The sequence below is a fragment of the Calidris pugnax genome, unplaced genomic scaffold (assembly GCF_001431845.1).
Source record: "Calidris pugnax isolate Ruff unplaced genomic scaffold, ASM143184v1 scaffold39, whole genome shotgun sequence".
NCBI classification, from domain to species: domain Eukaryota; kingdom Metazoa; phylum Chordata; class Aves; order Charadriiformes; family Scolopacidae; genus Calidris; species Calidris pugnax.
In genome coordinates this window covers 2,871-74,959 of record NW_015090828.1, presented here as the reverse complement: position 1 = coordinate 74,959, position 72,089 = coordinate 2,871, and the positions used below count along the sequence as shown (strand labels likewise).

At 40.2% G+C, this 72,089-nt stretch overlaps 2 protein-coding genes across 2 annotated transcripts; both read right to left on the bottom strand.

Annotated features, from left to right (window-relative positions):
* Positions 1-28,941: 28,941 nt before the first annotated feature.
* Positions 28,942-48,891, bottom strand: LOC106887005 (ribosome biogenesis protein BMS1 homolog). The gene is made up of 21 exons (XM_014940344.1): positions 48,879-48,891; positions 48,043-48,122; positions 46,794-46,982; positions 46,146-46,288; positions 45,718-45,839; positions 44,860-45,056; positions 43,990-44,126; positions 42,602-43,440; positions 41,666-41,767; positions 40,366-40,523; positions 39,736-39,817; positions 38,674-38,750; positions 37,466-37,648; positions 35,576-35,764; positions 34,821-35,001; positions 34,226-34,284; positions 33,117-33,239; positions 31,918-32,065; positions 30,825-31,000; positions 30,166-30,327; positions 28,942-29,470 (listed from the first exon to the last, which is right to left on the bottom strand). The coding sequence occupies exons 1-21, from the start codon at positions 48,889-48,891 to the stop codon at positions 29,234-29,236; spliced, it is 3,597 nt and encodes a 1,198-aa protein (XP_014795830.1). The 3' UTR covers positions 28,942-29,233.
* Positions 48,892-49,168: 277 nt separating this feature from the next.
* LOC106887004 (ribosome biogenesis protein BMS1 homolog) lies at positions 49,169-60,998 on the bottom strand. The gene is made up of 14 exons (XM_014940343.1): positions 60,934-60,998; positions 59,879-60,120; positions 59,309-59,499; positions 57,810-57,889; positions 56,565-56,753; positions 55,917-56,059; positions 55,489-55,610; positions 54,631-54,827; positions 53,761-53,897; positions 52,373-53,211; positions 51,437-51,538; positions 50,137-50,294; positions 49,455-49,588; positions 49,169-49,184 (listed from the first exon to the last, which is right to left on the bottom strand). The coding sequence occupies exons 2-14, from the start codon at positions 60,052-60,054 to the stop codon at positions 49,169-49,171; spliced, it is 2,484 nt and encodes an 827-aa protein (XP_014795829.1). The 5' UTR covers positions 60,055-60,120; positions 60,934-60,998.
* Between the last annotated feature and the right edge of the window lie 11,091 nt (positions 60,999-72,089).

Genomic DNA, 72,089 nt, shown 5'->3' with positions numbered 1-72,089 from the left:
CATTTATAAATAATATATATACTCAAGTATCCTTATAAAACATCCTTAATCATTGTGGTCTATCACCCTTCCATGAAAGATGCTGCTACGAAGTTACATAAAACATCACCCGAGTACAGGTTGTAGCAACTGACATCTCTGCAGCGTGTAGCTGAGCTCAAATCTTTGTGCATGATCTATGTTGGTAAACTTGTCTTTGTAGTTAAGGGAAAACTGCACAGACCCCAGTATAAAATGTAGTCAACCTTTAACGTTCACTACAGTTCTAAACAGTGACATTTACAACAGTCAACTATCAAGTCTTAACAAAAAAAAAATGAATGGATCATTATTGCAGATTTTGAAGAAAAGTAGTCTATAAATCCTTCAAATCCCAGTCTGCTAGAGAAAAGCAATAATAACCAAAAAATAATTAAGAAAATAATTTGAGAAAAAAGAGCAAGCAGAACATTATGGTGCATTTGTTCTTTGGTTCCATCCGAGAAAGACTCCTGAGAATAATCTGTATTTATCACAATTGCCAGACTCAATTAAACTTCAGTGTATATGCCTTGGGTCCTGAGAGCAGGTAGATTGCTTTCATGGAGAAATCAGTTCTGCAGGGAAATCGGATCAATAAAGCCCTCAAAAACGTGTCACAGTTTCTTACTAATTTTCCATTGCTTACCACTCAATAGATGAGCATTAGCCAGCCTGCCTTTCCTTGATCAAGCACATAGTTAACTCTCCTTAAAAGAAGTAATCTGCTACGCCACACCAGGCAGGCTTTCCTCTAGGGGATCAGAAAGAGCCAGCGTTCCAGGCATCACTTCTCCACTTAGAATTGAATTTGTGTTCAGACTTCAGATAAAGCAAGAAATGAAAACATTACTTCTAAATAAAGAAAAGCATGAATCTCATTCATACTCTTTTTCATGGAAAAGCATTAAAATTAATTCTCACCACCGTGCTAATGCTTCACATTCGTCTTCAAAAAGCACTGTTCAGTATTAATAACAGATGCTCCATCCAACTAATCCTTCACATATCCTGTCATTTGTTTTGGCTTTCAAGCTTGCTGCTCTTAATGGATTCTTTTTCCAAGTAATGCACATCATCCTAGATGCTGTATCATTGCAACAGACAGAGGTGTCTCTCTCCTTCCTCCCCGCTTCATGCAATTTTTGTGATGTGCCTTTCCCAACCTATTACCATACAGTGTTAAAAATTATACAAACACACAAAAATCTTACTTGAACACCAATATATTGTACTTGTAGGTGAACAGTGAGTTAAGGCAAGCATGGTTTCTTAGTTAAGACATTAGAACAGGGCGGACAAGGTTGGCATTTAGTTCCCGACTTGAGCGGGATTCTCTTACTATCTTAGGTAAATTCATAATCCTTCAGCTACACCTTTCTTAACTAGAAAATGAGAGTAATTACACTGTCCATAGGGTATTTTATTTTTGAGGCTTAGATGTTCTGTATCTGCTGATGTCCAATATTTAATACCTCAAAATACAGATTGATAGGGGTCTCTAAACATTTCAAGGAAGAATAAGAAGAAAAGCAGAAGAGAACCCTCATAAGTCAATCTGTTTCTTTTTTAATTCATATGTATTTATAGAAAAACTAAGTTTTCATTCTTGCATTGCCAGAAATTAAATGGGATGCAAACTCTTTGATAGAATTAGACAGGAAGAGTTGAAGAATGACTGACAGTTCCCTTCATTAAAAAATTAGAGCCACAGCTGAAGGCAGGATCATCTTACTTGCTCCTTTTCACTGGCAAAATATATGATGCATTGCTATATAAATCTCACACACTCTCTGCAAGTGATTATATAGATAAAAAAATCAAACAATATCTATCTAGACAGGTATCTATGTAATTATATATAAAACACACACAATCAAAATGTGGCAGCAATATATATCTTGGCAGGCTACGTGAAGATGACCTTTTAAAAGAATATCCTTTTGTAAAATCAAAATGCCATTCTGCTTCATAAGACAAATTTTAAAGGCAAAATAGTGAAGCAGTACTGAGTTAATACAGAAATGAAAACATATATATACAATGTTCTGATAGATATACACACACATGGGATATATATACATACATACACAGAGAAAAATGTGTGTTTAAGAGTCCAGAGCAGAACTTCCCATTCAGTAGGTAATATCACTGGTATTATAAGACAGCAATGATCAAATTTAAGTTGGTAAAAGTAGAGATAAGATGCACAAGGAAATTTGTCCATCATCTGAAGTTATAGTCAGTGCAACAATATCATGACTGTCCTATCCCTTTTCCTTGTCAATTCCTTCAACTAACACTGTTCCAGGAAGGCAGCACAGTGTCTTCATGTTATGGTACAGTCATCAATAAACAGAGTTTTGTAGCGTATATACATTTATATATACATGTGCTCAACAGAAATTATTCTGGCACCATTTTTGTATGATTCTAGTTCAGCATATGCACAAAGCATATGCTTAACTTAAATCCTATGCTTGAAGTTAAACATGGGGTTATGTGCTTCACCTAGGCAGTTTAAATAACTTTCAGAGGGAAATACAATTTTTGGCTTAATCCTGATTTGGGCTGGATTTCTACAGGTTCTGTGCGGAGCCTACCACATACTGAACTCTGTTACCCCCTTAAAAATTGTGTATGAGATTTGAAATTATAATTTAAATAAATAAAATCATACCTGTCACTAGCAAGGGCACACCTGGGGGAAGACATGAGTATCACCAGCAATGGCATGCCATTTTCTATGGATTTCAGAGTTTCTGAGTTAAAGGCACCTAGAAAAAAAAGGCTTTAAGCTTTTGAAGGTTACCTTTAGTTACTCATTACTAACCATTGACATTTTACATGATATAATGGGGAATCCCTGAAGGAGGTGCAGCATCAAAACACACAAATACACATCACTAGCTCAATCTGATGTCTAGGGCACACAGAGCCTCTCAGTCCTGAGAAACTCCTCTCATTCTGCCGCTCTCTGAGGTAGGTGAGACAAAGTTTGAGAGACACAGCTCACTAATAAAGAGAGAGGTCTGGGACTGCCAAGTTTCCTGTTCCTGTGAGCGCTGGCATCGCTCCTGGAACAGAGGGGAAGAACAGTCTGTTAAAGTACTGCTGTCTCCAATAGCCCAAACATCTGCAGGAATAATAAGGGGATTTACTCTTTCCCCTTCCCTTTCTCCCACTTCTTGGCCACTTTCAACTACGAGCACTTGTGATGTTTGTGTGTATGCCACACGCCAATATTGCCTTAGATCTGACAGCAGAAAACCCCAGTTACTTATTTAGTTTTAGCTCATAATACTAAGTTTCTATAGCCGCTTTTCAAAGCATTATACTGAGAACTCCTAAAACATAGAACATTTAAAAACTTTTTATTGTAAAAAAAAAAAAACAACACCCCTATTTGATCCCAAGGAGTAGAAAAAGTGTCTGCATAAGCTTTTATTAAATGTAACTGGCCACTTTTCACCGTTGAAATTAAAGCTTTGGAGAAGGCTACAGACTATAAAACCTAAGTCATGTTTCCGAAGTGGTTTAAGATGATCCAGAGTCAAGCTGAATGTGTATATCTAACACCATTTTCCATTATAAGTTTTGTTATATGTTATTGAAAACACTAAAACAGAATCTTTTCTACAGTTGTGTAACTAATATATCACACTAGAAAGAGTTCTTAAACCACTGTTTTTGAAACATATGTAGAATTTCATCCAGAAACATATAGGATTCATCTTTTGTGAATAACAATGTATGCTGAAACAACTTTCTGATAGCCCCAGCTCTCCCCAAAGTGATTTTTTGAAGTATTGCAAACACGGAAGTAAATTAATATCATGGAACTCTAAGCAGTTCTGAACTGGTGCATTATCTGACATGAGATACAAGTATAATCTAGTTAGTTACCAAATGGGATGCTAGCTCATGTTCTGAGCAACCTGGCTGTAGTGAAGTATGCTTGCTCTCTTCTACATACATCTCCATTTCTTAGCCATTAACATTAAAACTAGTACTTAGGATTTGAAACAACTTGGCATATGAAAAGGTGAATTAGTCCTCATGTGGGACTAATTTAAATAGATCAAGAACGGATATCTATCTAAAAAATATGCTCAACCACACATTATAGGCTCAACAAAGAAATCACAGGATGAAGTTCTCTATCACTGACTTCTACAGCAGATTAGACCATAATGATCCCTGCTGTCCTAAAAATCTATTCCTCTTAAAAAAAAAAAGTCCCCATCACACCACAAAAACATGACACAAACATAATAAAAATATCATCAAAACCATACGCCACACCTGACTCATTTTCCCATTCTATACTTCTATTTAAGCATTTTGTTGGCTTAGGAAGGGATAGCGAGCATCGTCTGTGTTATGATAAATCAAGTTTTCATCTCAGAGAACTTTTATAACACATTTATCTGCAGCATTCAGACATGAAAAGTGTCTAGCACACACGCCCTGACTGTATTAGACGCACTTTCCAAGCTTAGATATAGGAGTTCAGTTCCCCTCTCATTTCTCAGGTCAGAAAGGGCTAACAGCACTTCAAAAGGTAGCACATACTCTCAGCTGGATAAGTTCTTTCGCTGTGGGGGGAATTACGGTCCCAAAGGAAGCTCCTTTCTTCTATTAAAAGGAGAATTTTTGGCTGCTGAGGGAGGCAGAGCTGTGGGAGAAGATTTTTAATGAACTCAAGTAGAAATTGTGTGAATTAACAGCTGCGTCACTGGACCAGGAGTCAGGAGATATGTGCTCTATTCCTGGCTTTGTGACCTCAGGCAGATCAGTTTTATTTAATAATTACTGCACTACAAGTAATTGGTAGACGAAGTTGTAAGGCAATACTCACATAGAACTGTTAGCCATTTTACGTTTCTTTCAGTTTAGTGGCAAATGACACAAAAGATGCCTCAGCCCTTCTGAAAAGATAAAGTGTAAAGAGAAGACAAAACTCAGGACCTGGTTCTCTGGGTGCCACATGTGTACACACTGAGGAGCAAAAATTAAGCAGGCAGACAGCAAGCAAGGAAGAAATCCAAGAAGCAGGATTGCCTTGGCCGTACTGACCAAGCAAGGATTAGCATCCATTTCATACTATTTCCAGGCATTTCCCCTTCCACTGGGCTATCAAGCCTCTTCACCTGGTGCTGCTACAGTGGCCTCATGGCTGATGCCTGAGGTTGTTCATATTCTGTTTAATCCTTTACAAAGAATAATGACAAGCAGCAACTGCCATCTCCTCCTACTCAGTCTTTTCCAAAGACCTGAGGTTCCTCTTACTCCTCTTCCTCCTTTTCTAAGATCAATTCAAAGCAACACAAAGTATGAAATGGTCAGTACTGCAGAAGAAACTTGAATAGTGACATATTTTAAAAATAAAAGCCTAGAAATCATTAACCATTTTAAAGCTACAAGTCCAATAAATATAGTCACAGAATTGTCTAGGACTTTGCTGGTCACAATGCCAAGCATATTTAAGGAAACTAGTGAAGTATATCAAATTATACATGAAACAGGTAATTTCTTGCCTTCTGAAAGCAACATGGATGGCTTAAAGTTTGGAAAGGGGGTAAGGATTATTAATCCTCTGTAATCCTCTTTTATTACAAGACTATCAATCACTTTGCTGTACGTTATAAAACAAAGACTAAATTCCCAAAGCCAAACAAAATTTAGAAAGACATTCTACATCCTCTTCCCTTCTGGTTTTGCAAAGTTTTTCTCCAGCTGGTATTAACCCAGACAACCTGTCTCTTCACATTCGCCTCAAACTGCCTCTAAGCTCTCAGTGCACCCTGGGTAAGAGACTTCTGTTCTCATCCTGCACCTTAACCGCTAAAGTTTCTAGTTCTAATGTCAATATTTTCTCTAGGTCAGGTCAATATTTGATATCTTGGCTTTCTTCATAAATGAAATTAATACTGCAGCAAGAAAAAGCCCTCCGAGTTTTATCAGTTTTGAAACATAAGCTCAAAAAGGAAGTCTCAGGTGTCTTTTGAAAATGGAAGGGAAATATCCCAGCTGTGAACTTCAGACAATGACTACAATTTTTAGTATCTACCTATAATTGCAATTCAAAAATTATTGTATCTAATATTTTTCAGAAAGCTGCTCGTAAGTATTAGGATACATTAACCTCATTTGCTGGAAATAAATAAATAAAGGCAGGAGAAACCAACAGCCAGGTTCCTACTGTTTGTTACACCACAAATTCATCAGAAGAATTACCCAAAGACAGCATCCTCTGTTGTACCTGACATCTGGCTGAATTATCAGATGTTTACTACAGTTCACCAGTGTGGTGTCCAGTTTGCCACAATAAAAATAAAAAGACAAAGCAAAACAAAGACCCCACAGCATTTTTCAGCTATAACTTTGCTATGCAGAAAAAGGTGAAATGTCCTGTTGTGGGATAAGAGAGGCATACACCCTGTTCCCAGCGGACAGGAATAGCCTCAGACAGCAATGAGCTATGACTCAGAGAGACACCCAAAGTGTCTCAGCGCTGTGACAGCACGCTCACCCAGTACAGATTAGCTTTGTGCACCCTAAGCACACAAGCAAAAAACTCATGGTCTGAAGCCCTTTTCTCTAGAAACACATCATCGGCTTCAACACCTACAAAGGATTAGTTTAAATGCAACAGCATAAAGAGAATACTTTTGTAAAAGGCTTTTCAGCTCTAACCCAGTAAAATCAGATTGCTCAGCTAAATTAAAACCTTTTTTTTCCTAAACCATTTCGGAACAATTAAGTCCATAAGGTACTCAAACTGTGGATTTGTAAAAATCTCATATTTAGTTGCCAGTATAAAGCACAGCTTTTTTCCATTCCTTTTATAGTATTCATCACCAACATACAGCCATAGTCTATGCTAAACTATTGAAAAACAGAACACAGAATATGTTTAGAAGATATACTTGCTATTTGAATGCAGAAATAAAATTATAATAGAGTTTCTAGAGACCAAAATATTTCAATTATTTATTTCAGGAATGAATTTAAAGTCTTTTTTACTTTTCCTACCCTTCCTGCCTATATACACATGAACTTTGTTGGAAGAAATCAGTCGGCTTCTCTAACAAACTGGAAAGGTTAAACCTCCTGTTTTAATAAGAAAAGAAATTAATTTAGAGAGCTCAAGAACTGATGGATCACATGTGCTTTCTACTGCCTTCAGCATAAGCACCACCATGTTTCAGACAATGGAAATTCTCCTTTACTTCATTAATATTTGCCAGAATTAAGTAAATCTCTGCCACTTCTCTAGTAACATGATAAATATGAATCACACCCCATAACCAGTAAAACATCTAGCATCCTGGTAATAGTGAGGGAAGCCAGTGAGAATGAACATTGCGAGGTGGAAGCCAGACACAGCCGGGAGAGCCCTGTGCCCAAGGGGCTCCCTGTGGCATCATCCAGGCTCAGCTGCCCTTCCTACCCTTGGCCGTTCTTCACACCTACCAGATGTTCTTTCACACTATGAGTTTCCTTCCCAAAGCACCAAGTGAAAACATTACTTCAGTCAGACCCTTCTGCACTTTGATCCAGCTGACCAGGGACACGCTTCAGCAGGTAGATGCTCTGATTTCATGCTTCACAAGTAAGCAAAGCAAAGAGCAACAAAGTCAACATGTAAAGTTACACATTACGGAATAAAAACACCTGACTCCTGTGCCTGCTCAAGAAAACCTAGTGTTAGGTAAAGCGTTAGCAAAAATACAAATTACTAATACATAAAACCTCTGCAAAGAGCATTTCTAGATCTGCTTCTCAGTGCCCAGCAGGTCACAGGACACTTCACACAGCAAGAAACCAGCCTGACTTCTCTTGCTGCCTTGAGGAGGGCTGATTCACAGAACCAGAAAACAGCAGCTGCAAAAATGACTCATGACAGTCCTTCTGTTGCAGGTAAGAGCTCCACACGTGCTGTGGACAGCAGAGCAGAAGGTAAGCTCTCCTGACACAGCCCCATGGGCAGCAGTGGCTGAGGAGCCCATGGGCATCCTGGGCTGCCAGCAGCCCCTGTTGCTGGATGGGCAGCAACTGCCGGACACCTCCCTGGACACCAGAGAGGGCAATGTCCCATAACAGCACTGTCTGGGGAAAGCAGCCTCTCTAAGCATGTATAAACCTGATTTCCTTCCCTTCAATAAGGCACTGCTTTATTACGTTACTGGCCAAAAAGCAGCTTGTTCAACACAATGGCAATTAGATTAAGTTTTTCTGGGTAGAAGCTTAAACCAGTGTTTGACAGTGACCCCTAAAATTCAAGTTGGGTCCTTGTTGCTGTCAGCAGCTTCCTGACAGGAGGTTAGAGGTTTGGTATAGTAACAAGCAAAACAGTGCCACTGACTTTGTGTGCACATCCAGTGACCAGCCAGCCTACTGCTCCCACTTGCAGGGTACCAGGGGAGCTGACATTTGGGACTTCAGATACCAATTCAAGACAAAGATGAAAAATTGAAATATATCAACAAGATTTTCCCCTTTTCTAATACAGAAGGGAGAAAGGGACTTAGCTGAAGCAGCACACTTGCCTTGTCACAGCACTCCTCTGCCCTCAGATCACAGTTTAAGAAAGCAGCCTGGGATTACAGTAAAACTGTAGCAATTACTTCACTGCTGCTCTGAAAAATATGGACCCTTTGCCTCTTGTGGCCCTTTTTCTGTGCTTCCAATGGAAGACTTCCTAACAGGAGAGGAGACCTGACATCTTCATTTCTTTTCATTGATGAAATACTCCTAAGGGTAAACACCTTTAACAGAAATTATTTATTATCACCAGCATGACTAAATATCATAGACAATGCCAAATACTGTGTCTGGTAACAAGCCATGGATTTTAGCTATATCACATCTATTTGTGCTAACATTTCTAATGGAGATAATTTAGGAAGATAGGGAGGATTTAAAACAGTTCCCACAAAAATCTAGCAAAATAACAATCAGCAATAAACTAGCAACAGTCCAGCTCTCAAGCTCTTAAGGAACATGTAAAACTGGTCAAGATTTTCAGGCTGTTACACAGAAACAGTTTTTGCAGGCAAGCCCAGCAGGTGCTTACCCAGAGCTTTGCTCAAAGGCCAGAGAGCAGAACCAGAGTTCGCTGAAGCCTGAGACATATGGAAGCAAACTGCTTCAATGTCCTAATTAAAAACTGCATCAGAGACAATGAACAATGGTGTTTTTAACAGAGATCAGATAAAAGAAATATTTTAACAAACCTATATTGCCCAGGTGAATACAAAAAGAAGTTCTTTCAAACAGGAATAGCACGTAGTGTGACTGGGCTCAGCAATGTCAACCCACTCAGCCAAAACCCATCACTGAAGTCAGAGCCACTTCTCAAACTATTTGACAAAAACACCTCTCCACTGAGTGGGCAGCTCACACTGGAGTCCCTGACCTGATTTCATCCTGGCTTCTCAGCCCGCTCTGGAGCTGGTTGGCTGCACACCCTGGTCACAACAAGATGTGTGTATGTACATATATATGCACATATATACACGTTCTTCTTGCCAGTCAGGTTGTGTGCCTTCATAAGTACTACCCCATCTTACATCAAATAGGGCTGAACCTCAACAAAATGCCAGATGGATTTACTGGTCTAAAACCCAAAAATGTAGCCATCACAATTAAACCTTGAACTTTTCCTGAAGGAGAGGATCAGGCTGATGGTGCAAGCCTCCAGGCCAGCCATCACTCTGCAAATGCTATTTCCCAAGAGGCAATGGATGAGCGTTCGCTGGCCTGTTTCCACCTCAGATTTATTACACACTAGGGAGAGTAAATCTTAATATCTAAGAAAAAAAAAAATCAATGTAAACTTATTACAAATGCATGGTTTATGAACTTATTTTTAGAAGTTGGTCGAAGTATCAGGGGTTTTTTCTTAGTTAAATTTTGTTTCCTGTTTTCACCTGAAATACACCAGTGATTTGACTAACAGGAAATCAGAGATAACAGGAAAAGTTAGTTTTGAAAGTATTTCCTTCTTCCTGAAGTAAAAGCTTTAGTAAGGCAAATCATTTCTTGAATATTGCAAAAAACCAAACCCTAACAGTATTATTATATAGCAAGACAAAAGAGTTAAATTTGGCCGCTATTTATTAGTTACAATATTTATTCCAAATTTTCGTGGACTTGGACACACAGCTGAAGGTGCAACACAATTGAGGAATAGAAGCTACAGTTTTTGCCTTAGTTCCTCACGTGCAATATCAGGTGTCATTCCTGCCCTGACACTCGAGCAAGAGGCACCAGCCACCCTGTGCTGCTGCTCAGGGATTGCCAAGGGTTTGGTGTGGAGAAGGGGGCCTCAACCAGAGAAAGAGGAGAAGGACCTGCAGATTTGAGGCCTGTCTGCCTGCTCTCCCACCATCAGGTCTGCTAGGACACCTCCTCACATTTCCCATCTCCGAGCACACTTCCTGCGCCTGCAGCCGTATTTCTAGATTTTCCTCCTAACAAGCATCCCTTTCCATCCATTCATCTAAGGCAAATGCAGCAACTTCGGCACCAGGTTTTGTTTCCTGTTTTCACCTCAAATACACCAGTGATTTGACTAACAGGAAATCAGAGATAACAGGAAAAGTTAGTTTTGAAAGTATTTCCTTCTTCCTGAAGTAAAAGCTTTAGTAAGGCAAATCATTTCTTGAATATTGCAAAAAATCCCTAACAGTATTATTATATAGCAAGACAAAAGAGTTAAATTTGCTCACTATTTACTAGTTACAATATTTATTCCAAATTTTCATGGACTTGGACACACAGCTGAAGGTGCAACACAATTGAGGAATAGAAGCTACAGTTTTTGCCTTAGTTCCTCACGTGCAATATCAGGTGTCATTCCTGCCCTGACACTCGAGCAAGAGGCACCAGCCACCCTGTGCTGCTGCTCAGGGATTGCACAGTTTTTGCCTTAGTTCCTCACGTGCAATATCAGGTGTCATTCCTGCTTGTACATAAATCTTAATATCTAAGGCCACCCTGTGCTGCTGCTCAGGGATTGCCAAGGGTTTGGTGTGGAGAAGGGGGCCTCAACCAGAGAAAGAGGAGAAGGACTTGCAGATCTGAGGCCTGTCTGCCTGCTCTCCCAGCACCAGGTCTGCCAGGATACCTCGTCACATTTCCCATTTCTGAGCATGCTTCCTGCTCCTGCAGCCGTATTTCTAGATTTTCCTCCTAACAAGCATCCCTTTCCATCCATTCATCTAAGGCAAATGCAGCAACTTCGGCACCAGAAATTGCTTCAGATCTGTGTCATACTTGTAAAATAAACCCTCAGAAGAAAAATTTAAAAAAAGGAAAGAAACCGCTGACCACAAACAACTTGGCCTCCTCAGAAATACTGATCCTTAACTCTCACAATGTATTTTTTCACACTGTATTGTAAGAGATCAATAGGCTTAGAAAGTTAGCAATGACAGGCATTCTGTTTGTACAGTTCATTTTATCCAGTGTGTAGTATTTTCTACAGCAACACCGTATTCTGCAGGAAGAAATGCAGTACAACTATCCTTAACCTCCAAGGAAGCTTAGGTTAAAGAACCCTCTACTGAAACCTGTGTTTTCTCCAAAGTTTGCTGCACTTCAGAACTTTACTTCCTCGTTGACATGTCTCAGAACAGTTGCATTGATTATTCAAGCCATAACATCATGAACTCCCTCCATAGCTGATACTATCAACCAGCCAAATCCTGGAGATACTCAGTGGTTTTATTTAATGCGTTCTCTTTCTGCTGACAGTAACGTAGCTAATACTGTCAACCAGCCAAATCCTAGAGATACTCAGTGGTTTTATTTAATGCGGTCTCTTTCTGCTGACAGTAACAAGTCTCACTAAGCCAATATAATCAGAGAACAGTCTTCAAGGCCTACATTTAATTAACTAAGCTTACAAATTTGCATGCACTTAGGTGTTCTTCAGGCAAACAAGATGCAGTTCTTCCTTCAAAAATTTTATAGCACATGTAGCCATAACATCATGAACTCCCTCCATAGCTAATACTGTCAACCAGCCAAATCCTAGAGATACTCAGTGGTTTTATTTAATGCGGTCTCTTTCTGCTGACAGTAACAAGTCTCACTAAGCCAATATAATCAGAGAACAGTCTTCAAGGCCTACATTTAATTAACTAAGCTTACAAATTTGCATGCACTTAGGTGTTCTTCAGGCAAACAAGATGCAGTTCTTCCTTCAAAAATTTTATAGCACATGTCATTCCAATCACTTTACTTAGGAAAAAAAGAAAAAAATAAGTTATGAGTCATTCCAATCACTTTACTTAGGAAAAAAAAAAAAGAAAAAAATAAGTTACGGAGTAGAAGGGTGTGAATGGTTCCAAACTTTACAGATTATCAGTTAAAATCATTTTCAGTACAAAACTCAACGTATAAAAAAAGAACAGAATTGGAAAAGTACATTGCATGCAAACTTTCCACTGATGGTAACTGAAGAATAAAACACACAGTTATCTGACACAGAGAAGGTTAAGAGGACAAAAGAATGAATTGGGTGGACATGAAAAATTGAAGGAAAGACAAATTCGGAACTGATGTCAGGCCACACATTTTAATTGCGGAACTGCATGCCAGACATTGACACAGAGCCGGGGTCATTCAGAGAACGATCAAGGGGCACTTGGGGGACATTGGGGTGCAGCAACTTTCTGCAGAAAATCTTACTAGTCTTTACTTGTTTGCACTGTTGCTGCGTTATCTGAAATAGCTAGCATGAACTGTGGTGCTCCTTTAGGAAAAGAAAACCAAACACACAGAAAGGAAGAAAATAGTCCCACCATTGAGTTTGTCAATCATAAGCAAGAAAAACTACAGGCATTCAAAACAAACTGCCCCTTCGGAGCTGAGGTCAGCTTGTCAATATCAATCTTCTCATTTTGATGCACATTAAGAGCTATTGGAGTGTCCCCTTTTATCCTATGACTGCGAATTGACCTTACTGACTACTGAATACAATATGGTCATTTAGGGATGTGGTAATTACTGGTAACTGCACTAACTAAGTTAGTACCACACAGGGCATCATTGCTCTGGCTTGTATTGCCACCTGGCCTTTATTTTAAGAGACTTATTCTTATTTCACATGCCTTGACTCAAACTATATTCACATGAGTCACTTATTTACAATTATTTTCTATTGGACTCCCATGACAACTTACACTAAAAAGGAGCATTTTTCACCTGGAAAAAAAAAAAGCTGTTGCTTTGCAAATTTTAATTAAACCTATAAAAGCTTGTACTGCACATACACTGCACCTTCCAACCTTGTCATAGCACCTTTCAAGTCGTCCAACCTTATCATAGCACCATTCTGTATTCTCTATCTTAAACATTATGTCAAGGCACTGAAGGAAAAAAACACTGCACTAGTGCTACCTTGTCATTTGTAAAGGAGAAGAACTTACTGTGGAAGTGTTACTGAGGGTGTAAGACATGCCATTGCACCATGATGCAATCTGCTTGCTAAACTTCAGCCCTTTAACAGAAGCACTGAGATCACCTGCATGCAGGGTAGCATCAGTTTAATGACCTTAATTTAATTAAAACAATGTGTGTGTTGGACCCATTTATCAGTTTAAAGTATGGAAAGAAATGAACAACATTCTATTCAATAACAATTTAAGATATGAGCCATGCACAACACTATGACTTTAGTAAGACAGACTTAAAATGTGATTAAAAGAACTCAGAACAGCTCACCGAGTGCGTGTGCTTTGTATGAACTTCTTGATTATGAACGGCAGTTCTCAAGAGGGAATTACTTTGTGTGCGCTACTGCCTTCAGCACAGTATTAAAACGCTCTTTGTCATATCACATTTACCCCTTCTGACAAAAACCACTCGCAAAGGAGTCAAACAAGACTTCTGTCAAAATACAGCACAGGAACAACCATAGCTGGGTCGAGAATGAGACTGTGTGTGTCACAGCCTGTCACCACAGCAGTGACACAACATGAACCTCTGATATGCACCAGCTCATCAGCAGCAAAACCCACCGAATTGCAGACCCATTTCTCCAGGATCATAATCCACTTCCAAAGTGAATCAAAACGGTAAAACAGCCTGTCTCCAAGACTCGAGATTGGAAAGGGCGGGTGCCCAAAATACATGTTATTTTTTGCACGACTTCTGAGCAGCTGCAGCCTCATGAGCCCAAGATGTGGCCTTGCTAGGAGGACACTGGTGAACCTGGGCACACACACCAGCTGCTGTGCTGCTGCCAAATACAAGCCACAGTGCTTCCCCACACGGCAGCTTCCTTCAGTCTGAAATCAGCTTTACTGATTTACTGACGAAGATATATAATGTGATCACCATAGAGATGACTTTTTGTTAAAAGGGAAAAAAAAAAAAAAAAAAATCAATAGTAGCTTGGGCTGGAAAGGAGAGGGACCTTGGAATTGATTTGGAGATGACATGCTGGGCTTAGGCCCAAAGCAGAGATCCTAGCCAAACAGAGTCTAATGCTTTTAGAGTTCATTTAAAGATGACCCCAAATTAAATTTCCAATTGTAGGAGCCTAATTCACTCCAGATTGTTTAGAAACACTGCTAAGGGGAAAAAAAAAATCCCAACACAAATATCCTTCTGAGGTTTTGGAGGTGAACTTAATAAATTTTTAATCAGACCTTGTATATTCTTCCGTGCTTGTTCACTTTTGTTGCTATAGGTTGTCACATTCTGTTAACCCAGAGGATCAATAAGGAGGCACGCTTCTCTGACAGCTTGCAAACACAACTGTTTTCTTCACGCTGTTTGCATTCAGCGCTACTTCTGCCATAGATACACCCACATTTTTAGAGCTATTTATTTTCCCCCCAAATAGATACAAAAGAGCGTAGCAAGGAGAAGGCACAATTCTCCACCTATTTAAACTAAGCACCCACACCCTTTTTTTGCCATTATCACAACCCAGACTGGAGACGTTACCTGGCTTTAGAGCTTGCCATACACACATCCCTCCAGACTGCAGCAGTCCCATCGCATCAGATTCATCTGCAGTGCAGTCTTACCTGCACACTGTGCCAGCAGCCTTGGCTTCACAACTGTGTGAAAAGTGAGAATAAACTACGCACTGATCACCCATCAAAAGGTCACTGAACCTGCCCCTGCTGTGAAATGCCACTATATACATGCAGGAAAAGGTCTGGAGCACCAGGAATACAGCAACGCCGGAAAACGTGTTCATCTGCTACTCAGAGTATTTCGGCATCTCCAGCAGCCTGAAACAGTACTTTTGCAGAGTTCTCAATGCCAAAGTCTCAGTGCTTACCTAAAGCGTCACTCTACCCAGATAAGGGTGATGTGGTGAGCAGGGAGGGAGGGAGAAGGGGAAATAAAGGTGAAAAAAGACTTTTTTTTAAGAGTGAGTCATGCTCACTTTGACTGTGGCTTCAACTGTGTCTTGACAAACAATTAATGCTAGATTTTCACACTACCACTCGTTTGGCAGAACATATTTAAGCCAATACAAAACACAGATCGGATTTCAAATTAGCAAGATCACCAATGAATTATATGATGAGAATGATAGCAAGTCTGTGCTGGCACCAGGCTTCAGCATGCCACCTGGTATTCCAGATTGCACTGATCCCAGCCTGGGCTGATCCCCACCACCTGGTGTATTGCAAAATGCCTCTTCTGCAAGGCTTTCTGAGCAGCCTTCTTGGAGGGAGAGCCCTTCTGTTTCCAAGGTCACCCACATTTCCAAGAATCAGCCTTGCAGAAAGGCTGCTTGGCTGGATCAGATCTTTATTTGCATCTCAGCACTGTAAGAACCATACATCATTTTAGCCTGCTGACTGACCAGTGCTCCCAACACCCCACGTTCTCATGACCAGGACTACTTTCTCATGCCCATTCTGCTCATTGAGACCAGCCATACTCCAATCCACAGCTAACATCCCCACTCCAAAACAGCATGCATGCCTCTGCCCCAAGTAGCTTCTCCTTGCTGCTTCAAGTGCTGCATTCAGCATCAATTCTCCACAAGAAAAGAAGGTGGTCATTGCACCCTCACAGCTCAACAGACAAATAACTCTTATGGACCATGTGCTTTTCTCCCCTGTTGAGCCAGTTTGCCCAACAGGTCATTCCTGGTCACAGTTGGGACCAGGCCATGCTCAGCACACACCTTAGAAAGCCCCGCTGTTTGCTGAGTTGAGGACATCTTGTGTTGTATCATCTCACCAAGAAACAGAACTTCTCGAATGTGAGCAGATGAACTTGTTACCCCAGAAACTACCCAGGGCAAGATCTATTCCTGTATTTAGCTACAGATAATTTTGTAAGTCTAAACAACAATGAAATTATTGACTGCATGGCAAAAAAGGTTGGATGACTGATCTATGTTGACAAGCAGAGAAGAATCATGCAAGGGTCCAGAAAAGCTTCCTTCAAAAAACCTCACTTTTAGCAGGAGCAGTTTACCAGTATTGTTGCACACAGGCAGCTCTGCATTGCTAGTCACCTTCTTAATAACTGACAGCACAAAGCTCCACAGGTGAGGACTGATGAAAAAAGGACAGCTTTGACCAGGAAAAGCCTTGGCCAGGGCCTCTCCAGGAGCACTCACAGGGACACAGCACACAGTACCTGGTGTTCCAGCCCTTGCAACCCCCCAGGACCATGCAGCCAGATGGACTCCACTCTACAATACAAGGCTCAGCAAAAGCAGCAGCATCTACAAAATCAGCCCAGCCCAGCCCATCCATCTCCTGATATTGCGTGTAGCAAACACCAGGACTGAGACACAGCACACAGTACCTGGTGTTCCAGCCCTTGCAACCCCCCAGGACCATGCAGCCAGATGGACTCCACTCTACAACACAAGGCTCAGCAAAAGCAGCATCATCTACAAAATCAGCCCAGCCCATCCATCCCCTGGTATTGTGTGTAGCAAACACCAGGACTGATCCAAAACTTGTAACAGCAGCAACTTACTTGGCTTCAAAAGCCTTTTTCTTACATTAGCCATTAGTTCCTATTGAGGCTTCCAGCAACACCAGGGACTCAGTAGCGCAAAGGAGCCTTCTCGCTTACCTGGTTTTATCACCATCCTCCAAGTGCAGCAGCCTTCATCATCGTGCTCAACCTTTATATAGACCAGCTTCAGCCACCCAACACTGAACAGCTTTGATGCTGAACACCTGAAAAACAAGGTGTAGCAGATCAGTAATCACTCCAATCAGAAAAGCCTGTGTCTCATCTCTTAGACCACAGAGCCTTAGCAAATTTTCTGGGGATTAGGTAGCATAGAGTGGGGAGGGGAGCCAAGGGACTGCCAGGGATGCACAGAGCCTGCCTGCCTAAGGTGTGGTGCTGGCACACCAGCTGAGGTCCTCAGCCAAAACAAACACAAGAGAGCAAGAAGTCACTTGTAAAAAGATTGGTGGAAGGACTGGTTGCATACTGGAAAACAAAAAAGATACATGAACTAGAATAAAACCTGCCAAAATTAAGTTGAATCATTATGATTATTTTTTTTGGAAAACACATTTTAACTGATAGGATAAAGATATATGGAATTACTGTTTGTGTCTCACAGCTATGGTGTTCTAAATCCAGTACCAGGAACACTAAAGCACACTATTATGCTTTTGCTCAGTTTCCCACCTTGGCAAAAGGAGTTAATTTATGATCTCTCTGCTATGAGAGTAGCCTAGATGCTTCTTACACTAACATGAGTAAAAAAACATTGAGACTCTTAGAATGAAGGTAGAATAAAAATGCAAAATATATTAGCTCTCCACATTAGCTATGGCTGGAAGGAAAATAGGATGCTCAGCAGAATAATTGCTTTACTCAGTACAGCAAATTATCCATTCCAAAAGGCAACTAGTAGCATGAAAATAATAAGTGAATGTTAGAGGACATTAGCAGAGGGGCAAGAATTCCATACTATTTACAGTGCCAGTTTATGCTTTTAAGTTTACAGCAAATTAGTCATAGCTTTCTAAAGCTTATCAACACTTCTCTCACTAGAAATTAAACCTTGAACCCTAAAATTGACATCTCTGCCATTTCATAATAACAAACCTTAAATGAGACAAACTAATACTCTTCTGTAGTGGTCAGGAAAAAACACCGATTCAAATCACGCAACAGTAACTTCAAAAGCATAAGTCCACTTATCCTTGCCTCTCCTGATATGTGCTCATTTGCTTCAACGAGAACATTAACATTCAAGAGCAACCAGATCTGCTTCATCGGCTACAATTTACCAGCCAGGCTGCTTTGGAGTCACAGCTGACTCCCCAGGGGCAGAGGCTGCCCTCAGTGGGACACGCTGGGCACGCGTGGCCAGTATATGCTCCAGTCCACTCCAGTGGCCTGAGAGTGTGTTCAGGGGCCTCATTTATGTCAGGGAGGTGAAGGGGGAAGGAAGGTCTCAGAGAATGTGTTACGGGTTTGAATAGTTAGGTGATACTGTGAAACAGTCAAAGAGTAATCACTTCTGGGCTGGGGGAGCAAGAGGCTGAGGCAGGTTCTGCTTTACACAATGAGGCACAGTTAAACGAAGGGCACATTTCCCTAATGAGCCCTTTTAGCCCTGTAACAACAGGATGAATTATGTCCAATGTATATTCCAGTTCTCTACCTGAGAAGATTAAAAAGGCATCATTTGGTTTTCCAGAAGTGAAAGGCTGGATCACTATCTTTCCCACCTGCAAAGCCTCTGGGACTAACAGGCATCACTCCATCTAGGAGACAAAAATCTGCCCTTCCAGCTGAGACCATAACCCCCGAGTATTGATCAAACCTCCCTTCCACATAATAGAATTTCCTGGTGAGCTAATTGTTTTTACTTCTTTCATCTCTGTAAATGAGGTCAATGGCAAGGGCAAAGAAGAAAGAATTAGCTATAAGTATTCTTGGCTTCAAAGCAAGAAGAGACAGAGCTTCCAGATTTTGGAAAAAGTGCTGTATGGGGTTTATAAAGCACCATGGGACATTCCAAAAACCTGAACTTAGAATTGCTTCAGCTTAGGACAAGGTTTGCCTGCACTGCCCAAGGATTTATGCTTTCCATGCCTGCTGTTACAGTTTGGCAATGCCACTTGTGGGTCAGTGATGGCCTTAATTCACGCTGTCCCTCCAACAGTGACCAGCTCTTGTCCACCGCTCCTAAAGCACTTTGCAGAAATGCGTGAAGCTTCACAACCAAGATGGAGGCAGGGAAGTACCACAGTGTGTATGGGTGCCTCATCCTCCCGACCATCTGCCTGCAGTGACAGAGCTGAACGGCACCTCCTGCCCCGCAGACCCACGCTGTGAGAGTGTAAGCGAGGCCAGGCAGAGTGTAACAGCAGGGATTTGTGCACGGGGATAGACACCCACATCAGGTTTACAGAAAGGAAAACTGAACCACCAGCAAAGGTGGGAATGGCAGGAATAAAACCTGACTCTCAGGAGAAAAGCGACTCCTTTGGCTTTTTCTCCCAAAGCAGCAATGATTCTCTGAGTTCTGGCCTTTCATCCTCCTCACTTTCCCCCCCGCCCCCACATGAGCCATGTCCTAAATCAAGGCTTTCCCCTGTGTAATACTGCAGTTATCCCACGTGGGCTTTGAATAAAGAGTTCAACAGCAAATTAATTGCTTCCCCACCCAAAACCAGAAGTCTGCAGGTGCTTGTCTCAGGCCATCATTCCTGATCCTTGTTAATAGTTCTGCCTGCAATAACTATGCTATAAAATATTATTTTGCAGAAACACTAATGCATCCTATAGTATTTTTTTGTGTGTCTGTGTGGGATTTTTTAATACAGTAGAGGTCAATTAAGAGACAAGTCATCTCCTATTCATCTCTAAAAACCAAAGGCTTTCCTTCTGTTACCTCTTTTCTTTCCTTCTTTGAAAAAAATTAGCATAACCAAGTGCACTATGAATTAAACCATGCAGTCATAAGTATTTTTGTATATTAATGTCTTAAATCTCCTGTGCATCCTTGTTCTTCTTCACTTATACAAAGTAAGTCCTGGAATAATTTTGTTAAAATATAGCCAAAGCAGAGCAGAAGGCAGATCCTTTGTATAGGATAGGCATCTGCCATCAGGGGATTTCCAACAGGAAGGAGAGCTGAGGGATCTCATACCGTTCACTGCCAGCGACACAACAGCACCCAGACCCAAGTGGTTCTCAAAAAACAGGATTTGCCTTAATCAGAGTTACAAGAAAGTTTCAAGAATATGTTTACTCAGACACACTATTTTACAGCAACTCTCTTCTGAAATTTGTGATTGTTAAGACATATATCTGGTTTTACTGCTCTGCTTTTCATTCCAGCTGGTAACATTCAGGCAAATCTACACTGGAAAATACTTTTTTTTTTCCCCATCATGCCATACAGCAAGCTTATAAAGGCAGTAGTGCTACGCACAGAGTCATCGCTTTCTGTTAAAACAAAGACTCTACACCTACTTTCACAAGAGTTACTTCCCATATTTTGGGAAGAGCTAGAATTGAAAACACATCCTGCTGCTAGTATGAACAGCAACAGTGAAACTTTGGTTATCCAACAGAAGGATTAAAAACCAACCAACCCACCTTAATTTTGTATACAGCACAATGAACGTATCCAGTATTTCTTCATCTCCAAGTTACAGCCCTATGAGACCAGCAGTCGGTTGCAGACAGTGAAGCCTCTGCCACTCTCGGGGCTATTGCAGCATCTTCTTTACAGTCCTCAGGTTTATGCTGGTTCATAACTGCCCAAGTATGAGACAAGTTAGACAAGTCAGAGCAGGGTTGAGGCTCTGGAAGGTGGCAGGTCAGTTATGGCCTCACCAGACCTTACTCCTGCCTGTCTACAAGAAGGACACTAGTGCCAACCACCACCTCTGCAGGGCAGGTGGGAGGGGGGCTCTCATCGACTGGGCAACCAAATAGCCAACAGGTGGAAACACTTTTACTTGCTCCTGGGGGCAAGACAAAACTCAATGCTGGAAGCTTCAGCCGTTTGCTGTTCCTCCCTAAACACTACTGCTAAAGCTGTACAGATCAGGTTTGCATTCTGGAAAGATGCTTTTTAAGCCAAGCTCTGCTTTTTGTGGAGGTTGCAGAGACCAGCTCTTGAGAGACAGGAAAGATCTAGCAGACATTACGGCTCTCAAAACACAGGTGGTAGGTACCCTGTCCTCAGGGACCAGCCCCGGGTAGCCAAAAGCTACAACGCAAGTAAGGTCAATAGCAGCACAATGTCCAACATTTGCAAGTGGATTCTGCAAAGCAAAATTGTTATGGGAATCTTCCTGACACATCTACATATGTTTTTACCACATTATTGCCAGAAAGGACACCTTATAGAATATAAAACTACCCAAAAACATATGCAGCTCTACTCTGGGAGTAATTTTTGAAAGTCTGTTCTTTCCTGGATGTGAGCAAAGGTTATTATGTGTCTAGAATAGATATAGTCTAGACAGATGGAGCATCACGGGGGGAGGAGGACTGAACTCACGATCTGTTTGTTTCCTGAAGAGCCTTTTGTAATGAACTTTGTAAAAAGCCTTTTTGTAAATCCAAGTGAATTAAATTGCTTTATATAGCACAGGGATAAACAACTTAGTGACAATTAGACTTTTCAAAATTACTTAAACAATGAATGTTGAAAACAGATGAACAAGCAGGAAAATTTGTATAAAATAATTTTAAAATACACACATTCCAGTAGGCTGGAAATTAGTTTTCTTCCAAAAAAGTGTTTTTAATTTAAATCATAGAAGCAATCCCATCGAAGTCAGGGGTTTAATATTTTCAGGAATAAAGATCTCAATCTTTCCTTTCAAGCTATGACCACTGTCACATCACAGAATCATCTATCAAGATTCTTGATAATCTGTCTCTTTCCCTGTGCTGATTACTGTCTGTAATGAATAATGTGCCCTAGAAACTATGCACGATCCAAAGACCTCTGAATCTTTAACAGTCTGCAGCCTTGTGAAATTTGCAGCCTCTCTTACTAATTTTTGAAAGAGCATACAATGCCACAAACACATGCTGAAAAACTGTGCCTAAAGGAGAATTCTTATAGTTGTGGTTTTGTATGGCATCAGATATATATTATTTAAAAAGAAGAAAAAAAAAAAAAAAACTACAACGTATATTCTGCCCAGTGGTATTAAGACATGAATCCGTGAATCAAACCAAGAACTTCTAAGACCAAAAGGATAAACTTTCTAAGACCACTAGACAGAAGTACAGAAAGTCAGTAACCTACCAATATACTGTCCAGTTTACATGGAATAACTCAGAAAAGAATCCAAACCACTAAGTCATGAAATTTCAAATTTTAGGTCTCCTGCATTGCAAAAAGCAGCAACACCATTTTTTTCTGCTGTATTCCATGTAGCCCAAACTTCAGCAAATCAGTCAGAAGTTTAACAACCAAACTTTCTGCTAGAGTAGAAGAGAAGAAAATTGGAAATAATCTTTTTCTCTAGAGTTACACTTTTAACAACCCAATCACATAAAAAAAAAAAAAAAAAAAAAAAAAAAACCAACCAAACAAAAAAACTCAACAACAACAACAAAAAAAAACACCCCAAAAAACCCAAGGAACTTACGATCTTACAACCAAACCGGAGAAAGAGAAGACCTGAGACGACCTTAGCAGGCCTGATGAGACTGAAGTGATTTTTAGTTAAAATGTTATTTTAACCTGCCTTTGTAACACTTAACCCTGTTGTGGCACAAAAGCCATGTTCTTCCTCAGGCACAGAAAAGCCAGGTTTGGTGCAAATCCTAGAGGGAAAATATGAGCACCTATCAGTTCAGTCCTAACTATAATACATCCACTTACTAACCTGCTTCATCTCTGGCACAGTGGATTTATCCTTTCCCCCCTCCATATGGAAGGAGCTCCAGCAAGGCAGAGTAATGGGTTCACGATCGCTCTTTTAGCTCTTTCCTATGACATGGTGGTGGGACTTCAGTCTCAGGGTCCTACCAGCTGCTCTTCTCATGGGGAAAAAGGAAAAATATGTGTTTAGACAATTCAAAGTAAAAACCTACTGCCAATATAGAATTTGCTTTTGAGTTGACTTTTGAGTTAGCCAGTCTTTACCTTGTTTTGCTTACACTCAGGATATAATTTTCTCCTATATGAAAAAATGTTGGGAACTCCTTCACAGATATTATCCACAGATAATTTAAAATGAGGCTTAAATGGCAACCTGTTTATACCACAAAAGGTGAAATTAGTAAATGGATGATACTGTAAATAATTCAACTAGCTTTTAATATTTAATTTCTATGGATCATAAGTTTGTCTCATAGTTCCTATGAAACCTGCCCTTAATAGTAAGTGAAAAATAATTACAATAGCATTCTTCAAATGTCTGTGTTTGAATAGTGATTGCACAGAGCATGAGGGGCTGCAGCCACAGTTTAATGAGGTAGTAAAAGCTAAAACCAGCTCAATGAATTTGCTTCCTCCTCTACATCTACATGAGTTTTTGCCAAAGCAGATGACACACTGAGTTGTGTCACACCACAAAATGGAGCAGAGGATTGATCTTAGTCAAAAGTACCTTCCCTGTTTTTTCCTTTAGACACCACTGATGAAGGAAAATGGCAGCATTTGCTTGGGATACTCTCCAAATGCCCATGTCCTTAGGCCATAGTCTGAAACCCTGATTTTGCACCCAGGAAACCTGGCATTTAGCAACAGAAATTTAAAGCCAAAGAACCAGTTGCTCCAGACTGCATTTTCACAGACGACCTGTCTCGGGTTCACTGCTAAGTTATCTTGCTGCCAAGTAAGTTTTCAGTACAGCAAACTTCAAGTGTAGGAATTTAAGAACCCCCAAAATAGAAAAACAAAATCCAGAGGAAAAAATGATGTGAAGACAAAAAAAATCCAAGTATATCCAGCGATATCTGGGGGGAAAAGAAGCTGATGAAGGAAAAAGTTGTGGATAGCTCTTTATCTGATTTTTATTTGCATATTTGGCATAGAAGTGCTTTATCATGCCCTACAATATAAGCAACTGAACATTTTTAGTACTATATAGAAGCAAATATCTTTTTTGTAAAAAGAATTAATTTTAATCTATTTCCTCTGTTTCCTCCATTCAGGCAACTGCTTAATACATTGATCTTCCATGCATTTCCATTTTCTCCACCAATACATTTCTTATAATTGGAATGAGCTGCTCTATTAAGCTTCTTAATAGATTCTATGTTCTCAAAACCCAATAACTGCAGGACAATACATTAAAATAGACAACAAATTAAGCTTGGTGTTTGCGAATGTGAGGCTCCATCAACAGTGACCTTTAAAGCTACAGCAAGGATGCTGTTTAAAATTGGTTGCAAAAGAACCGGTGTCTAATATGTCTAATTGCATTAGTTTGTGTCAGTGCTACAACACTCTGAGACTCTTTCCAAACAGTTTGTTGGTGGCCAGGAACAAGTTACAGTCCTGGTGTGAAGCAGCAATGGACACATGCAGATGTCAGTGAATTCACTTAGAGCTGTGGGTCCACAGCAACTGTGAAAAAAACAGGAGCTCTGTGTTTAGCTGCATCACCTGGCACAGAGACAGCCTAGTTTGAGCGATGAAGTCAAGACTGGCCGTAGATTTGTATAGGCAAGCAACCTTGAGCATTACACACAGCACAAAAGTATTTTGACAGTCTAACGTAGTTATTTTAATTATATCAATTGAATCCAATAACTATGCCGCAATATCACATTAACTTAGTTTGAAATACAATGTGAATGGAGGTTTTATTTGCAAACCATTACAAAGATGTAATTCCATTTTAAAATAGCAAATGATATAAAATAATTCTCTCAAAGCTAGTTAGCCCTGGTACGATTCCTACCTCCTCCCATAGCTGTACAGCCAGCTACTTTCACATGTATTTTATACCACCTCTCAAGTCATCCAGAGAGCAGTTTTCCACAACAAGCAAAAAACAAGGTGACCTGACAATGTGGGGGGGGAGGTCTTAAACACACAACGAGCAGCTGGAGTCAGGGGATGGGGACACCCTGACAGACCCTGTGCAACTGCCGGAGTGGGTATTTGCCAGATACCCACCCCACAACCCAGCTTCTGGGACAGGGCATGAGACCACATCTGCTCCAGCATGTCTATCACCCATTCCAGATTGAAATCATACCAAAGCAACACTAAGAGTTAGGAGGAATGAGGTCTAATACTTGTAAAATGAATCCAGGTAGTTAACCCAGATGCAAACTATTATTCATCTAGCTTTATCCTTCCCAGGAAAGGCCTGATTTAAAAAGTCAGCTCCCAGCTGCTCTTCACCTGGCATTAGCCTTTGCCAACCATTTGCACAGACAGCCCTGTGGGTACCAGACCCCACCCCAGCAGCACGACTACCCTCTTGACTGTACCCCATCACCCCCTCGCATCTCATCTGTTTTTAACTCTAATTCCTTGCAATTTCAGTTTCTCTCCCAAGCTACACATTTCTGCAGCCTCGTAGGCTGCTGTAGAAATCCCCTTGCTCACGGGCAATTAGCATCCTCTTCTAGGTGAAACACTTTGGGGTACAGTTCATTAACCTGCCTGGAAACCCCGTATGGTGCCTTCTACCAGCAGACTACTATTTTTTTTCCTTTAACATGGAAATCATTGTACAAAAGACTTTGCTTTTGTTACAGGTTTTCATGTTTGCCTAGGGCTTAATCACAAACGAGACTGCTAATTATTTGTACCTCCTGCTGCGCTGACGGGGTTTATCTAAGATAAGAACAGTTCAGCCCTGTGTTCCGCCACCTGCCAGCACAGGACTCTTGCCAGTGATTCCCTCTGATAACTCAGGATTTGGGTTGGGTTTTTTTTCGCAGCTGACAGGGAGGACTAAATATTGTTTTAGTTTTACTTGGTGGCCACAGTGGGGGACAGAGCCTATGGGGCAGGCCTCGGCCTCCTCCCTACCCCAGGCCTGGCATGGGGAGCGGGTTCCCTAGGGCAGGGTGGGGGCATGGAGGGGGTTCAGTAACTTTGGGGGCTTCTGCACCCAGCATGAGGCCCTCCCTTTCTCCAAGGCCAGCAGCTTTTTCAGCCTATACTTTGTTATGGTTTGAGAAGCCCACAAAAAGTTATTGTAATTTAGACAATTATTTTCGCACTCAATGACCCCTCCCCACCCAGGAAGGAGAATCGGGGAAAAAAAAAGGAAACCAAAGGGTTGAAATATAAGCTGATCTAACCGAATAAGAATAAATAATTAACACTAATAACACTAAAGAACCTATAGTGATCCCAACACCAACATAAAATGCACAAGGATTGCACTCCCAGCAGGGACAGCAAATGGCGGACACTGCGAGTGCTGGGGTTCGGGAGGAAGGAAAGGGCTCAGGGGTCTGGCACCCAGGCAAACGGTTCTCTAGACTGCCACGATCACAGGAGAAACTCCTCAGCAAACTTTCTAATTTGTTTTGAATGTGATGCTCATGGTGTAAAATAGTCCTGTTGGCCAGCCTGGGTCAAGTGCCCAGGCCTCACTCCTCCTCATCCCCACACCCGGCAAGGCTCAAAAACACTGAGACCTTGAAACCCGCACACCAAAGCAGGCTATGGAGAAACTCCTCAGCAAACTTTCTAATTTGTTTTGAATGTGATGCTCATGGTGTAAAATAGTCCTGTTGGCCAGCCTGGGTCAAGTGCCCAGGCCTCACTCCTCCTCATCCCCACACCCGGCAAGGCTCAAAAACACTGAGACCTTGAAACCCGCACACCAAAGCAGGCTATGAAGTAAATATTTTTCACAAATTCAGACACTAGAGTCTTCTAAAAATGCAGTTTTCCCAAGCGTTAGAAGAGACCTCATTGAAAAGTAAAATTCCCAAAAGAGAAATTAATCCTGTGTTACTCAAAGCAGGACAGTGGGGTACAGCCCTCCCCGGGGGGCTCACAGTGCCCTTCCCCACAGCACTGCACATCACCAATCAGGGACAATTAGCAAGACAATTAGTAAATGTAGGGGCCCTGGACAGGCTCTCCATCACCATGGAGGTGGCACTAGGCCTCCCCGGCCCAAAGCAGAGCCAAACTGGCTCCCTCTCATCAGTTTCCAAGATAAAGTCAACAACACTGAAGATTGCAAAACCTCTGTCTTCCTTTTAGCAGGGCTCACAACACACACCAGCTCCTATCTACAACCCACTGCATTAAAAAAAATTTTATTTAAAAAAAAAAAATCAGTTACATTTGCAAAATGTTCTCTCCCTTTGAAAAGGGCTACCTAAAGAGTAAAAGCTAAAAAAAAAAATATAATCTAGAACAAGTATCTTGTATAGTCTTTGCAGGTTAAACATCGTCTTGCTTGACTGGCTCTCTGAGTGGTTCTCTCCACAATGAAAACATGACTGAAATCCACCATTTTCATCTTTGGCAGAGCTATTATGAACAAGCTAGATGAAAGTTATTTTTCATTACTTATAAACAGCAGATGTGAAAGCTTAAGTCAACTGTTGCAGTGGTAACTTATCAAGTGCTCAAATAAACTACAACTACTTGTCACACGTGAATACATGGAAGATGCAAACAACAGCACATAAAATGGAAGTTTGCTCACAACAGCATAAAATTGGGCTTAGTAGGAAATACTTCCTTGATGGTTTAGATTAGACCTGGCCTAGTGCTGTATGACAGAAGAGGAAACAACCCTGCAGAACAAAGTCACAGTGGACCATCCTGTGCCAGTCTGTGGGGCAAAAAAAAGCCAACAGCTTTGCTGTACATCTCCAGAAGCAGCGGTCAGCTATTCAGCAGAGAATCTTCAATCATTAAAGCATAAATGATGTTTTCATATTCACGTGACCTCAGCTGAATCTCATGGGGGAAAAAATTACTGACAAATTAATTTGAGTCAGGCTTCAGCCTAATATCATATAGGCAAAGATGGATGCATTAGAATTTCAGTATCAGTACACAGAACATCATGAGATTAATTAAGAAAATCCTGAAATGCTAAGCATTCACAAAAAAGTCTACAAAACCGTTCAGCAGAAAGCTTTTGTGTGAGGCGGCCTGATCCCACACAGGATCTCCCATCTGAGATAGCAAATATTACTATGCTGTAATAATAATAATAATAATAATAATTTTGGCTTGACGATAAGGAGTGAACTCATTCAGGAAGGAGACCAAGAAATTACCGATGTTATCTGACTCACTGCCTGTTTGAGGATGAAGTATTAAAAATACATATATCACAGTAACTATTTGATGCCATATATGGCATAATAAATTCATCTGCTCTTCCAACAGAATGATTTTTCAATGTCTCTTGTCATGCAGAGAAAGATTTCAACTCTCAGTTAATTTAACAGGATTGAAATAATCTACTACCTCTTCTCTCCATTCATCTTAAGAAAGTCTAACACTGTTATCATCAAACCAAGCTGGCTGGCCAGAGGAAGATTTTCCCGAAGGAAGCAAGTTACTTCATCTGTGCTTACCTCACAGAACATCACCAGGTAGTTACACACATTTGGGAAGGGTCTGATGCTGCCAGCCCAGAAAGCTGCAGTCACCTACTGACAGTCTCATTGTGCCAAAACTGGTCAAGCAACTGGATGGAACACTATTTTGATGATCTGCTTAATAGCTAGTGAGAAGGGGAAAAAACTGACATGCTTTCATGTAGGACCAGATGATCTAAGCACAGGAGCGAGGTACTCTGGTGGCATCTGCTCGCACACCAAAGCTAGAGAATCCCAAACTCCTGCCCATCTTCAACACATTTTAACGGAAGATTTGCCAAGGACAAAATTTAGGCAGTGGCTCAAAGTACTGCCAACACAAGAATGTATTCAGGGACATCCAGAGGAGTTCTCTCTGACCACAGAAGTCCACTAGTACTAGGACAAAACACTTACAAACAAACAATATGCTCATTGTAATTGACATTAAAATACTTTATTGGCTAGAGAGAATGTGCAGTATGGATAGAAATATACTGAAATACAAAGTCCTCCAGAATATCACGTAAAAAAACCCCATAATCCATACTTCTACATCTTATTTATATACATTGCCAAATGTCTTCAAGAGCATGAATAAGGTCATGTTTGAATTTTTTTCTTCTCTTGATAGCACATCTAGCATAGTCCGAGGCCTTTTGGTTTCTTCAACAGAAAATTGCACAGCCACTCTATTTCCTCATTTGGACTGAAATCTGATGAAATTTTACATACTCTTCTCTCCCTTGCTAGATCCTTTCAAGCTTGACTGCTGCCTCTTTTTCTCCCTCTGTCCCAGTATGCGATAGATTTTTTTCTTAGCCTCCTTTTGCCTCTTGAATTTCTGTTCATCCTCCTTCTGCTTAACTTTGAGATATTCTTTAAGCTGTTCCCGATGTTTTACTTTGGCTTTCCTTATCTTGTAGTTATTCACTGTACTCAAAGCACTGAGTAGGGCTGATATCTAGAACAGAAAGTAGAGAATCAATTTACAAACAGTTCAGTTTTGGTGAGCAAGAAACAGTTTAACCTCAGCAGAGCACCATATAATGAATCAGAGATTCAAGGCAAATTCCTAATTATTTCTGCACCTGTTACCCAATTTCTAAAATGGTTTAATTATTTATCTTGTTAGGAAGTTAATCAAAGGTATAATTTTTGTGAACTCTGATTTGTTAGATACTATTTAAAAGGCTGCGCCTAATTGCGACTATAGAACGCTTAAAACTGCAATTTGGATCTTCTTGCTTTTGCAAGCTCTCTATTATTCTCAATTTTTCAAGCAGAGTATTTGCTCTAAGTCCTGTCTGTGTTAATAATGCATAGCAATGACAAGTCAAATAAAAGACTGCAGCTGCCAATTTAAGTCATCCATAATGGGAGAGCACCTTGCAAGTGCTGTGCCAAAGACAAAAGTCACATTTAGGCTTCAAGTGACCTACTAAGTTCAAAATAGACACCGTCCACAACAGTGACAGTTCCATATACATACTGTGTGCCACACAGGAAAAAAACAAATTGCAGGTGGTAATTTTTCACTTGGAGCATATATGTCTTTAGCACTAGCAGTAGACTCAAGTGCTAAAACAATAGTGAGAAATGGTCTAAGCAACACATTTACCCTTCGGGGGTCCTTGTTTCAGAATAAGTGATAATTACCTTCTTTTCATGAGGCTCCCTGATAACAGCTGGTCTCCACTGGTCTTTTGGAGTCTTGCCTTTCTTCTCAAAGTTCTTAGGCTTGTTCTTAAAAGGCAGTGCCTTCTGCAGTGCTTTCGGAATGTGGAGCTTGTTGAAATGTCTTTTCTCCCTCACAATAGGCTATAGGAATGGATATAGAACATCTGTAAGATTCATGATCTTGAAAAGCTTTTATTATATTTTCCACCTTTCAGAGAAAAAAAACCCACCAAAATACCGCAAGCCAAAAAAACCCCAAACAACCAGTCCATCCCCTGCCCCCACAAAACCCAAAAAATGTTCGCCATCCTTACACCAAACTGTGAATTGTAAGTTCATCCCAATTTTACTACGACAGAAGTCTCAGTAAGTTTTTGGAACAGACTTCTACCCTGCAGATTACTTTATAAACTTTCACTGATCAACAATAATCTCCTTCTACTGCTTTATTGCCATCTCATGCCAGGAAAGACTGCCTCGAGGATAAAAATATGAAGTCACACATGCATATGTATGATTATGCATTTACACTGCTCTCAGTTTGCACAGGCCTGAGTCAGAGTGCAAATCTGACTGTGATTGCTGGTTAAAAAAAAAAAAAGAAAAAAAGAAAAAAGAGAAAGACTTATGAAATATACCGTATAGAGAGAATCTTTGTTTTGTTTCAGTTTGATGCCTCGCTCGTGCCTCAGCTGGCCTGTTGTCTTCATTCCACTCCAACTATCCTTCTCACCTGCTGGCTTCAGTAAGGATGTTACGGGGTTATAAAATGTTGGGATAGAAACAGGATACCAAGTCCTCACAAAGACGATGTCTGAAAGAAAAGGAAATGTTCCTTGGCTCTATAACAACACAGTTCATCACATACACACTCCAAGCAAAGGCTGCCTGAATAGAATAGCTAGCTAACATCTAGACCACATGGTAATACTGTGTTTGGCATAGATACCAAATCTCTTCAATGTCAGGCAAAAGCAATGTAACTATTTCTACACTCAGATTCTGCAAAACCCCATAAAGTCATCAACAGTACATGTTCCTGAAGAGCAGCCAGCTGAATGCCACTCTATTCTTTATTCATATTCATTTAAAGAATTAGCAACGGAGTTCATGTATATATCTGTGCCTCTACTGTTACTGACAAAAACAATTCGCTTTTCCTCTGCCTATTTTTATAAAAGAACTAATTTGCTTTTATTTTGCACTATCCATAATTTCAATGGGTTTAGGAAAAGAGAGATCATATAAACCCAAACAAACACGAACTCATATTCTCAACATCATAGTGACACTTGGCAAACATAGGAGATCACCTTCCCCTATCTCCTGCATAATTTCCTCAAAAGGTTAGGAAAAAAAGTTAACTAGAGTTACAATGCCACTCTTTGGATTTCTCCGAAAAACGTCCTTCTAGCACTTGTACCACTAAACACAATTAACCTTCATGTTCAAGGAGAAAAGGATACCATGCTGTGTAAAACACTTGGAGAAGCAAGTCTCCAAGACAAACCTTTTCATCTGCATACGATATGACTTCTGAGTGTAACTGAAAGAAATCCAACATAAAATGCACATTTTTTTTTTAGATTTCATTCTGCACTTCACCAGATATTTCATGCTCTTTGAATTCACATCTCAATTATCAGATTCCAGAGATTCTGAGACATGGCTTTTCAATCTGTGAAGCAGGATGAAAGTTAAGTGATAACTTCCATGGGAAGTGCAACTTACCACTCATCAGCAACTTGTCTTCAAATGTTGCTCTGAAAGCACCTACTGGAGCTCGGAGGGCCTTTTTGATCTGTCCTCGGATACCGCTCACTGTACGAATTGCTGCACCTTCAAATTTAGCCACTTCCAGCTGAGAGTTAAACATTCCCTGAAAGTGTGAATTACCCACCATCATTCAAGATGCCAAGTCTCTCTCTGTGACCTACGTAGGCCACAAAAACATAAATAATTCCCACAAGCACATCTTACCAAAAAAAAGTAGGAAGAACATATCATCTTTTAAGAGTGCTGATCACACCAAAAACCTACTGAGCTGATTTCAAGGTAATCCACCAAAAAGTAATCTACCTAAGAATCATATACTACAGGCAAGGCTTCTTAGCATTAAATATACACGTTTAAAATTCTAAAACAAAACATATTTAAGAGGATCTGTCCAGTTTTCTTTTAAAGTGATTTGCTGGAACACTGCATACCTTAAAAGCAAGTAAGTTGCCTTAAGTTATTAGCTGTGAGACTCTAATAACAATACAGCTCTCCCAGGTTAGTGCTCCTTCCATAAATCACAAGGAAGTCAGGAAAAATACTGTGTCTGCTTAGTGTGAATACTTGAGTGCTTCACAGTTGGGATCAGTGCCTAGTCGCTTACTGCCCCAAAGGCTGAATATCCCAAACTTTTCCTGAGCCTGAAAGCCCCACTAAGGACATCTGGAAAGTCAACGAAACTTCACTTCTGCAACACTTCCTGCCCCAGACACTTTTGTAACTGTAATTGTCAAGTCCTAAGCACTGCTAGGAGTCATCTTTGACCCCAGAGCTGAAATCCAGCGGGATCAAAATACCTGAATGACACCAGGGACAGGTTCACATTCCCCAGAGGCGTCTGCCACTGTGGGAAGCTAAATCACAGGTGGGTTTGAGGAAGGAATGGTCGAGGGGAAAATTGAATGGGAGCCAGGGGACTGTTCCAGAATGTTTGTCTGGTCAACAGTAATTCATATTCATTGGCTGATGTTCAGTACAGTTAGCGACCACACTGAAGAGAGCTCCAAAAAGCCCCAAGCAACTGCTGAGATCCAGAACACTGTGCAACAATTACAGGGAACTTCTGTCTCAGGAAAGACAGATGGAGTCCCAGGTTGCATTCCTTCCTAACATCAGCACATGTGGTTTTACAGTATACATACCTATAGACCTACCTTAATAAAACAAGTGTTCTTAAAAATTTTGAATGGAAAACCAGTTAGCTTTAATTTCTTTACAATAGTTATGGATTTATCTAAATCGAGCACAACTCCTGTCGCAGCAATCCGGAAATCAGGCTGAAACATACAGAGATGAAAGACACTGCTGAATGTATATTTACCAAACAGAGAATAAACCATTTCACTGATACAATTTCACTGCTTTTTAGTTTTAGTTTGAGTTCAGAATTTATAACCTTTACAGGAGTACAGCAGCATGACAAATGTAAATTGACTTCGTACTGACTAGTTGAGGTGCTGCTGACACAACATTCCTAGCATTCACTAATGAGATTTTCAGAACTGCCATTCTAATTACCTTGGAAGCAATCTAAAAGTCCTTGTTATCTACCTTGCTGTGTTCTCTTTATGAAACAGAATCTTACTCTGACAGAAAGTCTCAAAGGAGAAGTGCTTTGTGCACTGCTGTAAGTCACTACATTATACTAGGGACACATGATGAAAATAGTTTTTTAATACATGTAACAAGATGACTGTGCAACAGGACTTAAACAAGGCTTATCTTATGAAGGAGATAATAATCACCACTCTGATTACTGCCACGCTCATTACAATGCCGTGCAAAACTTTCATTATACCTGGCACATAAATCTACCTTTGGTTAATATATGCACAACAAAGATCATATTAGGTAAATACTGCTTTAACACTAAATAAATTTGGATACCCACAAACATTCTAACAAAATGTGGAGAAATCACACTGAGGGCCAACTTTTTCAATGGTATCAATTAGTATCTCATCCTATAAAAAGCTTTTAAAAGTTATCTAAGTACTTAGTAGCTGAAAATCAAGTGGGTATAAATCCATTCACAGAAAATAACAAAGCAATATTTGTCATTTTTAGTGTTGCAGATGAACAGTTAAAAAAAGTGCCTCCATCCAGTTTCTTGTCTCATCACAATACACTTTTCAAAAGCTTGAGTCCACCTACTTTCTCAGTTCCTATGACATCACTGCTTTACCGTATGCAAACTTTCTTCCCCAAATCTATATATTTTATCTGAAGACCCACGAAAAGCATTTTGTAATAACAAACCTACCGTTGTGCCACTGACAGACTGAACAGCCAAAAATCCTGTACCCTGAGGAGTGATGGGCCCTACAAGCAAATTAAATTTTAAAAAATTAGGAAGAGTTTCAATGCACAACATCTAGCCTCTATTTTAAGTCAGAAAGCCTAGAAATAAGTGCCAAATACTCTCAATAAATAAAAGGAAAGAAAAGTTTAAAGCATTCAATCCATTACTCACATATATAGCCCTACAAGAGTTAAAGGAAGGGTTAAAAGAAGTTACTCATGTATGGAACCATTTGCAGGGCTGGGCTCATAACATGTACAAGTGTCTCTGGACACAGCCAGCAAATCAGGCTCCTCTTTGATAAGATACAACCTAGCAGAACGCTCAGAATTTGATTAAAAGCCAAATAATCCACAAATCATTAAAATAATTCACAAATAATAAGCAATTTCCTATTTTCCCCGTACTATTTGGTATTATTTTATATTTCATGGGGACCACAACTTTTATTTAAGGACTTCTCAATTCCAGAATGCATTTCCTGATACAGCCTGTAAAGCTTGAGAATTTTCTAATAGTTAAATGACACAGGATAATAACTCCAGAATGCCCTCACCCCAAAACGTTGCTCCACAGTGCATGTGTTGTGGTGTGTACTTGAGAAGCCTGTGACGCCCATTGTGATCTTCAATGTAGAACATGGGAATAGTCTGAAATCGCCTCCACCCTAATGAGAGGATTAAAGGATCACGTGTCTTAAGTATCTTCTTATACCATCGGTGCTTCTTCAGGCGCAACTAATTAGAAGAAAAGATGAACAATGCTATAACAGAACGATAACGTTAATTCTGAAATTCAAGCCTTAATTTTCAGGAATGATTGAAAGCAACTTCCATCTGCACTAGAATTTTTTATTCAGTGAGCTTTATATCTTTGAACATTCCCATTAACACTAGGCTGATTGGAAAAAGAAAGGTAATCAGTATTTCACTCACTCTGAAGTCATGTTTGTATACACATAAGCAGGCATTATATTAAAAAATATATATATGTGTGTGCTAATAATTTTTCTATAGCCACTTCTCTGTAGACCTTGAACCTCAGAGTACAATTTATGTTAGCAATTTAGTCCTGAGACATAGCCGCAGATGAACATGAAACAATAACTTCTTCCAGTTATCTGTAAAAATCCAGTGTCTGCTACTGTAGAGTTAATTGTGTCAAAAGCAAATCCCCTATTCAAGGGATAAAGACAAAGGTTTCTCTCTATGTTCACTGTATCTTTAAAAAACAAAAAATAAATAATAACTCCAGACTCTCAGAAGCACACCTGTACCACTATAACGTGCACTCACAGCTTTGACAACCTACCTGTACGTATCCGACGTTTCCTTCACTGTTGCCTAAACCACCCAGGATAATAGGATAATGAGGGTCAAAATTCAGGACAAATTCACATGGGACGTTCTCAATCTCTATTCGAACATACATCCCAGGCCGGAAGCCCTCATACTGCACTCTGGTCTCATCATCTTGATCTTCAAATTCCGCTCGATTAAGCTATGTGACAAAGAGAAAGTTACCGTGTGTTTTACAGAATTCAAGTATTAATAACTTGTTCACGAGGTGCCAGTTCTATTTAAAACATGCTAGCATTTATATAAATCTTTCGGAAAAGATCTGATAGTTTTTGTGACTTTTTATTCAGAGCAAGCTCTCTGCCACCATGAATTCCTTCCAATTTGAAATCCCAAGTGGGCCTGTTAGTCTACTTGAAAGACAGTACCCAAGAGAAGCAAATGACTGACTGCCTTCTGATATACCTTTCATAATGGTAACTTTGGGTTTTAAAGACACAACTGTCAAAAGTACATTTTTGATTTAGGAACCCAAGTAACTTTTAAAGTTAACGTCCTGATCTTTAAGGTGTCAGTTGATGAGGAGGCTGGGCTTACTCAGCAGCTTAAAAATATTTCTGTGCATCCTCACACTGTATATTGTCAAAAGGGTCTTTTAAAACTCTTCTGTACCATATTAATGTAGATCTTGTATAAACATTTAACAAAATATCCTTGTGAATAACAGAAGCCTCACCCCCTGTTCTAGCTCCTGATGCTCAGCTACCAAGACGACACCATGTTTAAGCAAACTAATTATTAATTTCATTTCTCAAGGCATTTAGATATGGCACCAATCTTCTGGTCTAAGTTAATTTGTCTAGAAGCCTTTACACATTCCCAATTTAAGATCCTTGCTCTTCCATCCTGCAGTGGAAGTATTGTTGATATGTATTTCTGTAACAGACCTCAAGTGCAACAGTTGTGAATTGTCTTACAGTTTTTTACTGGAATGTCCTTCTTTACGCTTTAAGTGCTCTTAGTAAGTAAATCAGCAAACCAGAGCGCATACAATCAGAGCCTAATGCAAGAAGGTAACAATTCATTTAATGACTATTTAGTGAAAGATTTTGTCAGAAGAGAAGGCAGTGAAGTTATTAGCAATGTGAGGCTATGTTCTTCCAAGTCAGTCAAAGAAAGAAGCTACTTTTAAGCTTGCAAGATTTTATCTAAAAGAACAAGGCCTGGAACAAAATCAACCCCTCCAATTCTGGATTATGTTACCCTGAAGTACCTACCACACGAAGAGTCATTAATTATTTTTTCCTCAGAACGACTTGACAGTTTGATGAAAAAGACTATCACAGAGAACTTACTTATCTGTTAATAACATTACAAAACTAACACTAAAAATAAGTATTTAAATTTGGAAAATACCTGACACAAATTAGTATGAGAAAGATTTTCACTTTCCAACACATAAAAAAATGGCTTTTTGGCTTTTTTTCCCCCATCCTCTTCCTGGAGGAGACCTCCTCATGTTTTGTGTTTTTTTTGAGACCTGTCATCCTAGTTCTACCACTAAGAAACAAATGGATGACTGTTAAAACTTTTAAGTAGATGAAGTTTAGATGATACATCCTGACTTTTTCAGTGATTTAGAATATGGTTAACTACTTAAGTCAATTTAAATTAAGCTTTCGGTTGTTTGGCTTGTTCACTTGCTTTTCTTTACAGCTAATCGAATCAAGAAGTTCAAGCATAAAAAAAAAAAAAAAGTCACAAACGTGTATTTCTTTGTGTGTACTTTCTGAAGTAGCTCCTGGGTGTCATATGTGTCTCCAGAAAAAAAAAACCTTTGGACAAGTCTGCGGGGTATTTGAAGAGGTATAGCCAGATAAATTGCCAAGTTAAAGGCTTGTACCTGTGCTTGTTTATGCATTTCTTCTTTAAGATCATCGAAGTACGTAGTATCCCCTTCATCATACTCTGCATCAAACATTTCTTTCAGTTTCCGTTTCTTGTCCATACGCTCCTTTTTCTTTTCCTCCTCCTCTGGTTCTGGTTTGGACACTTTCTCATCTTCATCCTCTTCTTCACTTCCAGACTAATCAACAGTAAGTTATCAAACATGTAAAACAGTTCATTGAAAACAACCCATTCTAATTAATAGTTTAACATATATTATTAGGTAATATTTTGTCATAATGCGAATCAGACTTAAAATATTTAAATTTTAGACAGACATTAGCAAGTTATTCATACAAGAAGCAACATCAGCAATGACCAAAACATTTCATGATCTAATCTCAACCCTTCTCAAGACAACTTCTTGACTTAACATTTATTTTCATGTCAGGGAACAGACCCTAGAACTAACCTATCTGTTGCTCTACAGCTAAAATAAGGACACATAACAAAAGTGGCAAAAAAAAAGTGGTTGTTGATAGCATTGAGTAATACTATGCTGAAAGGCAGCACTCCAGAGGCCAGAGAGGAGGAAGTCTGTTCATAGGCCATTTGAAAACTGCCAAAATGATGTTGTTACTCTCAATTTTATAATGAAATGCAAAGCCACCAGGTTGCTGAGTCCAAAAAAAAATTGGATTTTTCAATCTGTATTGTCACAGACAACTACAGCTCTGTTCTTGGAATATATCCAAGCCACGGCATAAAATTGCTTCCACCAGCCTCTTTTATGCAGATATGAGGAATGACGAGAAAACTGTGTCAGTTTCCATGATTTTCTGTGTTTAAACAGAGCTCTGTAATCTTCTGCATCAGATGAAATGACATTGTACAAACAGTTATGATCACATCTGGTTTTAAAATACTTCTCTCATACCTCCAGATCCTCCAGCTCTTGATTAAGCCTGACACCTACTGTTAAGTGAGGCGATTTCTCCTCCATAATTAACTTTACACAACAATTCAGTTTGAGACTAAAAACATGCCATTTTAGATATTTATAGCTTCCAAAGTCCATAATACATACAGCTTTTCTTCCTTGTTCCCATTGATTCCTTTCCTATTGATTCATGAAAACTAAATTTATTACATAGGACGCCTATCGCTTGATCAGAAATTCATATACATGTATGTTGCTAAAGAACATAAAAATTCAGGTCAGACCTCATCTCCTTCAGCAACACGCTTTCCTTTGTGCACAACACCAGTTTCAAGATCTTCAAAATCTCCATACAGTTCGTCTGCAACAATAAACACCCAAGATATCTGACAGTTAACCCGTCTGTTACATTGCAGTTGTATCGTTCCATGCAATTGCTCGTGTTTTCAGTATTGTGTTTTTCTCAGTACTGCTTTGTAGATTACTTTCAGCCCAAATATTTTTTCTTCCCATCAACAGTTTTATAAGTCTGTTCTGCCCTCTCTATAGTTTCAGCTGAAAATTCTCAACTGAACTCCAGTGGCTCTTCCTTTTTCCTTTCAAAACCTTTAACTTCAATACCTGATTTCAAAAACATAAATAAAGTTTACATCATGCCAAAGGATCATACAGCACATTAGTTAGCACTCTAATGACACAAGACACCAGCAGAGCAATCAAGCTCCTATCCTTAATTTAAAAAAATAAAATTAATATGAAATTTAAATATAGCAGACAATTTTTAAGTTAAAAAGAAATCTTTATAGAAGTCTGTCAAACCACAATCATTCTGCATACAAGATACAGCCATGTTATTAAAATTTTCTAAATATTTCCTAATTAAAAAACCCCAACAAAAACACCTCCAAAACATCTGAGGATAGATCTCACTTTTCATTCAAATGTCAAATTGTCCTCCCATGAAAAAAAGAAGTTAAAAAAAAATGCTTACTCCTACCAAGACTATCCAAAAGAATAAACCATAGATAGAGGATGAAAACCTGAACTCGGATACATAACTCAAAATTTGGTATGGCTGCATGTTGACCAAGGACTCCACTTCCTAATTTAAAAGCCCTATTTTCAGGGAGTAAGTTTTCAGAATGTGCTACTTGTGTACTGTTTGTACAGAGATTTACAGCAATGTTTAATTATATTAGTAGCTGTATAATACTTCATGTAATACTTTGAAAATTCAATTTGCAAGCATATCACTAATGCAAAACATTCTAAATATCTAACTACAAAGTCATACTTTTCCTTAAAATCCTCTGTACAGTAATCATTTTTATAAGTCTTACACATACCATCTTCCTCCAACAACTTTGCTGCATCTTTATCATCTTCCCACTTTCCAGTAACAAAGCAGTCTCGAATACTGCTCATAACCTGCAAAATAACAGAGTCATTGCCTTGTACAGTTACAGCTTGTCAGCAACAGAATCATTCTCCAGTATGTTCCCCCCTCCTCCACCAGAGATACCAACTCAGAGACAACCTGATACTCTCACCCACAGCTCCATGTCGAGACACCACTACCAAAGCTACACAATGCCTCAGCAAAAACAGGAAGGTGAAATCAACTCCACTCTTGCTCAAAGGTCTTTACACTAACAAGGTCTCTACCCTACATCATATTTTTATTCACAATTCCCCTGATTTTACTTTTTGCTAAATAAATAGTGAACTATTATCCACCAAGTAGTCAAGACAGCCAAGCATTAAATTAACTTCTAACTTTCCATTCCTATAAGAACAGACAACGGAATTTGTTAGCCAGTAAATACTTCTAATGACAGCAAGTAGCAGAAGATATAACACACTCTGGCAACAGCTCCCATAGGCCTGTTTCAATCACAGCTCAGAGGTACTTTATGAGACACAGTGAGGATATTACCAGTATAGGATATGCAGAAGCAGTTATCCAGTGGTATTACCTCTTCTAAATCCCAATCTTGCGGCTTTTCTACCAGAAATTTGGAGCAGTCAAGAGCATTAGCCTTCTGTTTGGATGCCTTGTCTGGACGGCTGACACGAAACAAACCTCCAAGTTCATCACCTGCATCCTCACTCTCATGGTCCTCATCCTCGACAGCTAAATGAAATGTACAAGCTGTGATTATTTTCCCCACAGTACATGGATCACATTTAGCAACAACCTCTCTTCTGCCTTACATTTCACAAAACCTACAGTAGTTTGAGGGGAAAAAAGAGATGCAAACTAAAAATAGTTTTAAATATAAACGACTGAGGAAAAAGGTACACCGATGCAGTGTAAGAATTAAATTAATATCCTAACAAGAACAAAATAAAGTGAGCAGCAACCAGGAGATAGTATATACTGTGATTATCACGAACTTCAGTTCTATAGATGTTCTATATGGAAACATGTAATTCATTTCACAAATTCCACTGGTTTGAATTACTTTGAACAACCTGAAATCTGGTTCTATTTGCATAACTGGAATCGTCTGAAAAAATATTGCCCAATAAGTAAACACAGGATGTTAATTCACTATCATAAATAGAAACGATACCAAAACGATCTCTAGGAACAGCATCAAGCTAGTAGGTAAATCAAGAATACCAGACTTGAGAATCTGTCAGCAAATCTTCCTGCTCCTGCACTGTGGAAATTTTACAAAAGCCGAATTCTCATTGTGTTCTACAGAGGTTCTGCATGATGAGCTTTCTACACTCAGACTGCTACTGGCAAAGTTGTGAATTAAACAGGATGAATTACATAAATGGTAATTTTGTCTTCCTTTCAAGGCAACAGCTTTTTTTTTTTTTTTCCCTTGTCAAACACCCTTATTACAGACACAATAGCATTAAGTAATATCTGAGAGAATATTCCACTCAGTCATTGTGAGACAAAAATTCCTGAAATCAGCCAACAAACGACATCCCTTTATGAAACACCCCAATTGCCACAATGGATTTGCATAATTACAAAAATGACCAAACTGTCTGGGAGGAAATAGCTGTATCAGAAAACATGAGTAACAATTGAATAGTCTGGAAAATGAGCTTAAAATGCTTTTTATTGGAAAAGTGCAAACTGTCTTTATTACAATTACTAGTGAAAATGAGTATCAGCAATTAGTAGAGTCAATCAAATGTCCTCAAGCCTCCCACCAAAAGACAGTGCTCAAAGATTTGGAGTTGTAAACTTGGTAACAGATAAAAGCTACCATATATGAAGTTATTAGTATAAGTTTCCAAACAGATTTGTACCTGTTCCATATACGAGTTTACGGAGATTGGGTGTTGAACGTTGTTGTCTTAGAAAGGCCTCAGCTGCCTTCTGTGTAAGGTCCTCTTTCCACTTAAGTGCACCTAAAAAGCAAAAAAAAAAATTGCATTCTGCCTCCAAAAAAGAACAAGAATTAGGAGGTACACAAATAATTTAAATAAGGACACGACAACAACAGGCTTAAGAAATGCAGACACAACCCACGGTTTCTTTTTTTCATACTCCATACATATACACAGAAACATCAGTTGTGGCTACAAATTCGATCACTGATTATTTTTTTTCTGATGAGTCCTAATTTTACGATAATTTTATTAGCAATAGTAACAGATTTTATGATTTACATACTGATACATGTCATCTTCACAGACTGGCAGAATGGTTGAGGTTGAAGGGACTTCTGGAGGTCATCTTGCCCAGCCCCACTGCCCAAGCAGTGTCATCTAGAGCAGGTTGCCCAGCACCATGTCCAAATGGCTTGTGAAAACCTCCAAGGATGGAGATTCCACAACTTCTCTGGGCAACCTGTTCCAGTGCTCAGTGAGTAATTAATACGTTTTAGCAATGTTCCCTTAATAATGTTTTATTCTTTCTAAATGTAATAGAGCATCATAATTTGTTTTACACACATAGCCCAAAAGATCAAAGTTTTAGGGAAATGTCTGCAGAATCAATGAAGTTTATAAAATGAATCACCTCCATTTCAGAGGAAGGAAACCTAAGACCTAAATACTACATTGCAAATCAAAGGCTTAATAGCAGATAATCTCAGGTTCCTAACTTGAAGTTTGCCACTTAACAACTACATATATATATGTGGACGGGCAACATTATATAGTATTTACTAATTATAATATTCTTTAACAATGAACCCAATTAAAAATAGACAGTAAAAGTTCTTAACATTTATAGTCTACCTGTCGTGTCAGCAGAAAGATCTATTTTTTCTTCGTACTCCTCTTCCTCTTTCAGTAGATTCTCCACATCATCGTCCTCAGTTTCTACAGCTTTCCGTTTAGTCTGGCTAATACTATCAGTTTTCTTTGCTTGAGTGTGTGGAAATCCCTTCTTCTTTGACTCTTCAACTTCTAATTCATCACGTGATCCTTCTTCATCATCACCCTCATCGAGGGAAGAGCTTTCAGCCTCAGATTCTGATGCCTCTTCTGCTGTGCAGTTTCCTGAATCTGTAGTAAGCACTGATTTTCTTTTCAGTCTGTGATCTGAGATTTGTGGTCTCCTTTCTGTACCTTTACTATTTATTTCACACTGCTTAGATTCAGCTACTTTTTTGCTTGCAACCTCAAATTCACTATCTGAGCTTTCATTTTCATAAGTCCTTTGCTCATCATCATCTTCCTCCTCCTCCCCATTATCATCATCTTCCTCCATCTCATTCTCTTCAGGGGCAGTTTCTCCTCCTTCTCCTTCAGAACTCATCTCTAGATCATCATCACTGTCTGCAAACGCTGGCAGCTCATTCACAGCTTCTTCTTTAGCCAGCTCTGTTTTCAGACGTTTGGCTCTCCCAACATGCATCTCTTCCTCTATTAGCTCTCTGTCACTTTCTTCCTCAGCATCGTCTTCATCATCGCCATCACTTCCATCCTCAGACATTGCTGCTGCTTCTTCTTCATCTTCCTCATCACTTACCGCATCATCATTTTCTTTCTCTTCTTCTTCTTCAAACACTGCCTTCCGACGAACTCTTCCAGTCTTCAAATCAATCTGTCTCTCTTCTTTTGGCATCACAAACCTGTTTTCCCCAAAAATCACATTTGGGGTAAGATAATAAAGTGCAAGGAGATGTTAATGAAACAATGAATATTAAAAACATTTTTAATTAAAAAAAAACAAACAAACAAACAAAAAAAAAACAAAGTGAGGTTATGGAGAACATTTAAAGGGCAATAGAGCTGATGTACAGAATTCCTTTTAATTCAAGAATACACCCTATGCTATAGCCTTAAATAATTCCGAGAAATTTCTTCATTTTCCATGAAATGAACATAGGTTATACAATGAATTTTACTGAATATTAATGCTTCCATTCTCAAAAACTCTGATGAAAACCAGAAATGTGTTACGTACGGCTACATCAGCAAGGAATTCCTGGAAGATAGGACTACACTGGTTGCAAAACTTTTCTAGTATCAATTATTCCTATCTCAAAAAACATGTGGCATATGAGAAGTCTCAGAAAAGGAAAAATTAGGCAATAAGCCATTCCAATAACTGTGCTGTATTAGAGCCTGAAATTAGACATTCATTCATACTCAAACGCTGCTCAGCATTTAAAACTTACTCTTGTCCTACATCTTCTGAACCCAAGGGTCTAGAGTCCATGAATAGAGAGACTTTGCTTGACGCCATCTTAACATCAATGGCTGAATGTGTGGAGATGAGGCTCTGAACTAGTTCGTGATTTGGTCTCACTTCCTCCTGGAAAGCCAAGATTTTTCACATTTCAATTAAAATGAATAAACAAATGTCTAATGAACAACTAAGAGAGTCATCAATCTGCCTAAAACAGTAGAAACCTGCATATGCAAGAAAAAATTCCAAAGCATTTTAAATAAATGTTTTCTCAGAATAGTAAGGTCTTCCTTCCCCTCTTCATGTTTCAAGAATGCATACAATATTAATACAAGAAAAATTAAACAGGGCCTCCTGCAGAGTATGCAACCACTATTGCAACCACTACAGTAAATATCAGCAAGCACACATTATCATAGACCCAAATATATTTAACATCTAGCACAATACAGAGGAAAACAGCTGAAATCAATCTGTAACTCAAGTCTTTTCCACCTCTCCCTTGGACCAGTCAAATCCTGTAAGTGTTCTCCCACAACCACCCTACCCTGCAAAATAAGACTGGTAATATCTTAGTACCGGGAGTTTTTGTAAATCTTAAGTCAATGTTTGGAAAGTTTATGAAACTATACTTAGGGAATTATTATTAACTGATCCTTCAAACGTTTTGCACAATGTTTTACAAAGAGATAAAAATATCCCTCCTCTGAAATCAATAGAGGAAAAAAAGAAATTACCCACAACAGATATATAACGATTGATAATTTTGAAGAAGCTTATTTTTTAGGCACTTATTTTTACTCTAAGGATAAAAACTACATTTTGCAAGGAATTCAAATCACTAACAGCATTGCCTTACCTCTTCTTTTTCATGAGCATGGCTTCCACCAAGGTCAATATAAACAGCATCTTTATCATATACAATGCCCCCCACTCCTGAAAGCGGGGCATAGACTAACTTCTCTTTCTCATTTAAAGAACGCTTCTTCTGCTGTTCAGGCAGAGCACAGGGGTCTGGTAGGAAACTCACATCACTCACAGTAAAATCTCCTACACCTGGGGTGAGAGAAAGGCAAGCAATAAGGTTTTCACAAGGTTTTGATTCTGAAATTTGAAGATATTAAAAAAAACCAAAACACCACAAAACACTGCAGCACTCAGTGACTTATCAAAGCAAGCTCTGTATCGAACATCCAGCTCTTCTGCCTTACCACTGAACTCAGAGAAGCACACGTTAAGTTCACCACAATTCTGCAAAGCTTTGGGTTTGTTTGCTGGTTTTTAAATAAGAAAACTAGCAACTTACTTTTCTGAGTAGGTCTGTAAATTTATTAAAATATTTCTGAATTTAAGCTTTTAAATCACTCACTTAAAATATTAAATTTATTCAATGAATATGAGAAATTTTACATAAGCCAGATTTAATTTCACTATTAGGGCTGGTGCATTTTGCACTTCAAGCACCTTTTTAAAGTGAAACACCTTTGAAAAACTGCCAATATTGCAACAAAACCGCACAATTAAAAGCAAAACTATTTACAAGGATTTATTTTTCCAAAAATAATTTCCAAAAGCATAAAATGCATTTAGAAAGGCTAAAAATCTATTCTACAATGTACAGTTTAAAGATACAAATCATTCCACAATAAAAATAACAGTGGCTGTGTTGTTATTCACAGATCAGCATACAAACAGTTTTAAGTATCTAATAGATTACCTGGCATATGAATTTGACTTTTGTTTTTCAGGTGTGCTCCTCTCAAGTATCCATAAAGTGATATCTTCCTGTCACATTTGGGATTGAGTCTAATGTCTTCTGGGTTTGTCAACTCTTCCATTCTACGCAAAAAAAAAAAAAAGTTAGAACATCCAGCATTCCTATTAGTATCTTTTGAAAAAGGGTACTGTGTGTGTTATGTGTGTGTGTGTGTGTTTCACGAGTATTTACAATGTACCATGAAACTGAACGGCTACAGTTACTGGCACAAACCTGAAGAGTAGGCTTTCATTTCCCCAGAGCCACTTAGATAACACTAAATACCCATTCACACATGGAGCTGACTGGCTCTAATATTATATATTTCTTTTTACACAGCAAGGTGCTGCTGTCTGTGCTGAGATTGAAGAACAGAGAAGAGCACACACCTGTCTGCAAGAACATACGGGTGAGACGTTTGCCAAGTAAGAGGTCGGAATTTCATAACTGAGATAAACCGCCCCAAATTGTGAATTTCCTGCTTTTGATATTCTCCGTGAACCATCCCAGACAGGTAAAACAGCTTAGCACCCTAAACACATTAAAAAGACATAAAAACGTTAAACATCAATTTCACACCTACAAAACTAAAAAAGGCAACATGGTTCTAAATTGAAAATCATAAATGGAAGTTGCAGGTTACAACTGGCTCCAAAAGATCAAACTAACTACTATACTTCATAATGAAAATTGCCCCCTAAGTCTTAGGGGAAAACAATTCCCACCCAGAAAAGCTGGTAAAAGGTTATTTTGTCTCTCAGACCTACAGGCAGATCCTCCCTGCACAGCACCTGTGTAACAGACCTTTTTACTGGTATCACATGTGCAGTGGGTAGTCACACTGGGACACAGAATAATTACACAAGTATTTTAGCAAATAGAAGGAAGATTAGACAACCTGATGCAACACCAGCACTGTCCATTTATAGAATTATTTAAAAGATGTAAGAACACAATAAACATTTAAGTATTGCCCCACTGTTAATTTAGCTTCCACAGTGCAAAATATATGGAAAAATGACTGTTGAGTGTCATACCGGATACACTTCAGTCCAGAATCTGTGCTTTAACTTCTTTTTAGTCTTCTTTAATTGTTTGTTGTTCTTGAACGTATCCAGATGGGTGAGAACTCCCATAATTTTGGGAAAGCCGTGTACCTGACAAATGTTCAGGAATTCGAATGTTTCCATCTCAAATCCAAAGCTGGCATCAATAAGCATAAGAACCTGAAAACACAACATCAGCATTTCACTATAACAATACCATGGTGCCCACGTGAGATACTTTCAAAGACTATACCTTTAAAGTCATAAACTTATTTGAAACCAAAATCTTGAAAAAACACACTGACAAGGAAAGCAGCACCCAACACTCACATGAAAATGGAAGCAAAGTCATATTAAGGCCTCAGCAATTAAGAACTTAAAACACATGGGAACTGATGACAAGAGATCTGCAAGTAACTATGTGATCTCAGCCTCCTCACAATAAAAACAAAAGAGATTCTCAGCATCACTACATGCATGCAGAATCTCAAACATCCATCACATCTACTAACAAAAAAATTCTGTATTTTTTAACACATCTCCCTTCCTCAAGTAGAAAACACGCAGGCAGAACAATATCTGGACTAGTGCCTGCATGTATTTAGAGAATTAATATTTAGACAAGGATCCCAAATGCTAATTGGCTATGAATAATTACTCAAATCCACACGTAAAGTAAAATTCTAAACAGACAAACGGATCGTGCATTGGGTCCTCAAGATCAGTTGACATAATCCACCGAACCAAAACTTACAAGTAAATTACAATGGTGACCACACTCCACTGAAATCAGCTGTATCCCTACACAGTGATCTTCACAGACGCAAACATCACAGTGCAGCAAATAAAACCAACCAGTAAACTAATACATATTTCTACTTTATACATTAGTTGAAAACTTCTTGCCTAAAAAAACATTTTCAGATTTTACATGGTCTGACCAAATCCCTTAATGAAAGGTCACTTTGTCACCTTGGCTGCATCTAAGCTCTTACATTGAAAGTTTACCAGCTGCATTAGCAATTAAGTTCCCCACCACCACACACTTTATTCCCCCAGCATAAGGAAAGTCCTAGGGGAATATTAGGTTTATTGTAGAGCTTCGTCCTGTTCTCTCTGAAATCAAAGAGAGTTTTGCCTTTGATAACCACGGGTAGAAAAATCAGACACTGGTGCCTGATTTAGTAGTAGTATTTTCAATATAAATTATAGTAGAAATCATGTGCCATCGTTAACTTACCAAATCGGCGACTTTAGCCAGGTCTATCATTGTGTTAATGTCACACCCACATTCAATAATAGTTAGCCTGCGTTTTTTACCTGAAAACAGAAATAAAAATCAAAAATTGAAACAGAGGGAGCAAATTAGTCCACTGTTTTCTTTCCAGGTCACATTCCTTAAGTTCCTAAGGAGTATCTGGGACTCAAATTCTTGTCTAGCATATAGATCATCCAACATGCACCACTGTAGAAGTGCCTGTTGTCAAATTTTTACAATTTTGCTACATTATAACTTTTTGGTTTAAAATTATGAGGTTGAGTACATGTTTTCAAAGGAGTTGTTTGGTCTTTTCCAAAAAAAAAAATATGCTAATAGCACAAAAAATGTTTGTTTTACTTTGGGGAAAAAAATAAAATCTCTGCTTCTTTTATCTTTATTGCCCCAGAGTTAATACTGTGGATTTTATTTTACCACATATTTTTTGTTCTTTTGATATTCTTGGGAAAAATACACTGGTTTCGCCTTTAAAAAATAGAGATTTACATATTTAAAAATTCCTTAACATGCATCCAAATGAGAAAAATGTACCTCCTGTTAACTTGGCTTGACTAACTGGAGTTTGCTAACTGGACTTTAGACAACAGCAATAACATCTTTAAACAACTATAGACAATGGGTATCATGTTTTTTATCTTCAGGTTATCAATTGCAAAATTCAGCCCTTGAGTCCCAGTAGACCAATGAGGAAATCCAATTTAACACATCAATCTTCCTTTCCATTTTTATTTTCCCTTATTTGTCAATTATTCCTTGCAAAATCGAGACTTAGGATTTACAGTCTCCAAAGAGTCTACCTGCACCAAACATCTGTGTTTGGTTTGTTATCTGTGCCCAAGCAAGTTCTCCCTTATAAATTGGTTCCTTGAGCTGCTCTGGGCTGTGCTCCTCCTAGAACCTCAGTGATCCCCCTGGTAATATTCAGGGAAAAGGATGAAGGGAACAGACTAAGACAAGTGGAAACCGAGACTGAAAATATAACAAAAAGAAAAAGGAACAGACAGGGGGCTGAGGTGGAGAAAAGCAACTGGAAATGGCAAGGCAAATTAATTATTGGCTTAAGAAAGAAAGGGACACAAAGATGGGATTATAGGACAGGGAACCTGAAAGAACAGGAAATGCATGTAGAGATTAGAATGAAGCCAGAGAAAAACAGTTCAAAAGGGAAAACAGAACCCAGTGGAATTTATAAGCCCTATTTTCAGGGAGTAAGTTTTCAGAATGTGCTACTTGTGTACTGTTTGTACAGAGATTTACAGCAATGTTTAATTATATTAGTAGCTGTATAATACTTCATGTAATACTTTGAAAATTCAATTTGCAAGCATATCACTAATGCAAAACATTCTAAATATCTAACTACAAAGTCATACTTTTCCTTAAAATCCTCTGTACAGTAATCATTTTTATAAGTCTTACACATACCATCTTCCTCCAACAACTTTGCTGCATCTTTATCATCTTCCCACTTTCCAGTAACAAAGCAGTCTCGAATACTGCTCATAACCTGCAAAATAACAGAGTCATTGCCTTGTACAGTTACAGCTTGTCAGCAACAGAATCATTCTCCAGTATGTTCCCCCCTCCTCCACCAGAGATACCAACTCAGAGACAACCTGATACTCTCACCCACAGCTCCATGTCGAGACACCACTACCAAAGCTACACAATGCCTCAGCAAAAACAGGAAGGTGAAATCAACTCCACTCTTGCTCAAAGGTCTTTACACTAACAAGGTCTCTACCCTACATCATATTTTTATTCACAATTCCCCTGATTTTACTTTTTGCTAAATAAATAGTGAACTATTATCCACCAAGTAGTCAAGACAGCCAAGCATTAAATTAACTTCTAACTTTCCATTCCTATAAGAACAGACAACGGAATTTGTTAGCCAGTAAATACTTCTAATGACAGCAAGTAGCAGAAGATATAACACACTCTGGCAACAGCTCCCATAGGCCTGTTTCAATCACAGCTCAGAGGTACTTTATGAGACACAGTGAGGATATTACCAGTATAGGATATGCAGAAGCAGTTATCCAGTGGTATTACCTCTTCTAAATCCCAATCTTGCGGCTTTTCTACCAGAAATTTGGAGCAGTCAAGAGCATTAGCCTTCTGTTTGGATGCCTTGTCTGGACGGCTGACACGAAACAAACCTCCAAGTTCATCACCTGCATCCTCACTCTCATGGTCCTCATCCTCGACAGCTAAATGAAATGTACAAGCTGTGATTATTTTCCCCACAGTACATGGATCACATTTAGCAACAACCTCTCTTCTGCCTTACATTTCACAAAACCTACAGTAGTTTGAGGGGAAAAAAGAGATGCAAACTAAAAATAGTTTTAAATATAAACGACTGAGGAAAAAGGTACACCGATGCAGTGTAAGAATTAAATTAATATCCTAACAAGAACAAAATAAAGTGAGCAGCAACCAGGAGATAGTATATACTGTGATTATCACGAACTTCAGTTCTATAGATGTTCTATATGGAAACATGTAATTCATTTCACAAATTCCACTGGTTTGAATTACTTTGAACAACCTGAAATCTGGTTCTATTTGCATAACTGGAATCGTCTGAAAAAATATTGCCCAATAAGTAAACACAGGATGTTAATTCACTATCATAAATAGAAACGATACCAAAACGATCTCTAGGAACAGCATCAAGCTAGTAGGTAAATCAAGAATACCAGACTTGAGAATCTGTCAGCAAATCTTCCTGCTCCTGCACTGTGGAAATTTTACAAAAGCCGAATTCTCATTGTGTTCTACAGAGGTTCTGCATGATGAGCTTTCTACACTCAGACTGCTACTGGCAAAGTTGTGAATTAAACAGGATGAATTACATAAATGGTAATTTTGTCTTCCTTTCAAGGCAACAGCTTTTTTTTTTTTTTTCCCTTGTCAAACACCCTTATTACAGACACAATAGCATTAAGTAATATCTGAGAGAATATTCCACTCAGTCATTGTGAGACAAAAATTCCTGAAATCAGCCAACAAACGACATCCCTTTATGAAACACCCCAATTGCCACAATGGATTTGCATAATTACAAAAATGACCAAACTGTCTGGGAGGAAATAGCTGTATCAGAAAACATGAGTAACAATTGAATAGTCTGGAAAATGAGCTTAAAATGCTTTTTATTGGAAAAGTGCAAACTGTCTTTATTACAATTACTAGTGAAAATGAGTATCAGCAATTAGTAGAGTCAATCAAATGTCCTCAAGCCTCCCACCAAAAGACAGTGCTCAAAGATTTGGAGTTGTAAACTTGGTAACAGATAAAAGCTACCATATATGAAGTTATTAGTATAAGTTTCCAAACAGATTTGTACCTGTTCCATATACGAGTTTACGGAGATTGGGTGTTGAACGTTGTTGTCTTAGAAAGGCCTCAGCTGCCTTCTGTGTAAGGTCCTCTTTCCACTTAAGTGCACCTAAAAAGCAAAAAAAAAAATTGCATTCTGCCTCCAAAAAAGAACAAGAATTAGGAGGTACACAAATAATTTAAATAAGGACACGACAACAACAGGCTTAAGAAATGCAGACACAACCCACGGTTTCTTTTTTTCATACTCCATACATATACACAGAAACATCAGTTGTGGCTACAAATTCGATCACTGATTATTTTTTTTCTGATGAGTCCTAATTTTACGATAATTTTATTAGCAATAGTAACAGATTTTATGATTTACATACTGATACATGTCATCTTCACAGACTGGCAGAATGGTTGAGGTTGAAGGGACTTCTGGAGGTCATCTTGCCCAGCCCCACTGCCCAAGCAGTGTCATCTAGAGCAGGTTGCCCAGCACCATGTCCAAATGGCTTGTGAAAACCTCCAAGGATGGAGATTCCACAACTTCTCTGGGCAACCTGTTCCAGTGCTCAGTGAGTAATTAATACGTTTTAGCAATGTTCCCTTAATAATGTTTTATTCTTTCTAAATGTAATAGAGCATCATAATTTGTTTTACACACATAGCCCAAAAGATCAAAGTTTTAGGGAAATGTCTGCAGAATCAATGAAGTTTATAAAATGAATCACCTCCATTTCAGAGGAAGGAAACCTAAGACCTAAATACTACATTGCAAATCAAAGGCTTAATAGCAGATAATCTCAGGTTCCTAACTTGAAGTTTGCCACTTAACAACTACATATATATATGTGGACGGGCAACATTATATAGTATTTACTAATTATAATATTCTTTAACAATGAACCCAATTAAAAATAGACAGTAAAAGTTCTTAACATTTATAGTCTACCTGTCGTGTCAGCAGAAAGATCTATTTTTTCTTCGTACTCCTCTTCCTCTTTCAGTAGATTCTCCACATCATCGTCCTCAGTTTCTACAGCTTTCCGTTTAGTCTGGCTAATACTATCAGTTTTCTTTGCTTGAGTGTGTGGAAATCCCTTCTTCTTTGACTCTTCAACTTCTAATTCATCACGTGATCCTTCTTCATCATCACCCTCATCGAGGGAAGAGCTTTCAGCCTCAGATTCTGATGCCTCTTCTGCTGTGCAGTTTCCTGAATCTGTAGTAAGCACTGATTTTCTTTTCAGTCTGTGATCTGAGATTTGTGGTCTCCTTTCTGTACCTTTACTATTTATTTCACACTGCTTAGATTCAGCTACTTTTTTGCTTGCAACCTCAAATTCACTATCTGAGCTTTCATTTTCATAAGTCCTTTGCTCATCATCATCTTCCTCCTCCTCCCCATTATCATCATCTTCCTCCATCTCATTCTCTTCAGGGGCAGTTTCTCCTCCTTCTCCTTCAGAACTCATCTCTAGATCATCATCACTGTCTGCAAACGCTGGCAGCTCATTCACAGCTTCTTCTTTAGCCAGCTCTGTTTTCAGACGTTTGGCTCTCCCAACATGCATCTCTTCCTCTATTAGCTCTCTGTCACTTTCTTCCTCAGCATCGTCTTCATCATCGCCATCACTTCCATCCTCAGACATTGCTGCTGCTTCTTCTTCATCTTCCTCATCACTTACCGCATCATCATTTTCTTTCTCTTCTTCTTCTTCAAACACTGCCTTCCGACGAACTCTTCCAGTCTTCAAATCAATCTGTCTCTCTTCTTTTGGCATCACAAACCTGTTTTCCCCAAAAATCACATTTGGGGTAAGATAATAAAGTGCAAGGAGATGTTAATGAAACAATGAATATTAAAAACATTTTTAATTAAAAAAAAACAAACAAACAAACAAAAAAAAACCAAAGTGAGGTTATGGAGAACATTTAAAGGGCAATAGAGCTGATGTACAGAATTCCTTTTAATTCAAGAATACACCCTATGCTATAGCCTTAAATAATTCCGAGAAATTTCTTCATTTTCCATGAAATGAACATAGGTTATACAATGAATTTTACTGAATATTAATGCTTCCATTCTCAAAAACTCTGATGAAAACCAGAAATGTGTTACGTACGGCTACATCAGCAAGGAATTCCTGGAAGATAGGACTACACTGGTTGCAAAACTTTTCTAGTATCAATTATTCCTATCTCAAAAAACATGTGGCATATGAGAAGTCTCAGAAAAGGAAAAATTAGGCAATAAGCCATTCCAATAACTGTGCTGTATTAGAGCCTGAAATTAGACATTCATTCATACTCAAACGCTGCTCAGCATTTAAAACTTACTCTTGTCCTACATCTTCTGAACCCAAGGGTCTAGAGTCCATGAATAGAGAGACTTTGCTTGACGCCATCTTAACATCAATGGCTGAATGTGTGGAGATGAGGCTCTGAACTAGTTCGTGATTTGGTCTCACTTCCTCCTGGAAAGCCAAGATTTTTCACATTTCAATTAAAATGAATAAACAAATGTCTAATGAACAACTAAGAGAGTCATCAATCTGCCTAAAACAGTAGAAACCTGCATATGCAAGAAAAAATTCCAAAGCATTTTAAATAAATGTTTTCTCAGAATAGTAAGGTCTTCCTTCCCCTCTTCATGTTTCAAGAATGCATACAATATTAATACAAGAAAAATTAAACAGGGCCTCCTGCAGAGTATGCAACCACTATTGCAACCACTACAGTAAATATCAGCAAGCACACATTATCATAGACCCAAATATATTTAACATCTAGCACAATACAGAGGAAAACAGCTGAAATCAATCTGTAACTCAAGTCTTTTCCACCTCTCCCTTGGACCAGTCAAATCCTGTAAGTGTTCTCCCACAACCACCCTACCCTGCAAAATAAGACTGGTAATATCTTAGTACCGGGAGTTTTTGTAAATCTTAAGTCAATGTTTGGAAAGTTTATGAAACTATACTTAGGGAATTATTATTAACTGATCCTTCAAACGTTTTGCACAATGTTTTACAAAGAGATAAAAATATCCCTCCTCTGAAATCAATAGAGGAAAAAAAGAAATTACCCACAACAGATATATAACGATTGATAATTTTGAAGAAGCTTATTTTTTAGGCACTTATTTTTACTCTAAGGATAAAAACTACATTTTGCAAGGAATTCAAATCACTAACAGCATTGCCTTACCTCTTCTTTTTCATGAGCATGGCTTCCACCAAGGTCAATATAAACAGCATCTTTATCATATACAATGCCCCCCACTCCTGAAAGCGGGGCATAGACTAACTTCTCTTTCTCATTTAAAGAACGCTTCTTCTGCTGTTCAGGCAGAGCACAGGGGTCTGGTAGGAAACTCACATCACTCACAGTAAAATCTCCTACACCTGGGGTGAGAGAAAGGCAAGCAATAAGGTTTTCACAAGGTTTTGATTCTGAAATTTGAAGATATTAAAAAAAACCAAAACACCACAAAACACTGCAGCACTCAGTGACTTATCAAAGCAAGCTCTGTATCGAACATCCAGCTCTTCTGCCTTACCACTGAACTCAGAGAAGCACACGTTAAGTTCACCACAATTCTGCAAAGCTTTGGGTTTGTTTGCTGGTTTTTAAATAAGAAAACTAGCAACTTACTTTTCTGAGTAGGTCTGTAAATTTATTAAAATATTTCTGAATTTAAGCTTTTAAATCACTCACTTAAAATATTAAATTTATTCAATGAATATGAGAAATTTTACATAAGCCAGATTTAATTTCACTATTAGGGCTGGTGCATTTTGCACTTCAAGCACCTTTTTAAAGTGAAACACCTTTGAAAAACTGCCAATATTGCAACAAAACCGCACAATTAAAAGCAAAACTATTTACAAGGATTTATTTTTCCAAAAATAATTTCCAAAAGCATAAAATGCATTTAGAAAGGCTAAAAATCTATTCTACAATGTACAGTTTAAAGATACAAATCATTCCACAATAAAAATAACAGTGGCTGTGTTGTTATTCACAGATCAGCATACAAACAGTTTTAAGTATCTAATAGATTACCTGGCATATGAATTTGACTTTTGTTTTTCAGGTGTGCTCCTCTCAAGTATCCATAAAGTGATATCTTCCTGTCACATTTGGGATTGAGTCTAATGTCTTCTGGGTTTGTCAACTCTTCCATTCTACGCAAAAAAAAAAAAAAGTTAGAACATCCAGCATTCCTATTAGTATCTTTTGAAAAAGGGTACTGTGTGTGTTATGTGTGTGTGTGTGTGTTTCACGAGTATTTACAATGTACCATGAAACTGAACGGCTACAGTTACTGGCACAAACCTGAAGAGTAAGCTTTCATTTCCCCAGAGCCACTTAGATAACACTAAATACCCATTCACACATGGAGCTGACTGGCTCTAATATTATATATTTCTTTTTACACAGCAAGGTGCTGCTGTCTGTGCTGAGATTGAAGAACAGAGAAGAGCACACACCTGTCTGCAAGAACATACGGGTGAGACGTTTGCCAAGTAAGAGGTCGGAATTTCATAACTGAGATAAACCGCCCCAAATTGTGAATTTCCTGCTTTTGATATTCTCCGTGAACCATCCCAGACAGGTAAAACAGCTTAGCACCCTAAACACATTAAAAAGACATAAAAACGTTAAACATCAATTTCACACCTACAAAACTAAAAAAGGCAACATGGTTCTAAATTGAAAATCATAAATGGAAGTTGCAGGTTACAACTGGCTCCAAAAGATCAAACTAACTACTATACTTCATAATGAAAATTGCCCCCTAAGTCTTAGGGGAAAACAATTCCCACCCAGAAAAGCTGGTAAAAGGTTATTTTGTCTCTCAGACCTACAGGCAGATCCTCCCTGCACAGCACCTGTGTAACAGACCTTTTTACTGGTATCACATGTGCAGTGGGTAGTCACACTGGGACACAGAATAATTACACAAGTATTTTAGCAAATAGAAGGAAGATTAGACAACCTGATGCAACACCAGCACTGTCCATTTATAGAATTATTTAAAAGATGTAAGAACATAATAAACATTTAAGTATTGCCCCACTGTTAATTTAGCTTCCACAGTGCAAAATATATGGAAAAATGACTGTTGAGTGTCATACCGGATACACTTCAGTCCAGAATCTGTGCTTTAACTTCTTTTTAGTCTTCTTTAATTGTTTGTTGTTCTTGAACGTATCCAGATGGGTGAGAACTCCCATAATTTTGGGAAAGCCGTGTACCTGACAAATGTTCAGGAATTCGAATGTTTCCATCTCAAATCCAAAGCTGGCATCAATAAGCATAAGAACCTGAAAACACAACATCAGCATTTCACTATAACAATACCATGGTGCCCACGTGAGATACTTTCAAAGACTATACCTTTAAAGTCATAAACTTATTTGAAACCAAAATCTTGAAAAAACACACTGACAAGGAAAGCAGCACCCAACACTCACATGAAAATGGAAGCAAAGTCATATTAAGGCCTCAGCAATTAAGAACTTAAAACACATGGGAACTGATGACAAGAGATCTGCAAGTAACTATGTGATCTCAGCCTCCTCACAATAAAAACAAAAGAGATTCTCAGCATCACTACATGCAGAATCTCAAACATCCATCACATCTACTAACAAAAAAATTCTGTATTTTTTAACACATCTCCCTTCCTCAAGTAGAAAACACGCAGGCAGAACAATATCTGGACTAGTGCCTGCATGTATTTAGAGAATTAATATTTAGACAAGGATCCCAAATGCTAATTGGCTATGAATAATTACTCAAATCCACACGTAAAGTAAAATTCTAAACAGACAAACGGATCGTGCATTGGGTCCTCAAGATCAGTTGACATAATCCACCGAACCAAAACTTACAAGTAAATTACAATGGTGACCACACTCCACTGAAATCAGCTGTATCCCTACACAGTGATCTTCACAGACGCAAACATCACAGTGCAGCAAATAAAACCAACCAGTAAACTAATACATATTTCTACTTTATACATTAGTTGAAAACTTCTTGCCTAAAAAAACATTTTCAGATTTTACATGGTCTGACCAAATCCCTTAATGAAAGGTCACTTTGTCACCTTGGCTGCATCTAAGCTCTTACATTGAAAGTTTACCAGCTGCATTAGCAATTAAGTTCCCCACCACCACACACTTTATTCCCCCAGCGTAAGGAAAGTCCTAGGGGAATATTAGGTTTATTGTAGAGCTTCGTCCTGTTCTCTCTGAAATCAAAGAGAGTTTTGCCTTTGATAACCACGGGTAGAAAAATCAGACACTGGTGCCTGATTTAGTAGTAGTATTTTCAATATAAATTATAGTAGAAATCATGTGCCATCGTTAACTTACCAAATCGGCGACTTTAGCCAGGTCTATCATTGTGTTAATGTCACACCCACATTCAATAATAGTTAGCCTGCGTTTTTTACCTGAAAACAGAAATAAAAATCAAAAATTGAAACAGAGGGAGCAAATTAGTCCACTGTTTTCTTTCCAGGTCACATTCCTTAAGTTCCTAAGGAGTATCTGGGACTCAAATTCTTGTCTAGCATATAGATCATCCAACATGCACCACTGTAGAAGTGCCTGTTGTCAAATTTTTACAATTTTGCTACATTATAACTTTTTGGTTTAAAATTATGAGGTTGAGTACATGTTTTCAAAGGAGTTGTTTGGTCTTTTCCAAAAAAAAAAATATGCTAATAGCACAAAAAATGTTTGTTTTACTTTGGGGAAAAAAATAAAATCTCTGCTTCTTTTATCTTTATTGCCCCAGAGTTAATACTGTGGATTTTATTTTACCACATATTTTTTGTTCTTTTGATATTCTTGGGAAAAATACACTGGTTTCGCCTTTAAAAAATAGAGATTTACATATTTAAAAATTCCTTAACATGCATCCAAATGAGAAAAATGTACCTCCTGTTAACTTGGCTTGACTAACTGGAGTTTGCTAACTGGACTTTAGACAACAGCAATAACATCTTTAAACAACTATAGACAATGGGTATCATGTTTTTTATCTTCAGGTTATCAATTGCAAAATTCAGCCCTTGAGTCCCAGTAGACCAATGAGGAAATCCAATTTAACACATCAATCTTCCTTTCCATTTTTATTTTCCCTTATTTGTCAATTATTCCTTGCAAAATCGAGACTTAGGATTTACAGTCTCCAAAGAGTCTACCTGCACCAAACATCTGTGTTTGGTTTGTTATCTGTGCCCAAGCAAGTTCTCCCTTATAAATTGGTTCCTTGAGCTGCTCTGGGCTGTGCTCCTCCTAGAACCTCAGTGATCCCCCTGGTAATATTCAGGGAAAAGGATGAAGGGAACAGACTAAGACAAGTGGAAACCGAGACTGAAAATATAACAAAAAGAAAAAGGAACAGACAGGGGGCTGAGGTGGAGAAAAGCAACTGGAAATGGCAAGGCAAATTAATTATTGGCTTAAGAAAGAAAGGGACACAAAGATGGGATTATAGGACAGGGAACCTGAAAGAACAGGAAATGCATGTAGAGATTAGAATGAAGCCAGAGAAAAACAGTTCAAAAGGGAAAACAGAACCCAGTGGAAAAGTTTGGGGGGATGGAATAAACTGCAAAAAAAACCCATAGAAGTGAAAAACACCAGAATTAGGATCTGAGCAGGGTGGTAATCAAGTTTAGAGGGACAAGTCCCCCAAAAGCCTCAATCCCACTAGTCCTTTACTGTTAATAACTATGCTTGATAACACATTCAAATGATTTCTTCAACATGACAAAAACTGTACGAACACATTCTAACTCTAAAAGCAGGACAAATAAGGAATGCAAAATTAGCACGTCCATTTCTCATATCTTTGTTCTCACCTGAAACGATGGTAACAGGACCCCGGATTTCAACCAGCTTTTGCCTTGTGAAGTTCTTAATAAGACATTTTATTACGGTGCTCTTCCCAACCTTGGGAGGGCCAACCACAACCACCACCACAGGAGGTGGCTCCAAAGGAGTACGGTCAACCACAGGGATGTGATGTTTTTTAGTCTTCAAATCCTGAGTTCTGAGAAGAAATTTGCAATGAATAAACAGAAGAACTTAAAGACAGTAATGTTTAGTCTTCAGTATTTGCAAAAGCTTGGACACAAAGGTTCACCAAGAGCCCAGACAGGAATATGTATGTGGAACTCCCACGAAGCCTACGGAGCTATACACATTTTTTTCGCATTGAGACTAACGCAGCTGAACCACGTAACACAGATGCAGAAAGCATCACACTTCTGACACAGGCATCAACTACAACACCACCTGGTGAATGGGGAAAGCAATGCGAGCACACCAGTGAAAATTACACTTCGTATATTTCTACACAAAGGAACCCCAGCCAACACCTACCCTTCCAGCCGACCCCACATGCTCTGCAACCAACTCCCATTTCTTACCTATGGAAAGTCCTGGCCATCCGCACAGCGGACTGGACCGTAAAGGCTTTGGGGTTTCTCTTCCGTGCATTCTCCTCATCTCCTATTCCTAACTCATTGAGGTAACGTTTCCTTTTCTTCTCCGCCTTCGGCCCGCTGTGCTTTGCTCGATGCTTCTTCTTCTCCTTTTCCTCCATCTTACTTTTTCAACAACTGCTTACAGCCAGTATAGAGCAGATTGCCTCTGTGTGACACTGTGACAGCTGACATGGGATGGAAACACAGTTAGCACACGCAACACACACAGAGCACACCTGAATGACAGAATCCTCGTGGTTGGAAGGGACCTTTGAGATCATCAAGTCCAACCACAAAAAAAACCAAAAACAAAAAAACCCACCAAAACAAACTAAAAAAAAAACCACACACAAACAAATTACAAACAGACACAAACCAACAGTCTTGGGCACTACAGCATACCCTGAAGTGCCATGTCTACACATCTCTTAAATACCTCCAGGGATGGCAACTCCACCACCTCACTGGGTAGGCTGCTCCAGTGCCTGACCGCTCTCTCAGTAAAGCAATTCTTCCCAATATCTGATCTAAACCTCCCCTGCCGCAACTTCAGGCCATTTCCTCTGGTCCTGTCATTATTCCCTTGGGAGAAGAGATTAATACAGTGCACTGGGCGAATATGACTTGACCATCTCTGGAAGAACAGCCAATTTACATCCTGCCTAGATGCACATGGAAAGCACCGAGGCCCTCCCCGGGGTAAGGCAGCCCTCCTGGCAGCCCCAGGCCGGGGTAAGGCAGCCCCAGGCCGGGGTAAAGCAGCTCTCCTGGCAGCCCCAAGACCCTGCGCTCCGGCCACCCCTGCCCCGGAGCCGGGCCCAGGCCGGGTCTCCACGCAGGCCGGCAGCCTGCACCCGGAGGGGCTGGGGAGGGGACCGCTGCTTTACTCCGGGCAGAGCCGACTTCCAAGGCCAGGAGGAGAAGGAGCTGACGGGCGGGCCAGCCCCACACCCCCTGAGGAGAACGAAGAGAGTTCCCCCACCGCCGCCGCCACCTACCTGGCTCCTGCCCTGTCCCGCCGCCGGGCCCGCGTGGAGCCGCACCGACCCGCCCGCGATGGCGGCCCCCACGGAAACAAAGCGGCTGTGGCCGGAGTTCCGGGGGAAGCGGCGGAGCCCTATTGCCGGCACACACGGCCGCGGCCCGACGGGGCGGGGAGGCGTCCACCCCCTCCGCGGGGTTCGGGGTGCCGGGGCACTGGGGAGCCGGGAGCCCCAGCTGTGAGTGAATGGCTTTGCCGGCGGAGCGGTGAGGGCCCGCGGCAGCCCCCGGCGGTACCGGCCCCACAGCCCCACAGAGACAGAGGAGGGGGGCAGCCCCAGGAGCCAGCGTGGAAAAGAAAACCTTGCCAGGGCCCACGGCAGGGCAAAGATGTCAGGGAGAGAGTCTTGTGAAGGGCTTTCCAGTGCCACCAACTTGAAATGTACTTCGGTGGGGGCTTTTTTCAGATACCAAGCCCACCCCCCTTAAGGAGGTGCCGGGCAGGCCGGGGTCGGGGTGCCGCAGGTGAGAAGTGAGCTGTTGTCATCTCCGGCCCTTGAGGCCAGGCCTCCTGAAGTTATTACAGGTACAAGCCCTGCTTAATGAAGTGAAAAGCCCTCTTCTCCGGGGTGATTTGCCTCAACGCCAAGAAACGGCGAGGAGCAGAGCTGCTAAAGGGGTGTCCGGGTGGTGAACTGCTGTCCCTGCCGTGCTGGTGTCACCCCGGTCCTGCTGCTGGAGGAGGAGGCTGAGGAGAAAGGTCGTCCCACAAAAGCAGGACCTGAAAAGGCCAAGCAGTGGAGTAGGCCCGGGCTGACTGTAAACCCCACGGCTAAATTCTCTCTGTGCCTGGGAACAACTCTCACTTCTCATCAAGCTGGGTTTATGAGGGAGAGGGTGTATGGAAACAAAGAACTAAGCCTTAACGCAGAGTTTTAAAAAAAGTTTACTGGCTTAAAATCATAAATACAATCATCACCTTGTACTTGGGTCTAAGATACAACTTTTTTGTGTTCAAAGTGCCTCACAGCTACTGTCTGAAGCTACGGTTCTTCTGTAATACAGCAGCGTGTTCCAGTGCTGGAGATCAAGGCAGAAAAGTTAAACAGCTTCTTCACAGCCACAGCTAAACATTCCTGACACAAGTCAGGACTAATCTTCTTGGACTTCTTGCGTACACATCTCAATAGACAGCTTCTTCACAGAGATATTAACTTTATTAATAAAATAATGGTCTGTGTTTAAAGTTTTACTTTTATTACATTTTTTGTTCTATAAACAATAAGTTAATAATGTGTTAAAATCTAGGCATACTTAAAATATTCCAGAGCCACAATTTAAACATAAGAAAGGATTTGCACATATACTTTTCAGCATCCTAGGGCCAGTATTGCTTTAAGACACAACCATAGCAGCTCTCCAGAGAGACACATGAAAAACATTTCCAAGATTACAGTGGTCTTCCAGACAGCCATGGCTCCCGAGAAGTCTAAAAATAGGCTCAATGTGCAAATGCAAAGATGGAACACAATTACTTTTTTTTTTTCCCCCGTGAGTGCAGTTCTACAAGTTCATTATCACCCTGGTAGAAAAACCTTCATTTCACAAATAGAAAATTACAATTTGAAAAAAAATATATACAAAAGGAAATCACAAAAATATTGCCTTTTAAAAGGCTACACATATGGTCATTTTTAAATAAAAACACTATACATTAAGTGTCTAGGAAAAAATCAGCAGTGTTCTTTATCAGGAGCACACCTGAAACGCAAACACACCCAGTGACCTGTCCCCTGCCACCACCAAGGCTGCTTTCCCCATGCTTGTTCCCCTCTCATATTAATGCTTTCTCCACTAAAAGCTATAAATAAGTCTGTTTTCTACATTTTTTTTTTTTTAAAGTGAATTCCGACCAGCATAGAAACAAAAGTCAGTGCTGTAAGGCCACAAAACCGATGTCCCCAGCTTCCTGGCAGAATTAATCCAGCACAGACTGAACACAGGAAGAGTAAATCATCAATACCCATGTACCTGTGAAGAAGAGGAGTCTGTATGTGCAAGTTAACGGGAGGCTGCCCATAACCAAAAGCGTGCAGGGACACTGCAAGCAGCCTGGTGACAGCTCCCGTCGGACGGGGCGAGGGGCAGCACACCTTCAGCAGGCTCTCCTATAGCCCTCGCTAACCTCACTGATCTTCCTTCCCCCTCCAGACAGCCCACAGAACTCAGGGCAAGCACTCCACACTTACACCTGCAAAACTTCTAGCCAATTTGGACAACGCTGCCAATCGAATTAAAAAAAACAAACAAACCCACATTCATTTTTCATCGGGCAAGCAGACTCGCTGTCAGTTTCATGTGTGACAGGTGGAACTCTGGCCACCAAAAGCAAAAAGGTAACTTTTTGGCCCACCTTGTTCCCCATTTTGCTCATTCTCAAAGAGCGAATCTAACCCAGTTCCCAAGAATTCATTTCTCACACCCAGCCAATGAGGGTCATAGTTATTTACTGTCTCCAGCAGCTGCTGCCCGTACGATGGGGCTGGAGTGGACAGTGTCCCCTGATACCCCCCTTCATGTTTTGGAAGTACCAAAGGAGGACTAGCCTGACTAGCTGCAACCAGAGGTGGACTGTGCCTCATCTGCTCGAGCTCAAGCTTAGATTCTCCTTCACCATAACTGAAAGTGGAGCCCTTCCCAAAGGGAGAAGGGTTTGACTTGATATACAAACAGTTCTCATCGCCCAGGCCCTGGTTACCACTTAAGTAGTTTAAGACAGGCCTCCTGCACATGTTCTCTTTAGCTGCCAGGTACTGGTGATCTTCTATACAAGACTGGAAAACATCTGCGTCAGAGTAGTAGCTTTCGGGGAAAGATTTCTTCAGACAGGGATACTCCTGCTGCACCGGCAGCGAGAGCTGGGGGGCACATCCCACACCCCCCACCCCCAGCGGCACCCCCTTCCCCAGGCAGTCCAGACCCAAGTGAGCCGGGCTCTGACCCCAGCTCTGACCCGGGGCTCCAAAGGTGTTATCCAAGCTCCTGAAATGAGTTTCCAGCCTGGCGTAGGGCTGAGCGGTGTAACCCTGCTGTCCTCCTGGCAGGCCGGGCTGCGGCTGGAGGAGGCTCCGCTCCGGCCCGAGACCGTGCCCCGTCGTGCGGGACCCGGGGAGGCAGCGGGCCGGTTTCTGCTTGCCACAGGCCGGCTTGCGGTAGGCGGCGGCGGCTTCGCTCTTCTTGTGGTTGAGCTGCCGGGCTCTCCTGTTCTGGAACCACACCTGGGGGAAGGCCAGCAGAGACTGACATAATGAGGTCTCGCCCCACCAAAGGAGCCAAAGCGTCTCCCGGCGAAGCCCCCGCTGCCGCCACAAACCCATCCACCTTTCTTTAATTCAAATGGGGGGTGAATAATTTAATGAAGTTATCTTTCGCCTTCGGTGCGGGCTCCTTCTCTCTGGACAGCAGGCCTGGGGCTGCCTCAGATTGGAGAAGGCTTCCACACCACCCTTCTCCCAAAAGGAAGCCATCCCAGCTCTTAGTTCACCCTGGTGACAAGTCCTTGCCATCCCCATGTAGCTGCCCTGCTCCTGTTCCCCTCCGTGGGATGTTTCTCATCAGCTTAACTGCCATAAATAAAACGCTGGTGGCTTTACTAGACATTGCGTCAAAACCCAGAGATGACAGTAAAGGACGAAGCCTCTCCCAGCGGACTGCAGACACTGGGGCAGAAGGAGCAGTCTCCCTGCGAGTGCGTGCTGGAGAGCCCAGAACAAGCTCTTCTTTTCCTAGGGCTGCTTTTTATTCCTCCAGACAGCTCTACTCATCCAAGTCATGCACAGAACAAGCAAGGTCTGTGCTTTCAGCCCAAGGTGAAATCATGACCAATGTATTAATCCAAAAGAGAGGCCAGAAGTATTATTTAAGAGAGCCAAGAGTGACATAAGGACCTACAGGGAGAAACGGTCACAGTGCCGAAAAGGATTAGATGTTAGAACAGGATTAGAACAGCAACAAATCAATTAGTCAATGTAATAATTTGTCAAATGAGGCCATTAATGGCTATCACTGAGGGTGCTCAAGAACAACAGCAACATTACTTCATGTGTTTTTCACCTCAACACGTCCCCATTCATTTTTCAGATTTGGCACCCGCTCCAGCCTGCTCTGAAGCTGAAGGGTACGGGGACAGAGTCTGCCAGATGTCACCTACTGTTTGCATTCTGCAGGGACCAGTGCGTCCACCGTCCACGCAGCCACTTGGGCTGAGCTGGGCAAGGGTTTTAACTTTACACACACCAGTGGTTTACAAGAAAAAATGAATGTCCTTCCAGAGGTGATTGTCAGCCCCTGTGAGTCCAGTACTCCACAGGCTGGACTCCTTCCCCAGCTCTGTCCATAAAGTAAGGTGAATGCCCTCAGAAACCACTTAATGTTTTCAAGCAAAAGCACATATAAAGGCAGTGAGAATTTCAGAGGGATGACAGCAGCATGTAGTCCAAAACATCTGGGAACAGCTTGAAGCTGTTTTGTTTCCTCAGTACTTCTCCCCTAGCATTCCTCCTCTGCCTCCTATAGCATTCCCATAAACCTGGACTGCCATAGCACAGATACATCCCACAAGATTTCTTTTCCTCCCCAGAGCTTCAGGATAGTTCGTAGTTTTTCCTGTCCATGTAAACAATACAATTGGCATTTAAGCAAGAATTTTCATGTGGGAGAAGGGAAAAAAGCAGCCAAGTGTTCCACCAGTTGTAGTCAAGTAGGCACAGTTCGGTTTAGTTCACTTTCAATATCCAGATTCCTGTGTAGGGAGGGGTGGATTGTGGCTCAAACACAATAAGCAGACATATAAAGCTTAGTGGCATAGTTTTATTGACAGTTTTACCTACAGAAAATCCAGCTTCAGCTATTTCTTCTTGTTTTAAGCATGCAGGGTGCAATTCTACCTGCCTTTAAGCCCCCACAGGGCTTCTCACACAGTCCTGCATAAGCCACCTCCAGAGCTCACTCAACTAGCAAATGAGCCAACTCACAGAGCTAGTCCTTCCAAAAAACTGATCACTTTGTTTTTTTGGCCAGGTTATATTTTGGCGATCTTAGTTCAAGCACCAGCATGGGATAGGGATGCACAGGAGCAGGGGGTAAAAGACAGCTGAGGAACCCTGATTTAAACTGATTTACTTTAAAGAAAGTATGGAATTGCATATGACCTTTTCATCTCTGCAATTCCAACCAGCATGGGATAGGGATGCACAGGAGCAGGGGGTAAAAGACAGCTGAGGAGCCCTGATTTAAACTGATTTACTTTATAAAAAGTATGGAATTGCTTATGACCTTTTCATCTCTGCAATTCCATTACAACTGTCTGTGGGGCACATAATAAACTGGATCAAAAATACCAAGGATGTTTGTAGAGTACAAAGAGAGCTTTCTCATTCAGTCCAGCCACAGGAAAGGCTAGAACAAATGCTGTCTTTTTTTTTTTTTTTTTTGGATTTCCAATTTTCATGGCAGAAAACACCATCTCATAGGAATAACTACAACACAAGGCTGATCCTGAGGCAGCCTGCAATATTGGTCTCAAAAGGTCAGGGAAGCCACCCCCTCCAATGCACACATATACACCTTATAGCCACAGCCAGTGCAGGAGACATAAGGAGGAGTCAGCAGAGGCTTGCACCGACTTGCGCTGCTTGCTAATAGTGCCTGTCCATCACCAGTGGCTAAGGTCAAATAGACCAGGCTTTTGTTAACATCCTCTGGCTATGGAGAGAGCAGTTCACACTTCCCGGAGTTATTGTTTCAGGCACTCTGCCAGGCAGCCTCTTTACACCCTTCATTTTCAGAGATATTCTTTGCAATGCTAATTGATAGAGACTTAGATTGTTCTGAGTTTTGTTTTTAAGTGAGATTCCAGGAAAGAAGATGGCAATCTTTGCCTCCCCCTCCTCTTCCCCCATTTCTGGGACATACGGACTTGGCCTAACATGAGAGCTAATTTCTGCTAAAAATACAGTTTGACCATACACTAATCCAGGCAACAGCACTGACCAGCCTTTGCTGTCCATGTTCCCTTGGCAACTGTTTGTGAGCTCCCCCATCACTTCTCTAAACTATATTGGTAAAATAGTATTCCAGACCCGTATTTTTTATTATTTTCACAAATAGGGGAATGGGAAGAGTGTGTGTCCATGTTCCCTTGGCAACTGTTTGTGAGCTCCCCCATCTCTTAACTGTATTGGTAAAATAGTATTCCAGAGCCATATTTTTTATTCTTTTCACTAATAGGGGAATGGGAAGAGTGCAAAACTATATTGGTAAAATAGTATTCCAGACCCGTATTTTTTATTATTTTCACAAATAGGGGAATGGGAAGAGTGTGGGGAAAGAAGTAGGAATATGTAAAGCAGCATGCTTAACAAAGCCAGCATCTTTTCGGTTCATATATTGTCTTCAGGCTCCCACCAAAATCCATAGAATTTCACTATAGATTTCAGTAGAGTCCAAATGTGGAAATCCACTGTGTCCTCTGACAGTGTTCCTTTATGCCAGAGCCATGGTGTAAGTGCATCTACAGAGGAATCCAAGTCACATGTGAAATATGCTGAAATTATAATAAAAATCAAATATATGTGGTAAAATAGTATTCCAGAGCCATATTTTTTATTCTTTTCACTAATAGGGGAATGGGAAGAGTGCAGGGAAAGAAGTAGGAATATGTAAAGCAGCATGCTTAACAAAACCAGCATCTTTTCAGTTCATAGATTGTCACCAAAATCCATAGAATTTCGCTATAGATTTCAGTGGAGTCCAAACGTGGAAATCCACTGTGTCCTCTGCCAGTGTTCCTTTATGCCAGAGCCATGGTGTAAGTGCATCTACAGAGGAATCCAAGTCACATGTGAAATGTGCTGAAATTACAATAAAAATCAAAGATATGTATGTAAAGGATATTTAGGAGAGACAACACAGTTGTTAAACAAGGATTAGCCACAGTGCTTTCTAAAATGGCTCTCAGAGAAGGTTTGCATCTGTCCTAGTCCAGATCAGGGCATCGGGAGCTCCTCTCCTCTCTCCCTCCAGAGCAGCCCTAGTGTTAGGACTTGCAAGGGCTACGCCAAAAATCATGCTAGCATGAATGGCGTCACCAGGCGCCTGCCTGGGGAGTCTTAGGACAAGCACAGCCCTTTAGAAATCCCTACATCAAACATTTTCTAGGGCAGTACAATGCTATTGATGTTTCAAGCAGAACTTTCATCCTGAAGGAGGCAAGATCAATTTCACTAGTTGGTCTTCAGACATTAACACCTCATAAAAAGGATGCTCATGCCCTGCTTATCTGGAGTGCATCTTTAATTATCTTTTGGTACACCTTTTGCAGCCCATTACTTATCAGTCAACACTGCTTTAATTATGGGCTTGGCAGTAAAAGGCAGCTCTTACATCACTGAAATGAAAATGCTACAAAACAACCCCGGAGAACTGCAGAGATTTCATGTTCAAATGGAAAACTGGAATTCAGCAAAACAATATGGATTTGTTTGAATCTTCCACAAAGATTTCTCCCCATGAGCAGCCAAGCGATGGTTGTGCTCTCACTTGGTCTTCAAGAAAAGGAGCATTTACAGCAGCCCATCTTCTTTTGAATATAATTCAGTGGCCAGAGATGCACGCTTCCCTGCTGTGTCAGGGCAAGCAGGATGGAGGCACATTTTGCACCTTCAGCAAAAAGAGGGCAAAACTTAATAATCCTTACTTTCTAAGGGCATTCATTCCTCAGTCCAGAACTGGTTCTTGAGAGAGCTGTCACCCTGCACCACTGAGCTTTCCCTTTTATTTTGCCAAAGCATTGCTCTAGCCTTTTTTCCTACCTGAAATGAACATTGTTTCTAACACTTGAAGGTGGAGGAAAACAATATTGCCAAAAACACTGCGCACTTTTGAGACATACCAGTCTTGCTCTCACTCAGTTTCCATTAACGTCTATAGACGTCAGGGTGAAAAAGGCATTAGGCCAGTTTCACATAACTTTTGAGCAATCTCACACTTACATTTTTCTTATATTTAACTCTTAAAATAATTCCTCATAATTATCTGAAATCTAGGCTAACTTAAAAAGGGTCATACTAGCTAAGACCAAACGTCTGTCTAGCCTGATATTTAAGTCTTCAGGAAGGGCCAGAAATGGATACCTGTCTAGGGAAGGTAGCTATCTAGAACCAGCTCAGTCAGCGACATACTGGTACTTCTACCTAGTAATAATGATACTGACCATTGTGATTTTCAGCCCAGAGATATCCTGACCTGGATGAGCTTTCAAGTATACAGAAAACACAATATGCTTCTATTTTGTTAATTTATTCAGTCTTTTTCTGAACCTATGTAAAATTTTAGCTTCCAAAGCATTCTCTGACTAGGATTTAATCAGTGTTATATGAAGTAACACTTACTTTTACGTGTTCTTAACATGTTGCCTGCAAGAATCATTTGGCCCTCACTGCCTCCCACACCAGAACGTGGAATGACCTTCACTGGTTTCAGTGGTTCACGTTGCTCATTTTTTTCATCAAACCCCATCACTTTTCCCCTTCAGCCACCTCTTTTCCAGATGGAAGAATCCCATCTTACTTACAGTAGCTGATCCGTGATCACTTGCCTTATGGTAACTGCTCCATGCTTTTGATCATCCATGTTGCCATTTTCAGAGCTTTCTCCAGTTCTGCTATATCTTTCCTGAGACAGGAATACCAGAATGACTCTCAGAATTTAAGATGTAGAGGAATCATGGTGTTTTAAGTGTTATGATAATAGCGGTTTTTTCACCTTTGCTTTCCTAATAGCTCCTAACATTTGCTTTGCTTTTTCGACTGTCACTGAGGTTGCATTCTCATAGAACTATCTATCCAACTCCGAGGTCTCATTTCAGAGTTCTAATGGTAATCTATTGTTTGAACCTGAAAATGGTTCCTTACTTATAGTTCTGTCAGGTTCTCACACTTGACCTGTCATTATGCTGCCTGCTGGGGTGTTATTAAGTCCTGTGACCATCTTGAATTACAGAATCACAGAATCTTCGTGGTTGGAAGGGACCTTTGAGATCATCGAGTCAAGAAATTGTTATCCCTTTCAAAGAGAAGAGACTGCCTTAATTTTTAAAGGAAATAAGGCCCCAGGTAAAACTGAAGCCAAACTATTTGCAAACTTTGTGTCTTTTATTAAATGGTAGCCTAGTGGTGCCCAACACCAGGCAGTAGAAAAAAAGTCTTGGGAGATGGATGGAGGATAGCACAGACTTGATGGGAAGGTAGCAATTAGTGCTCCCACTCTCAGGCTATGCAATGTCTCCTGCTCTGGTGGAGGGAAATCTCTCTCCTGTGGGACAGATCTGCCTCGCACAGCCCCACGGAACACTGACCTAGAGTTTGGACAGGCTGAGCCTGAGGCTGTCAAGAGGTAGGACAACCACAGGGAAAGGCAAATCAGCAGAGCAGAGTCCACCCCAGTGCAGGCATGGGCAGGAGTAGGACCACAGCCCCACTGACCTAGAGTTTGGACAGGCTGAGCCTGAGGCTGTCAAGAGGTAGGACAACCACAGGGAAAGGCAAATCAGCAGAGCAGAGTCCACCCCAGTGCAGGCATGGGCAGGAGTAGGACTTCCACTTCTAATAAGCTTAAGGCATAGATTATCAACATTCTTGACCTTTTTAAACACTCAGTAGAAAAGCCACACAGGAACGCATGCAGTAGCAAACCTGTGTTCACTAAAATCCCACCTCAAGAAACATCAAAAAAACATGTATAAAATGTTCTCCTGAAATCCAGCCTGGGCCTGCAGAGGATTGTGTTCACTAAAATCCCACCTCAAGAAACATTGAAAAAACATGTATAAAATGTCCTCCTGAAATCCAGCGTGGGCCTGCAGAGGATTACTGAGGGCAGTTCAGTCTGCAAGCCCTCGCTTGCTCCAGCACCGCTGAGATAAATACAATTGCTTTTAAATGTAGCGGTATTTTATGCCCAGTAGGGTCAGGCTCACAGTCTGCATTACTTCATGGTAATCCTTTCCCTCATTCTCCCTGTCTCCTTCCCCGTCTCCTTCCCTTTGTAAGAAAGTCTCTGTCATCATCCTCACCCGTGCTGTCTGTGTAACTGGCAGATGCCCTGTGACTGATCAGCTCCAGAAACACTTGTGGACTCTTAGCACCTGAGAGGATCAGACCTCTGAACTGCAGATATTGTAGGACAAGGACTATATCTTTTTCTTGTGCGGGCAAAATACAAACACACCCACGTGATACTATAGAAATAGCACAAATCGCAACATCATAGTCTGCTGAACTTGATTACGATAACTAGTCACCTAAAGATGAGTGAATTTGGCCTTAAGGCTAGTCTGCTGGGACTGGAGACAACTTGTCTGGAGTCTTCTCCTCCCTGTTCAAAGAACTATCGCTCTTACCTCCCTTGTCAGTCCTATTCCTTCTCATCTCCCAAATAACATCCCCACCCATGTGGCTGTAATGAAATGTGCTTCCCACCCATCTCACCCATCTGCAAGTGACCCCACTTCCTTACTAGATCTGTGCTGGCTTTTTGCACTGCAGTTGGCTTTTCCATGACAATATTCCTATTCCAGACACGTAGGGAAAAAAATAGTAAGAGCTAGAAAACTGTGTCAATTGACATGACTTGTTCATTAACCGAGAAAGACAATAAAGATGCATTAGCTGGTCCCAATAGACCCTCAAGAACAGTGAGCTAAATGAAAACTTTTCTTTTTCCCAACACCACAATTCTGTGTTTACCACCATGCCTGTGAAGAATGTGGCAGCCTAAAGCAGTGTCTCTCAAAACAGGAAGCAGAAATAAAGAGGAATTCCTTCAGAGAGAAACAACAAGTGATATCAGATACTAAATACTATATATTAAAATACGCATGCACTGTCATCAAGTGGTTAAGGGACAGAACAAGGCATCAAAATGCTAATGGTTTGCTGGAGACTTATTCCTTTGGCCTGTTTTGACCACTCAGTCTATAACGCAGTGGGGTGCTGGTGTGTGGAGTCATGGCCCCTTATCTGTATGTAGCACAATTTTGAGTAGTCTAAACTACTCAGGTTTTTCCAATATGACCAAGGCTGTCTGGTCACCTGTAATTTATCCTTGCAAGGTA

What these genes read in the sequence shown, in the direction of transcription:
- LOC106887005 (XM_014940344.1), bottom strand. An exon ending in TAAACTCGTATATGGAACAG is followed by an intron (nt 40,524 to 41,665) that starts GTACAAATCTGT and finishes CATTTCATTTAG; the next exon opens with CTGTCGAGGATGAGGACCAT. An exon ending in AAAGTTGTTGGAGGAAGATG is followed by an intron (nt 38,751 to 39,735) that starts GTATGTGTAAGA and finishes TTATTGTTGCAG; the next exon opens with ACGAACTGTATGGAGATTTT.
- LOC106887004 (XM_014940343.1), bottom strand. Translation starts at nt 60,054, where the DNA reads ATGGAGGAAAAGGAGAAGAAGAAGCATCGAGCAAAGCACAGCGGGCCG. An exon ending in CCGTATGTTCTTGCAGACAG is followed by an intron (nt 55,611 to 55,916) that starts GTGTGTGCTCTT and finishes TTTTTTGCGTAG; the next exon opens with AATGGAAGAGTTGACAAACC. An exon ending in ATGCTCATGAAAAAGAAGAG is followed by an intron (nt 53,898 to 54,630) that starts GTAAGGCAATGC and finishes TTGGCTTTCCAG; the next exon opens with GAGGAAGTGAGACCAAATCA.